We start from the raw sequence: 71,860 nt of genomic DNA on the forward strand, positions 1-71,860 counted from the left end.
CAAGGGAGAACGACTTGCTCAAGATCACACAGAAATGATGGCTAAACCATACAGAACCAAGGGCTTCTGACCACTAGTCCAAAGCCTATTCTGCTTGGCACAGAGACCAAGAACATTCACCTTGGGAACTGATACAATCTGAGCATCCTCAAACTCTACTCACCCACAGGAAGACATGAACACTCTATAATTCCAAATATTCTCCAATAGACACCTTTCCTTTTTACCCAAATTGCAAGCACTTCAAAAGAAAGGATTGTGGCTTGACTACTTTGGACTTTTCATTGTATGCCACACATTGTCCTTCAAGTTCTTAAGGGCAGAAATTATTGCCTATAACACCTTGGATTAATAAGGGTAGGGGTGCCGGGTGGCTCAGGTCATGATCTCATGGTTCGTGAGTTTGAGCCCCATGTGGGGCTCTGTGGTGACAGCTCAGAGCCTGGAGCCTTCTTCGGATTCTGTGTCTTCCTCTCTCTTTTACCCTCTCACTCGTGCTCTCTCTCTCTCTCTCTCTCTCTCTCTCTGTCTCTCTCAAAAAATGAGTAAACATAAAAAAAGGGGGGGGGCAGATGCTCTGATACTATAAACGTGAACAACTCCACCAAAAAAAAAAAAAAAAAAAAACCCTGCTAGAACTGATAAACAAATTCAGTAAAGTCTCAGGATACAAAATCATTGTACAGAAATCTGTTGAATTTTTACACACCAATATTGACGTCGCAGAGAGAAAAATTAAGGAATCAAATCCATTTACAATTGCATCCAAAATAGTAAGATACTTAGGAATAAACCTAACCAAAGAGGCGAAAGGCCTGTACTTTGTTTCAACGTTTATTTATTTTTGGGACAGAGAGAGACAGAGCATGAACGGGGGAGGGGCAGAGAGAGAGGGAGACACAGAATCGGAAACAGGCTCCAGGCTCCGAGCCATCATCAGCCCAGAGCCCGACGCAGGGCTCGAACTCCCGGACCACGAGATCGTGACCTGGCTGAAGTCGGACGCTTAACCGACTGCGCCACCCAGGCGCCCCGAAAGGCCTGTACTTTGAAAACTATAAGACACGGATGAAAGAAATTGAAGATGACACAAAGAAATGGAAAGACATTCCATGCTCATGGATCAGAAGAACAAATATTGTTAAAATGTCTATGTTACCCAAAGCAATCTACACATTTAATGCAATCCTTGTCAAAATACTAACAGCATTTTTTACAGAGCTAGAACAAACAGTCCTAAAATGTACATGGAACCACAAAAGACCCCGAGTAGCAAAAGCAACCTTGAAAAAGAAAACCAAAGCTGGAGGCATCACAGTTCTAGACTTCAAGTTATATTACAAAGCTGTAGTAATCAAAACAGTATGGTACTGACACAAAAACAGACACATAGGTCAATGGAACAGAATGAAAAACCCAGAAATGAACCCACAACTGTGTAGTCAATTAATCTGCAACAAAGCAGTATAGAATATCCAATGGAAAAAAGAATTTCTCCTCCACAAATGGCATTGGAAAAACTGGACAGCAACATGCAAACGAATGAAACTGGACCACTTTCTTACACCATACACAAAAATAAACTCAAAATGGATTAAAGACCTAAATGTGAGACCTGAAACTATAAAAATCCTCAAAGAGAACGCAGGCAGTAACTTTCTTTTTTTTTAAAGTAGACTCTATGCCCAATGTGAGGCTTAAACTCATGGCTCCAAGAACAAGAGTCACATGCTCTACCGACTGAGCCAGTCAGGTGCTCCAGGCAGTGATACTCGCCATAGCAGCTTCTTTCTAGGTACGTCTCCTGAGGCAAGGGAAACAAAAGCAAAAATAAACTATTGGGAAAAATAAACTACATCAAAATCAAAAGCTTCTGGGGTGCCTGGCTGGCTCAGTGTTGGGAGTTTGAGCCCCACCATTGGGTGTAGAGATCATTTAAATAAATAAAACTAAATAAAATAAAACAAAAAACTTCTGCACAGTGAAGGAAATAATCAACAAAACTAAAAGGCAACCTATAGAATAAGAGAAGATATTTGCAAATGACATATGCGGTAAAGGCTTAGTATCCAAAATATATAAGGAACTTATAAAACTCAACACCCCGGGGCGCCTGGGTGGCGCAGTCGGTTAAGCGTCCGACTTCAGCTCAGGTCACGATCTTGCGGTCTGTGAGTTCGAGCCCCGCGTCAGGCTCTGGGCTGATGGCTCAGAGCCTGGAGCCTGCTTCCGATTCTGTGTCTCCTTCTCTCTCTGCCCCTCCCCCGTTCATGCTCTGTCTCTGTCTCAAAAATAAATAAAAACGTTAAAAAAAATTAAAAAAAAAAACTCAACACCCCAAAAATGAATAATCAAATTTAAAAATGGGCAAAAGACATGAATAGACATTTTTCCAAAGAAGATATACAGATGGCTGACACATGAAAAGATGTTCAACATCACTCATCATCAGGGAAATGCAAATCAAAACTACAATGAGCTGTCACCTCACACCTGTCAGAACGGCTAGAATCAACAACACAAGAAACAAAAGGTATTGGCAAGGATATGGAGGAAGAGGAATCTTCTTGCACTGTTGGGGGGAATGCAAACTGGTGCAGCCACTTTGAAAAAGAGTATGGAGTTTACTCAAAAAGTTACCTTGTATTACTCAAGTGGAACCTAAATGCAATCACAAGTGTCCTTATAGGAGACAAGTGGAGGGAGTAGTGAGACACACCCACAGAGAAGGAGACGGTGATGTGAAGACAGAGGCAGAAATTGGGGTGATATGGTCACAGGCCAAAGAATGCCAGCAACTTTCTCTTCTCCAGGAGAAGATGGAGAGGTAGGGCTCCCCTTGAGCCTCCAGAGGGAATGTGGCCCTGCCAACATCTTGATTTTGGCTCAGTAAAACTGATTTCAGACTTCTGGCCTCCAGAATTGAGAGAGAATCAATTTCTGTTTCTTTAAGTCACCAAGTTTGTGGTAATTTGTTACAGTAGTCACAGGAAACTAATAGAGTGCCCTTGTGCTGTTATCCAAGTCTCAGTTTACTGTTGTCTCCTTTCCCTATCATCTGGCCCTTCCAAGAAGAATTTCCAAAAACATCCTAATTTTTTTTTTTTCTTAGTGTTTCCTCTTCCCGGCACTATGACAAGCACTTTAGCTCACTGAATCCTTATAATCCTGTTGGGGGTGGAGGTACTAATATTATTCCTATTTTACAGATGAGTAAAATGAGGCTCAAAAGACAAAATGATGGGACCACCACTCCTAATAGGTGATGGAGCTAGTAGTAACTCCAAGTCAGGTTTGTTCAATCTAAAGCCCACAGTTTAAACCTCTATACTGTACTACCTCAAGCTGTCTCTGTTAAGTCAGAGTTTTAATTTTATTTTTTTAAATGTTTATTTATCTTTGAAAGAGAAACAGAGCACGAGTGGGGAGGAGCAGAGAGAGAGGGAGACATAGAATCTGAAGCAGGGTCCAGGCTCTGAGCTGTCAGCATAGAGCCTGGTGTGTGGCTCGAGCTCACAAACCACGAGATCGTGACCTAAGCTGAAGTTGGACCCTTACGTTACTGAGCCACCCAGGTGCCCCCAGAGTTTTACTTTTCATATCGACTGATGGCATTTGGGGACATCTATCTGAGGGATATTTTTAAGGATGATGGACCAAAGGAGAACAAACTCACCTTCATTCCAACTCAAAGGAACTTAGCTGCCACTTCTATTTGGCTTTTCAGCAAACAGCATGGCCATCCTAGCATTACAGACAGCTCAAGTTAAAATGATCTCATATATCCATTTGCCCAAACTCCTCATTTTTTAGATGAGAAAGCTGGGTCCAGATAAGGGGACAAGCTTGCCCGGGATTACATAGAGGCTGTAAGTGGTAAAGTTGAAATTGAAGTCCAGATCTCACTTCAAATCCAGGACTGATTCTACTGCACATCACACTGCCCAAACTCATGGGTGTTGCTATAAACTAACCATAGTCTGGGAACTGACCAAAATCTGGGATATTGCCAAAAGGCAAATGGAAAAATTGGTCTCAAACCTCTCAAAGCTATAGCGCCCCAGGGTCTTCATTCTCATCTGGGATGCTCTAAATGCCTGCTACCACTGAGATGATCCAGGGGTTTGGGAGAGGGAAGCTTCTGAGTTGGGATGGAGACTGAAGAGACCATACTTATGTGACCTCATCCGAAATGGGAGGAAAGAAATGACAAGAATTCGTCAATTCGTAGAACTTAAAGGGATTTCTGGAAATATTGAGTAGCAGCTTTGGACAAATAAATGGAAGTAAGTTGTACCTCACACAATCATCAGGGAACTGCCTTGGGAAACTCAATATGCCTAAAAATGGTAATGTCTGAACATTATTCATCCATTCTTTATGTACGTCCACTCAACATTGAGTCCCTGTTGTCCTGTCTTTATGTCTATAAGGAGGTTGAAAAAAAAAATAATGTATTTAAAGTATTCAATACAGTCTTAGTACACAATAAGCGCTTAACAAATGCTGTTACTAAAACATTAATTAATCATAGTATCTGTAGTAGCCACTGTTTTTCAGCCACGTTGATTTCCACTTCAGAGACTGTCCCAAGATACTCTTTGCCGACGTTCCGCCTCCCATTGTATTCTGGGACTTGTAGTCCGGAAGTGGGTGACTTTGTTTTTTTTTTTTCTTTTCCCGGCGCGCAGGCGCAGTGGCGCGGATTCCCGGAACAACCCGCAGAGGCTCGCAGGATGAGCGGGTGGCGGTGGCTGCTAGCGCGGCGGCGGCGCTGACAGGACACGGGCTCTATGCCTTTCCGGCTGCTTGTCCCGCTCGGCCTCCTGTGCGCGCTGCTGCCCCTGCACCATGGTGCGCCAGGTCCCGGTGGCTCCGCGCCCGACCCCGCCCACTACAGGTGAAAGGGGTCAGGCTCCTATCCCTTCCAGAGTTGGGGAAGGGGAAGCGCAGACCCGGTCCCTTTCCTTTCCCAACGTTCTAGGACTCCCCCCGCCCCTCCCCTCCGACACCCCGACCTGCTCAGACCCCGCCACTGGGCTCAGGTGGTGATTCCCATTTTCCGCCCTATTCTTGTCCTTTCCCCTGCCTCATTTTTCATACCCCGCACCAGGGAGCGAGTCAAGGCCATGTTCTACCACGCCTACGACAGCTACCTCGAGAATGCCTTTCCCTACGACGAGCTGCGACCTCTCACCTGTGACGGGCACGACACCTGGGGCAGGTAGTGCGAGTGGAGGAGCAAGGGGGCGGCTGGGGTCTGGCAGTACGGTTCCTAGGCGGGCGGGTCACCTGGGGCCGGTGGCTTCACGGTCTCCTCGCCAATTCCAGAAAAGCTAGCGAGGGTGAGGCTACGTTCCCTCCAATCCACCAGGATCCACCCAGCCTCCTGGAAAGTTGGATCCCACTGTGGAAAAAGCCTGGGTTAGCCTGGTGGACGGGACCTTTGAGCTCCAACCATGACAGTACCAGGCACCAGCCTGGGGACTTGGACAAACCTCTGGAGTCCTAGGCTGTCGAGGAAGGTTTCCAAGAAATCAGAAGACCCAACCCCTTCATTTTGTAATTGGTTAAACTGGCCCAGGAGGGGATGTAACTCTTCAGAGCATTTGTTAGTGTAACTGAAACACACTTCCCCCATTACCCTCACATTACTGACTGCTTCTTGAGATTTCTCAAAATGTCACCTAAGTATTAGCTCCCTTAACTACCCACCCCCTACAGGTCACTCTCACAAATCACCCCTTTTATTTTATTTTATTTTTTTATTTATTAGCACTTCTCACTCTCTGATGCTATCATTTTCACTTGCTACTAGTTTGTTTTTCTTACTTCCACTAGAATAAAAACTTACGAGGTGGAATTCTCTGTCTTGTTCCTTGCTGAGTGAAAGATCATTGCGTTTAGCTGAGGCTGACATTGATTAAACACTGTGCTAAGCATTTTACTTGTGTCTTATTTAATTCTCTCAACACCCCTAGGAGTTAAGTGTAGTTTTGTCCATTTTACAAATGAGTATGCTAAGGATTGGAGAAGTTAAGTAATCAACAAAGTGTGTGCTGGTTTTCTTTGCTTTTTCTTTTTTTTTCTTTTTAGTTGGAAAATATATATAAGCAAAAGGCAAATTCAAACAGTAAACAATCATATACAGTAAAGTAAGTCTCTTACATACCCTAGAATTCCAACCACTATTAACTTTCTTGTGTATCCTCCCCAAAATATTTTTGGTTTCTACCATCATATGTGTATGTGTATCTTTTTAAATTAACTCTTTAAAGTCGTAACTTACATGTAATAAAATGTGCCCATTTGAAGCATCTGGTAACCACTATCACAGTCAAGATAGAGAACATTTCTTTCATCCTAAAAAGTTCTCTGTGCTGCTTTATAGTTCATTCCTCCACCACCACTGGCCCAAACAACTGCTAATCTGCTTTTTGTCTATATATTTCTTTTTGAAAATGCAGATAGAAACATACCTCACTGCCTATTCTATCCTTCGTCTTTTTTCATTTAACAATATAATTTGAATATTGTAATATTAGCCCATAGAACAATAGATAACAATTTTTTGTTACAACTTCATAGTTTTGCTCTGTTTAAATGTACTACAATTTAAGCACTCTTCAACTGGTATATGTTTGTGTTATTTCTAGCTTTTTGCTTTTCTAAACAGTACAGCCATGAGCATTCTCAAGCATACAGATCTGTGCACATTGAGATAAATTCCTAGATGTGGAAAAGCCTGTGCTCTTAGCCCCAATCTTATACTGCCTCCCCATGGCAGAGAAGAACGCCAGTGAATATAGGTGATATGTTTAACCACAGTTGAGCTACATCAGCCCATCCTCCCTAGTGCATTAAATGGGTCAGAGCTTCTTGGTAATTTTCACTAGGGTTTCTCTGTTGTGACTGGAAACTGGGACGGGAAGAGTCATCACTGTGCCTCACTTACTAGTTTTGGGGGTATCTGATCTGGGGCAACCTTCATAGCTTGTGTTTGATTTTCTTACTAAGCAGCTGGAATTTCTGTCCTTTTACAGTTTTTCTCTGACGCTAATTGATGCCCTGGACACCTTGCTGGTAAGTGTCTTGATTGTTCCTTTACCTCACCGTGGTTGTGCAACCAATGTCCTTCCTCTTTTGGCAGCTTGACTGTGGGCGAAAAACAAGTTCTTCACTTGGGCCTTTTATTTTCATCTCTGTATTCCGAAGCTTCAGATTCTGGTCGCCCAGCTAGATAGAGGGAAACGATGAATTCCAAATGTATTCAGGGTCATTTATTTAGCAGATGTTTACAGAACACCTGTCATGAACACAGAACCGTGATAGGCCTGTATAACTCTCTGGGGGATACAGAGACTTTGAGACCCTCCTTGTTTTCAGAGGCTTACATTCTAAACATAAATGTGGTGGGTTTTGTTTTTTTTTTAATTTTTTTTTTCAACGTTTATTTATTTTTGGGACAGAGGGAGACAGAGCATGAACAGGGGAGGGGCAGAGAGAGAGGGAGACACAGAATCAGAAACAGGCTCCAGGCTCTGAGCCATCAGCCCAGAGCCTGACGCGGGGCTCGAACTCACGGACCGCGAGATCGTGACCTGGCTGAAGTCGGATGCTTAACCGACTGCGCCACCCAGGCGCCCCCTTTTTTTTTTTTTTTTTTAAGTTTATTTATTTTAGAGAGAGTGAGTGAGTGTGTGCATGCATGCTCAGGGGAGGGGCTGAGGGAGAGAGAGAATCCTAAGCAGGCACCACACTGTCAGCGCGGAGCCCACTGCAGGGCTTGATCTCACGAACTCTGAGATCATGACCTGAGCTGAGATCAAGACCCAGGTGCTTAACTGACTGAGCCACCCAGGTGCCCCTTCAGAGGCTTACATTCTAATTGGACATGTTCAGTGATAAAAATAGCAGTGACTAGTTAGTGTGTTATGTGTAGGGCTTGTGCTAAGCACTTTGTGTGTATTATCTTGTTTAACCCTTCTAACAACCCCATAAGGTACATCCTTTACTCCTTCTTCAAGTCAGGAAAGCTATTATTTAGAAAGGTAAAATGGCAGGGGCGCCTGGGTAGCTTTGTCGGTTAAGAGTCTGACTCTTGGTTTCGGCTCAGGTCACGATCTCGGTTTCGTGGGTTTGAGCCCCACATTGGACTCAGCACTGACGTTGCAGAGCCTGCTTGCGATTCTCTGTCTTCCTCTTTCTCTGCTCTTTCCCCACGCATGCTGTTTCTGCCTCTCTCAAAATAAATTTTGAGAAGAGGTAAAATGGCTTGGCCAGGGTCCACAGCTATGAAGTGGCAGAGCTAGGACTTGAGTTTAATTCTGTAGGACTCCAAGTCTTAATCATCCTCCTTAAAAAGGCCACAAGAGAGGATTTAACAACTTTATCCATATTTCACTATTTCTGGTCTGTCACCCCTTCTCATTTTTATATAAATTAATAGTATTTACATGGTTATGATCACCTTGAAGATATAATTTTTCTTTTTTTATTTTTTCTTAATTTATTTTGAGAGAGAGAGAGAAAGGGAGAGTAGGGGAGGGGCAGAGAGAGAAGAAGGGAGAGAGAATGACACTTAAGTTGGGATCTGAAAGAGAAGCAAGTGTCAACTAGGGAAGTGAGGGAGGACAGAGTGTTCCAGGCAGAGGGAACAGCCTGTACAGCCTGTACAAGGGCCTTATGGCAGGAGAGAGTGTGGCAAAGGCAGTGAATTGAAGCAGGGCCATTATGTCTGGGAGGTGGAGAAGGAAATTCAGGAAGAAAAGTGGAGCCGGGGGTCTGGTTGGGGACCAGATGATGGAAGCCCTTGTTCACTGTGTTAAGGATTTTGATTTCTAACTTAACGGCAATGGAAAGCCACTGAAATATTTGAAGTAGAGGGCAGGAAATGCTCAGATTTCTGTTTTGAGAAGATTACTAACTGCAGTGTGGAAAAAGATTCATGTAATCATTCAGTAAACATTGAGTAATTGCTTCATGGGCTGCGCTTGGCACCCTGGGGGAATGCAGGAAAGAATGAGGCTCCTTCCCAGGCAAGATTCTCTTCATGTGGAAAGAAATAGGTGCCCTAAGAGTTGTGTGGATAAAGTTACTGGAGTCTTTTAACAGGCGAAGAGGGTTCCTTTTAGCTGGAGGGATCAAAGGCTTCCTAGAGACATGACATTTAGACAGTCAAAGATAGATTGGATTTGGAAATGGGCAGACATAGGATGGAGGGATTTCTGGTAAAGGAAAGAGCATGTCTGAAGGCAAGAAGTGGAAAATAGTGGTTATAGTTTTCCTGAAGTAGATGAAGATAGGTTAGATGAAGATGAACAGCGAGAGACATGGTCAGAAAGGTAGTTTGAGTCCAAACATCGAGGGCCTTGAATGCTGAGACAGGATTGTTTTGGTTTCTTGTTCAAACCAATATAGACAAAGAAGGGAATTTACTGAGTCAGATAACTAAAAAGTCCAGGTAAAGGCTGGCCTCAGAATCAGTTGGATCCAGGCATATGAACAAGTCTTCATGAATCTTTCCATCTCCTATCTCTGCCTTCTTTGTTAGCTGTGTTCTCAGGTGCTCCTTATGCTGGCAGAGTAGCCATCAGTAGTTCCAAACTTACTTCCCACTCAGTCAGGAACCTGTGTGTGGGGGAGGAATCAGCCCTTTTGAATTAATTCCCGAAGTTGAGTCTCATTGATCTGGCTTGGGTCACACACTCATTCCTGAACCAGTCACTGGCCAAGGGATACAGTCCAGTGGTCCAGATTCAAGTACCCATTCTTGCTACTGAAGGACTGGGGTCAGCCTCTCCCAAACTGCAAGAGTGACTGTGGAAAAAGAGTGATATCTCAAATTGAGGCACTACTATCAGAATAAAAGATATCAGAATTGCATTTGGCTGATGGTTTAAATGAAAAGGGTTTAATTTTCTCGAGTGAAAGAAAGTCTGGAGGTAATTTCTAGCATTGGGTTGGCTGTTCAGTGATGCCGTCAGAGACCCAAGCTCTTTGTATCTTTCCATTCTACTATCATTAGGGTATTGGCTTTCATTCTGATGCTTAGTACCTCATGGTCTAAAATGGCTGCCACAGCTCTAGAAGTAAAGTCTGCTTTCAAGGCAGAAAGAAGAAGAGTAAACACCATGCCAGCGGTATCTGTCCCTTTTTATTAGGAAAACAGAATCTTTCCCCAGAAGTGCCCCCAGTAGACTTCTCAAGGCTTAGCATTGGCTGGGTAACACATTCACCTCTAGCAGCAAAGGAGGCTGAGAAAGCAAGTATCTGGATTTTCAGCCACCACATTGGGAACCTACCAGGGTAAAGGAGATTGGGAATCTGTGTTGGGCCAACCAACCTGCAGTGTTTTCCACAAGGATGAATGTGACCAGAGAAGTTTAAAAACAACAGATATCTGCTGCAAATATCAAAACTATGCAGTCTACAGTCTCTATTGTTTCCACTAAATGGGTACATAAGGACTCTTGAATTGGTAACTAAGAATTGACTTAACCAGTCTCTTGGTATTGGGTCTCCGTGGTTTCTAGATCTCACTGTTTCCTTCTCCTGTCACCAGTACTAGAACCGAAACTATAGATCTTAGTTGAATAAGTGATGGCCACACCAGCATAGGATCCCAGACTCTCGATCTTCAGTGCCTTCAAGCCTCAGAGAGCCTCACTATCAAGACCTTCTTCTCTTCCAGATTTTGGGGAATGTCTCAGAATTCCAAAGAGTGGTTGAAGTGCTCCAGGACAACGTAGACTTTGATATTGATGTGAATGCCTCCGTGTTTGAAACCAACATCCGAGGTGAGGGCTGCCTGCTGGGGTTTTGGAAGAAAAGAGTGTGGAGTTTTTGCCTCTGTGTAAACCAAGAGGTGGTAAATAGAATCTTAAGGGTCAACCCTGCCAGGGCACTTGGCCAAAACCAGTGACTGAAGAGAGATCTTTTTTCCTCCTAGAGGGTGGGGTGTGGCGGTCTCAGGATCCCCCATCAGCTTCAGACATGAGCAGGGGGCAGAGAAGAGACTAGAAAGAGATGTGCCAGAATTACTCACATATTTAACATGTATTTGGTGCTAGGCATACAGCCATGAACAAGAAAGATGTAATCCTCGCCTTCTTGGAACTTATTGCCTAAGAAGCGCTACCCAATAGAACTTTCTGTGATGACGGAAATATTTTATGTCTGTGTTGTCCAGTGTTGTAGCCAGTAGCTGCACCTGGCTAGTGAACATTTGAAATGTGTCTACTGCAACTGAGGAACTGAATATTTAATTTCATTTAATTTTAACAAATTTAAATTTAAATGGTGATGGGGCGCCTGGGTGGCGCAGTCGGTTAAGCGTCCGGCTTCAGCCAGGTCACGATCTCGCGGTCCGTGAGTTCGAGCCCCGCATCAGGCTCTGGGCTGATGGCTCAGAGCCTGGAGCCTGTTTCTGATTCTGTGTCTCCCTCTCTCTCTGCCCCTCCCCCGTTCATGCTCTGTCTCTCTCTGTCCCAAAAATAAATAAACGTTGAAAAAAAAAATTTTTAAAAAAAATAAATAAATTTAAATAGTGACGTGGTTCACGGTTCATGATTATATTATGTAGTGCAAGTCTAGGGCATTAGTTTCCAAAACTTGCTGCCCATCAGAACTATTTGGGACCTTTTAAAAAGTTGAATTGTGGGGCACCTGGGTGGCTCAGTTGGTTGAGCATCTGACTTTGGCTTAGGTCATGATCTCACAGCTTGTGAGTTCGAGCCCCACGTCGGGCTCTGTGCTGACAGCTCAGAGTCTGGAGCCTGCTTCTGCTTCTGTGTCTCCCTCTCTCTCTGCCCTTAACCCACTTGCATTCTATCTCTGTCTCTCTCAAAAATAAATAAAATTTAAAATAAATAAATAAATAAATAAATAAATAAATAAATAAATAAAAGTTGAATTGTCTAGGTTTCAGTCTAAACCTAATGAATTTGGATTTCTGGGTTGGGTCCTAGAATCAATATTTTTAGCAGGTTTCCAGTGATTCTCATAAAGCTACTACAACCCTTATTTGTAGTGAACTCCTAGACCACCAGTGGCTTAACAAACTGTCACTTCTGGAGGCTGTTATTTTTTGCTCCCTCATTTTGCTCATCTTTATTTTGTACGTATTTTGCAATGAAACTTGTATTACAGACATGTGATAAGTTTTTTAAAAAATTAAAGAACAAAGACAGCATGATATAAAATCCTGGTTTAGGGATCAGATGGGAGTTTGAAGCCATGCTCACTGCTGGCCTCAAATTTTCTTCAGAGCCCAATTTATCTTCTGTAAGCTAAGATTGCCTTATACCTTTGTTATACCTTATACCTTTGTTGCTGATATGAATATTTCTTTATTGCTGATATGAATATACCAGCATATGTACATGTATACATATATGCTGGTATATTCATATCATATGTATATAATTATATATATTTATATAATTATACCAGCTTTCTTTTGGTTGGCATTTGACTGGTATCTTTTTCTACTCTTTCACTTTCAATCTTTCTGTATTTTTATGATCAGATATATCTTTTATAAATTATATATTATATTTTGTTTACCCATTCTGACGATCTTTTAACTCAAGCATTTAATCCATTTACATTTACTATAATAACTTAGGTATTTGCATTCATTTCTGTGGTTTTATTTTGTGCTATTTGTCCCATCTTCTCTGTGTTCTTTTCATCCTCTTTTGTGTGTGTGTGTGCGCGCGCGCCTTCTTTAGGTTGACTTTTCTCCCCCTTATCCATTTTCCTCTTATTAATGACTATGCTCAGTATCTGACTTTTTAAATAGTTTCCTGGAAAATTTAACAAACATTACAAATTTAACAAACATTACGGAATTAATGAAAATCTTTATTTTCCTGAATAGTACAAAACCTGGCTCTGAGAATATCCTGACCCACATGCTATAGATTATGTATTTTAGTTTTTTGTCTTAAGCCCTCCATACATTATTGCTGTTCTATACATTTGACGTTTTAGATTTACTTCTATATTTACTTGTATATTTCTATATTTATTTCTTTGGCCATCTTTCCTACCTGTGTCTCAGACTTTACATCTGTGATCCCTTTCCTTCTATCTGAAGTACTTCCTTTAGAATGTCCTCTAGTGCACATGTGTTCTTGGAAGATTTTCTCAGCTTTTGTTTGTATAAAATGTCTTTTTTTTTTTTTTAAGCTTATTTACTTATTTTGAGAGGGGGCCGTGGGGGAGAGAGGTACAGAGAGGGAGGGAGAGAGAATCTCAAGCAGGCTCTGAGCTGATGTGGGGTTCCATCTCACAAACCATGAGATCATGACCTGAGCCTACATCAAGAATTGGACACTTAACTGACTGAGCCACCCAGGAGCCCCTATATAAAATGTCTTTATCTCACTGCCTTTGTTTGGTCTTTGAGGGATAACGTTGCAGGACATATGGTTCTAACTTGATAGTATTTTCTCTTAGCACACTGAAGAAATCTTTCCATTGTCTTCTCATTTCATTGTCATTATTAAGAAGTAATTTGTCAATCTAATTGTTACTTTGCAGATGATTGGTTTTATTTATGCTGGCTGTTTCTTCATTTTAAAAACTTTTATTATGGAAGTTTTAAAAAATATATAAAAGTAGAGAAAATATATATAATAAACTGGGTTACCCACCACTTAGCCTTAACAATCATTATTACACAGACTCTGCTTTTGAAATCTTTTTTTTCTTTGGTGTTCTGCAGTTTTACTGTGATGTGCATAAATGTGGATTTCTTTTTATTATCTTGCTTGGGATTCCTGCATCTAAGAATTTGTGTCATTCGTTAGTTTTCAAAAGTTCGTAACTATTTTCTCTTCAGGTATTGCCTCTCCCCATTTCCTCCCTCTTCTCTTCTTAGAACTCCAGCCAGATATTTGTTATACCTTCTTACTATATCCTCCAAATCTCTTTGGTGTGTTTTAAAAATAAATTTGTTTCTCTGTGTTGCATTCTGGGTAATTTTTTGAAATCTGTTTTCAAGTCCACTAATTCTCTCTTCAGATATATTTTATTTGCTAATAAACCTATCTATGTAGAAATGCCCTGCTGGCTCAGAAGAGTGTGTGACTCTTGATCTCGGGGTCATGAGTTTGAGCTCCATGTTGGGTGTAGACATTACTTAAAAAAAAAAAGTGAACTTGGGGTGCCTGAGTGGCTTAGTCAGTTAAATGTTCAACTTCGGCTCAGGTCATGGTCTTACTGTCTGTGAGTTTGAGCCCTGCATCGGGCTTTGTGCTGACAGCTCAGAGCCTGGAGCCTGCTTCGGATTCTGTGTCTCCCTCTATCTCTGCCCCTCCTGCTCACACTCTGTCTCTCTCTCTCAAAAATAAAAAAAAATTTAAAAATTTTTTTAAAAAATGAGTAGACTTAAAAAGAAAAACATGCCTATGTAATTAAAAACAATTTTTTTTAACATTTATTCATTTTTTGAGAGAGTGAGACACAGAGTATGACCTGAGCCAAAGTCAGACGCTTAACTGACTGAGCCACCCAGGCAGCCCTAGGCTTGGTCATTTGTATAATTTCTTGCTACTTACTCATCTATTCCAAGCCTTTCTTTTATTTCTTTAAACATTTCTACATAATTATTTTGTATTCTGTGTCTGATAGTTCCAGTATTTGATGTGTTGGTAAGTCTTGTTCTACTGTCATTTTTGCTGGCTCGTACTCCTAATGCTTTGTTTCTTCGTATGTCCTGTGATTTATTTAGATTTTAATGTGTACTCATTCCCTAGACTTTATCCCTGGGCTTCTTTGAGGCCTAGATTGAAGGTGAATTCTTTCAGCTAGAGTTTTTTGTTTACTTCTTCCATGTGGCTGGAGGCATTGTCTACCAAAAACTGACTTATGCTAAAGGTTTGAGTTTTCCTGGACTACTTAGTTGGTATGAATTCAGGTTGTAAACCTTAGTACCGTCCTGTAGTTACTAATTCTTAGTGGAGATTTGTTTGTTTGCTTGTTTGTTCGTTTTTCTTCCCTTTATTTGGCATCAAGATTTGAGGCCTGCAGTTTTCCTTAACTGTATGCTAGGGGAGGTGGGTAGGGTTTATTCTGATCCATCCTTACACAGAGTATATAATTCTTTCAGATCCCAACTTTACGGAGGTTATCTTTTATCAGACTCTCCGCTTTGGTAGGTCCTGCCTTTGTCTCTTGTTCCCCCTCTGCCAAGAGGAGGGGAAAGCTGAAGCTCAAGGTCACAAGTTTTTTTTTGCAATGAGAGGGCCATTCAGGATATCTATTTAGCCATATTTCCAGATACAGAACATTTATGGCTTTTTACAAGTCCTAAGTATTGTGTAATAAATTCAAATAGGTTAATTAATACAATGAAGGTAATAACTACTCTGCCCCTCACCCCAGGTCTTAGGGGGATTGGGAGACAGAGTGACTGAGTGGAATGAGCACAGGCTTTGTAATCAGACAGACCTGGCCCTACCACTTACTAGATGGATGACCCAGGGCAAGTCACTTTACCCCTCTGAACCTCAGTATCTTCATTTGAAGAGACAGTAGTACCTAGTGCTTGGTATACAGTAGGGACTTTAAAAAAAAAGTGATAGCCATTGTTTTTGTGACCCACCAAGAAGAAGAGAATCTGTGAACTTAACACTGCACCAATATGTGGGATTAAGGGATTCTTTCACTAGGTGGCTCTAGCCCCTTCCCAGCAAGCCGCTCAACAGAGTATGTAGGTTTAATTGACACAAGAGAAAAAACTGGTCCTTGGGACTCTGACACTTGTGTTTTGTGCCATCTGTAGTGGTAGGAGGGCTTCTGTCTGCTCACCTGCTATCAAAGAAGGCTGGAGTGGAAGTAGAGGCCGGATGGCCCTGCTCTGGACCTCTCCTGAGGATGGCTGAGGAGGCAGCCCGAAAACTCCTCCCAGGTAAGACCCACACTGACATGCAGGAGAAATGCAGTCCACGGGATCCTGCTTCTCTTGCTGGAGACAAGAGTGGCAATGCCGAGCTATTTTCTTCTGTTCCTCATCCAAACAGTTAGTATTTCTACCTCTGGCCACCCACCATGGAAGTCAGGAGAGTCCTGGGCATTTTGAGGGCTTGTCAGACCATGGCCCAGGATGGATGAGCTGACCTCATTACTGTTTGCAGGAGAGAGCTGAAGGCCAGCCTGGTGGGTGGAAGATTCTTGTTCCTATTTGAGTGAGCCCTTTTGCCCCCTCTCAGGCCCACACACTGCTGGAATAAAAGGGTTCCAGAGAAAAGCCTTGAGCTGCACATTAGGAGCCCCCAGTTCTGAACTAGCCAATGTCTTGACCAAGCCATTCTTCTCTCCTTGGCTCAGTTTTCCCATCTCTGAAAAGGGATTCATAATTCCTGCTTGCATGCCACATTGGCTTTTTGGGAGGCAGAAAATGAGGTCAGAAAGGAGAAAGTGCCTGGAGAACCTCAAACGCCACTGAAATGGGAGGGACACGTTTTGGAGCTAAGCTGTGTCCAGGGCAGCAGGTCAAGCCTCAGTGTGTTTGTCTGGTGGGGCAGCAGCTGGGCTCGATAGCATCAGCTGGACACTGTGTTCTCTTCAGGGCGTGGTGGAGACTCTGGGGCTGTTCACACCCAAACACATCACTCTGTGCTTTCACCAGCCTCTGGGCCATCACTGTTCTCCCTTTCTGGAGATGAGTGGAGGACAGTGAGTGAGCTGGGTTCAGATCCACTCACGGCTCACGGCTCATGGCCTGAGTGTCTCCTCTCAAACATCATATCCTGTGTGAGTCATCCATAGAGCACACTGCTTAGTTGCCCCTTTTTTTTTTTTTTTTTTGAATCATTAAAAAACATTTTGTATTGAGAAATGTACATACTGGAAAGTACATATTGGAGCAAGCCCCAGGGTATCTGCCATTCAGGTAAAGAAATAGGATTTTGTCACTCCCCCTCCTTTTTTTTTTAACTTTTTTTTTTTTCGTGTTTATTTATTTTTGAGAGAGACAGAGACAGAGCATGCGTGGGGGAGGGGCAGAGAGAGAGGGAGACACAGAATCTGAAGCAGGCTCCAGGCTCTGAGCTGTCAGCACAGAGCCTGATGTGGGGCTCAAACCCACAAACCGTGAGATTATGACCTGAGCTGAAGTCGGATGTTTAACTGACTGGGCCACCCAGGTGCCCCTGTCACTCCCCCTCTTTTAACACTGCCTGACTTTTCTGAAATATTCTTTGAGCCCTTCTTGGTTGTGACTTGCATTCTCCTTCCTTACCATTGGTGCCTGCCACTCAGCAAATTTATCACTTACAAGAGTAGCCAGACCTTACAGTTCTTGGAAGTTTTGATAACTTTGTTCACAGTTTGGTGACGCACAGGCTGCTCTGGGGTTATTTGACCTTTTGGCCTAGAGAGGAAATCTCTGCCTTTGGCTGTTTGTCCAGTTCCTTGCCTTGAATCAGAAGGCACCAGGGTGGGATGGGCAGAGCATAAAGGAGTGGGCGCATGGCAGGCATTCCCATTCCAGCTCTGTTTGACTCTTTCTGTATGACCTTTGAGTCACTTCTTACAGGCATGACTTTTCCTACCTGTAAACTGAGGATTGGACCACATCAGTAGTTTAGTGATTTATATTCTTAAAAAAAAAAATAATAGTTTACCCCCTAAACTATTTGTTTGTTTATTTTTTAATGTTTATTTTGAGAGAGAGAGACAGCATGAGCAGGGGTGGGGCAGAGAGAGAGGGAGACACAGAATCAGAAGCAGGCTCCAGGCTCCGAGCTGTCAGCATAGAGCCTGATGCAGGGCTCGAACACACGAACCATGAGATCATGACCTGAGCTGATGTCAGACGCTCAATCAACTGAGCCACCCAGGTGCCCCTCCTCCTAAACTATTTAGAGCAGGGACCCCAAACTGGCTCTTCTGGGGCTGTTTAGGGTCTGCAGATAGGTTTCATTTGGTTATAATTGCACTTGGAAAAGTATATGAGGGGAAATTGGATGAAAGTGGTCAAAAGATACACTTCCAGTAATAAGTAAGTACCGGGGCTGTAACATGCAACATGATGACTATAGCTAACACTGCCATGTGATATATTTGAAAGTTGCGAGGAGAGTAAATCCTAAAAGTTCTCATTGCAAGGAAAAAACCGAAGTTTTTCTTTTTGTATCTATACGAGGTAATGGATATTAACTCACTATGTTCATCATCTCGCAATATAGGGTAAGTCAGGTCTTTATGCCATACCCCTTAAACTCACACTGTGCTATATGACAATTATATCTCAATAAAACTCAAAAAAAAAAAAAACCAAAACAGAAAAGTGTACGAATGGATTCTAATGGAACATGCTCTTCAGTGTGCCACAGCCCCGTCACTTCCTGTGGCTTCAACCCTACCTGCTTCACACTGAGTTACCTGGCTGGCCTCTGAGAGCATGGTGTGAATTAAATAAAAGTAGAGCTACTCTAGCTAAAGTGAGCGTTCGTGGGTGTGGCAGCCGAGAGCATAGCCCACTGCTTTTCTCCTCATCATAGGCAAGAGGGTCACGTCGAGCAGTGCTTGATAACACCTGGGTTAGGTAGCCACTAAGGACCCTCCAGTCATGACCTGTATCCTTCTCTGGCTCAGTCTCTAGCAGATCATCCAGGAGATAAAGAGGAAGTGCTGGCTCAGGCCTCAGGCTTGGGTCTGTGTTGAACCATCCCTGTGTCCCTGCTCCTGTCTGGGATCATAATTTTGTGATTGTTCAGCATTTCAGACCCCCACTGGCATGCCGTATGGAACGGTGAACCTGCTTCATGGCGTGAACCCGGGAGAAACCCCTGTCACCTGTACAGCAGGGATCGGGACCTTCATTGTAGAATTTGCCACCCTGAGCAGCCTCACTGGTGACCCCGTGTTCGAAGATGTGGCCAGAGTGGCCCTCATGCGCCTCTGGGAGAGCCGGTCAGATATTGGGCTGGTAGGTCGGCTGCCACCCTTTCCATCTGAGTCAAGTCGGCCACCTGAGCCCCTGCTTGTAAGATTTGGGGCCCTGAGCAACAAGTTGCAGCCCAGCCAAGAGACACTTAGAGTGACCTCAGCAGTGGTCTAGGACTTAGCATCAGGACACTGAAAGTTAACCAAGCCTCTAATTCAAGTTTCGGACAGGGGAAGAGAGCATGAGAGAGAGCACATCCTCTGGCAGGGAAAGGGAGCTGTGTTGTAGAGGTTAGGTTCCATGAACTTCTCTGACTTCTAGGAAGCAGGTTGTAGGCTTCATGCCCCTGACTCACATGGCAACCTTAGATCGCCAGCCCATCTGACCCTCATTTTCATGGTCTATTTGTGTTTGTTAAACTGTGTTTCTTAGAACACCAGTGCTGAGACATGTTGAATGGTGGGCCATTGTATGAAAAGGTAATTCCTGGTCAGTTAAGTCTGAGGAATACTAAATATACAGTTGACCCTTGAGAAACACGTTTGTGAACTGCATGGGCCCACTCACACACAGATTTTTTACAGTACAGTTCTATAAACATATTCTCTCTTCTATATGATTTTTTCAAAACATTTTCTTTTTTCTAGCTTACTTTATTGTAAGAATACGGTATGTAATATACATAACATACAAAATATGTGTTAGTTGACTTTTATATTATCAGTAAAGTTTCCACTCGAGCAGGCTATTAGTAGTTAAATTTTTAGACTGTCCGAAGTTATACGCAGATTTTCAACTGTGTGGGGCTCAGCACTCCCGACACTTGCATTGTTAAAGGGTCAACTGTTGCATCCTTTTTTTGGAGAATCATAACGAACACAAAAAGGTGAAAGGTTATTGTGAAATCCTACAGTAAGTAAAATCTATTTAACTTTGCTTAACTCAACGTTTTCTAAGCTTATTTGAACCCAGAGCTTCCCTTTCTTCTCTAATACCTATTAACCCATGGAAATTGAACATGCTTTGGGCCAGATGATCTCTAAAGTTGGTTTCAGCTCTTAAATCAGATAATCCAGTGAAACTAACAGTAATTGAGCCAAAGCTGTCCAGGAAATAGCACTAGATTTAGTCAGAATTGGTTTTGACCCCAGGCCTTGCTACATCGAAACTATGTGACCCTGGACAAGTCACTCAACCTTTCTGATCGTCAGTTTATTTTAGCAGTAATGTTGATGTATTAAGACTTCCTCCGGTGAGTCATTATGACTTGCAAAGACTGAGTTGTCTGAAAGTATTCAGGTAGAGACATGGTTTGTGCAAGTCTGGTTCTAAGCTTGAAAGTGAAACTTATATGGGGAATTCTTGAAAATCCCTTAAGAAGATGCCACTCTGGAGACCTATGGTAACTCCTTTAGTAAGTCCAACACAAGCAGGTTTTTCTTCAGCACTGGAACCATAGTGGACCCCATATCCTCTCAACCCCTACCATTTCTCTGTGCACACTAGCCTGTCTTCTGACAGTGTCTCTTTCCCTATGGGCCTTCTCTGGCCTAGAGCCTGCTCTGCATGCCTTTAGCTGGAAGTTCCAAGATGTAATGCTACCTGGAGCAGTTCTCAATCAGTGACTGATACTGATAAGAGTTTGTGGTCTTCCAACCCCACACCCCAATAGCTTGCATGTCTCCTGAGAGCACTGGGGTGCCTGCTTTGCATCTGACTGGCCAGTCAGGGGTATGGAGAGATCCTTGTTTGGTCTTGAGCCCTCTTTTGGGACTAAGTTTCTCTCTCTGTCTCTCTCTCTCTCTGTCTCTCTCTCTCTCTCTCTCTCAGGTTGGCAACCATATTGATGTGCTCACTGGAAAGTGGGTGGCCCAGGACTCGGGCATTGGGGCTGGCGTGGATTCCTACTTTGAGTACCTGGTGAAAGGAGCCATCCTACTTCAGGATAAGAAGCTCATGGCCATGTTCCTAGGTAAAAAGGGCGGGGTAAGGAGGCCTTTGCCATGATTTTTCCCATTGTCATGTGTATAAACTTTCAGTTGCTCCCAAGTGCCTACAGAACCAGTTCTGAGTATATGAGTCTGCGTTCAGAGCCACCATGGACTTCTTTTTTTTTTTTTTTTTTTTTAATTTTTTTTAATGTTTATTCATTTTTTGAGAGACAGAGACAGATCGTGAGGCAGGGAGGGGTGGAGAGAGAGGGAGACACAGAATCCGAAGCAGGCTCCAGGCTCCAAACCAACAGCACAGAGCCCGACGCGGGGCTTGAACCCACAAACTGTGAGATCATGACCTGAGCCGAAGTCGGACGCTTAACCGACTGAGCCACCCGGGCGCCCCTACCACCATGGACTCGTACTGCCTACTTGAGGCCCACTATACCTCTTCAGGCCTTCCTGCAAGAGCCAAGTGAACTATGCTGCATTCTCCATGTGTGACCCTGGATTTCTTATTTCCAGGCCATTGCACATGTGTTTCCTTTGTCAAGAATACCTTTTTCCTGTCTTGATGTGTCCAAATGTTATTCACCCTTCAAGGCCCAGCTGAAATGTCACCTTGCCCACAAAGTAGCTTGATCCTCCTTCAGAATGTAGGACCTTCAGCACCTTTTGCGCAGTCAGCTGTCATCCACAGTTATAGCTCTTCCTACCGAGCACAGTGTCTATGCCTTATTCATCTTTCTGCTTCCCACAGTGCTTTGGACGAGGTAGGTAGTTGATTCATGCCCATCAAATAAAAGCATTTTACCCTCTAGGCCGTTGGACACTAATAATAATGATATTGAGGAATTGTTGGGCACCTACCTAATAATAATTATTACAGCAACCACTCATTTATTCAGCAGATATTTATTGAATACCATTATGTGAAGTGCTGTGCCAAGCACCAAACATGGACTTTTTAATTTAATTCTTACAACACTATTTGAGATTGTCTCATTTATTTGCATCTGTATTTGGTACTTTGTTAAGATAATAATTTATTGTGCATATTTATTATGCAGTATCCTAGTGCTGGGGATTCTACAATAAACAAAACGAAGTCCTGGCCTTCATGGATTTACATTCTAAGGGAAGGTAAAAGTTCAAGTTCCCACTAGAATGTAAATGCTCTGAGGGCTGGATTTTGTCTTGTTTGCCACCCGTAGGTGCCTGTACCTAGTAGATGTGCAGTGAGTATTGTTGAGTGAATGGGATTGAGCAATCCTGTGAGGTGTGTATCATTACTCTCCCCACCTTAGAGATAATGAGACTGAAACTTTAGAAGGAAGACTTTGCCCAAGGTCACAGCTAGCAAGTGGTACAGCTGGAGCTGGAATTTGAGTCTGGACGTTTGGCTCCAGAACCCATGCTCCTTCCTCTGTGCCTTCTTGCATCCTAGGGTGCTTTGAAGCTACACCAAAATATGGTCTTGCAAAAAGCGTAAGGCCGTGCTTCTGTTGTCAAGACCTGCCTTTCATCTCCCTCATCACCGACGTGTCTTCTTGCATCTCCTTTGCAGAATACAACAAAGCCATTCGGAATTACACCCGCTTCGATGACTGGTACCTGTGGGTGCAGATGTACAAGGGGACTGTGTCCATGCCGGTCTTCCAGTCCCTAGAGGCCTACTGGCCTGGTCTTCAGGTAGGAATGATCAGAGAGGTGGCCATTTTTCTCTGGAACTGGCAAAGCAAGCTCATTCTGAGGTATAAGTCAAATAAGGTACTTCAGTTGCTGGAGTATTTGTTTTCTAAGGGTGGGGTGGAGAGACAAGAGAGACTTAGAGTGAATGAGACAAACTTCAGATTCTGCCAAGCTGAATTTTCCAAGGGGAGTGTTAAGGTATCGGGTACTGAGCTTCCAATTTGCTGTGAAATGTTTTACTACTTAAAGTGGAGAGTGTCTTTCCAGGCTGTGTGGTAATAGCCATTGGCAACAACTGTTTCTCCACTGGACATTTCTGTCACATCTCCTCATTCTTGACAGCAGGCCTGAGAAAGGGTGTGAAAGCAGCTGGGGCTGCTGTGCATGCCATCGTTATTGTTTTCCATTACATGATCTGATGGAGTTGCAGTGGGAAAGGCGGGATCTTGGAGTCCATTTAACCAGCATAACATATGCATGTTTACATCCACCTTTTTTCTTTACACAGATAGAAATATGCCATGTACCTTTTCACTGAATATGCCTTAGAGATCATTCCTTGTTGATACATCTAGATTACTTTTACTTTTTTAACAAATGCATATATTGTATTAAATTGATACAATTCATTTAACTAGTGCAATTCATTTAACTAGTCCCCCATTATGCACTTTTAGCCAACCTTCTTATTTTACAGGTTTACTTTTATTTTTTTAATGTTTATTTTTTTTTGAGAGAGAGAGAGAGAGAGAGAGTGTGTGAATGGGGTAGGGGCAGAGAGAGAGAGAGGGAGACACAGAATCTGAAGTAGGCTCCAGGCTCTGAGCTGATAGCATAGAGGGGGATGCGGACCTCAAACTCACAAACCGTGGGATCATGACCAGAGCCAAAGTTGGATGCTTAACCAACTGAGCCACCCAGGTGCCCCTAATCTTACGAGTTTGAATAGTCACATACCATTCCTTTTTCTCTTTGAACTCCTATTTTCATTCTTCTCCCACAACAGAATTTTATCCTAGTTGTTACATTTTTATGCTGGATAAATTTTATTTATACCCTATTATATGTCTCTGTAATAAAATTTCTGTATACATAGAGATTTAAAAGACTTTTAAATTTCCTGTGTGACCATAGGCTCTGAGTATTAAATTTGTTTTCTTCTTGACTTAGTTATCATTAGTACATAAATGATTAAAGCCACATTAAGAGCTTATAGTTTTTGATAAATAATTATAAAACATAAAGACAATTTAATCAGAAATACATTTCTTAATGAGAGTTTGGGCCTTTTTATTTTTTATTTTTATTATTTAAAAAATTTTTATTTTAGAAAGACAGCATGAGTGAGGGAGAGGAGAAGAGTCAGAGAGAGAGAGAGAGAGAGAGAGAGAGAGAGAATCTTAAGCAGGTTTCATGCTCAGCGTGGAGCCCAACATGGGGCTCCATCCCTTGACCCTGGGATGATGACCTGAGTCAGTCACCCAACTGACTGAGCCACCCAGGCGCCCCATGGGGGCTTTTTTATTTTAAGTAGTTTGTGTATTTGTGTGTGAATAATACATATTGCTGAAGTGGGACATGGTTGTGTATCAAAAGTTTCATTCATTCCTATTTTCATTTTTGTAGATGTAAGTGCTGAGGAGCCTATACACATAAATAATTAGATGGAAATGGAAGGAGTTTGATTACTGCATTATCATTCAGTTCTTTGTAGTCATTGAGTAAATAGATTGAACCATATAAAACTACCAGTATTCAACCCTTCAAAACTGGCAATATTATGTGGTTCTTTCTTTATATGATAAAAATAATCATCTAATCTGTCATCAAAAATAATTTTTAATGATCTCTCTGCTGACAATTTGACCAGTTCCTCTTTCAGTTTTTTGCAGGCAGAGAATTGGAAACCCTCTGATATGCAAAAGACTGTTACACAGTGTTCAGAGGCCTTCCTTTTTTTCAACACCTACACCGATCTTTTATTTTATTTATTTTTTAATATAATTTATTGTCAAATTGGCTTACCATACAACACCCAGTGCCCATCCCAACAAGTGCCCTCCTCAGTGCCCATCACCCATTTTCCCCTCTCCCCCAGACCCCCACCCACCCTCAGTTTGTTCTCTGTATTTAAAGAGTCTCTTGTGGTTTGCCTCCCTCCCTCTCTGAAACTATTTTTTTCTCCTTCCCCTCCCCCATGGTCTTCTGTTAAGTTTCCCAAGGTCCACATATGAGTGAAAACATGATATCTGTCCTTCTCTGACTGACTTATTTCATTCAGCATACCTTCCAGCTCCATCCACATTGCTGCAAATGGCATGATTTCATTCTTTCTCATTGCCAAGTAGTATTCCATTGTATATGTAAACCATATCTTCTTTGTCCATTCATCAGTTGATGAACATTTAGGCTCTTTCCGTAATTTGGCTATGGTTGAAAGCGCTGCTATAAACATTGGGACGCATGTGCCCCTATTCATTAGCACTCCTATATCCCTTGGGTAAATTCCTAGCAGTGCTATTGCTGTGTCATAGAGTAGTTCTATTTTTAATTTTTTGAGGAACCTTCACACTGTTTTCCAGTGCAGCTACACCAGTTTGCATTCCCACCAACAGTGCAAGAGGGTTCCTGTTTCTCCACATCCTTTCCAGCATCTGTTGTTTCCTGAGTTGTTAATTTTAGCCCCTCTGACTGGTGTGAGGTGGTATCTCAGTGTGGCTTTGATTTGTATTTCCCTGATAAGGAGTGATGTTGAGCATTGTTTCATGTGTCTGTTGGCCATCTGGATGTCTTCTTTGGAAAAGTGTCTATTCATGTCTTCTGCCCATTTCTTCACTGGATTATTTGGGTTTTTTGGGTGTGGAGTTTGGTGAATTCTTTATAGATTTTGGATACTAGCCCTTTATCCGATATGTCGTGTGCAAATATCTTTTCCCATTCCGTCGGTTGCCTTTTAGTATTGTCGGTTTTTTGCTTTGCAGTGCAGAAGCTTTTTATCTTGATGAGGTCCCAATAGTTCATCTTTGCTTTTAATTCCCTTGCCTTTGGAGATATGTTGAGTAAGAAATTGCTGCGGCTAAGGTAAAGAGGTTGTTGCCTGCTTTCTCCTCTAGGGTTTTGATGGTTTCCTGTCTCACATTTAGGTCTTTCATCCATTTTGAGTTTATTTCTGTGTATGGTATGAGAAAGTGTCCTAGTTTTATTCTGCTGCATGTTGCTGTCCACTTCTCCCAGCACCATTTGCTAAAGAGACTGTCTTTTTTCCATTGGATACTCTTTCCTGCTTTGTCAAAGATTAGTTGGCCATACATTTGTGGGTCCAATTCTGGGGTCTCTATTTTATTCCATTCGTCTGTGTCTGTTTTTGTGCCAATACCATACTATCTTGATGATTACAGCTTTGTAGTAGAGGCTAAAGTCTGGGATTGTGATGCCTCCCACTTTGGTTTTCTTCTTCAATATTACTTTGGCTATTCGGGGTCTTTTGTGGTTCCATACACATTTTAGGATTGTTTATGCTAGCTTTGAGAAGAATGCCATACACCGATATTTTAAATTTAACCTAGTTTGGTGCTCAGGAAATCTTTATTCCCCAGGACAGTGTGCAACAGGAAGGTTAGAGGTTGCTGGTAGGTCCATCTTGGCTTTTGTCAAATGGCAGAAGGATAACTGCGAAGGAAACAGTGATAATAGATAGCCTGCCTTTGTGTTAGAAGTATCTTTTCAGGCAGATCCATTTTAGGAAAGCAGAGGATCTGGAAATCTATTGCCTTAAAACTATTTGTGACTACATTCCTCTTGGGAATCCTTCTTGTGCAACCCAGGCATATCACAGATCACACCCTTTGACTTCCACTTCTGTGGATGTTTCCAAGAAAACAATTCAAAAGGGAAAAGATGCATACAGATATTCCTAACAGCAAAGTTTATGACAAATAAAACTTAGAAATGATCCAGTACCCTATAATGGAGGAACAAATAAATGATTGTATCTTAATGGAATGGGTCATTATACAACTTTAATTTAAAAATGTATATATAAATTCCTATGTTACGTGAAGAGGTAGTGAACAAGAATTAAGAAAACACGAAGGAATGAAATGTACTGTTAGGCTATAGTGAGAAATTAGGAGTGATAATTAAATTTTTTAAAAATTTGATTCTTTAGATTTAACAATAACAAAAAAAGTACACAAGAAGGCATTATATTAAGTATACTCTGATTACAACTCTATAGAATTCTGTTTTTGTGTGTTAAGAAAGAGAAGACAAAGATGCAAACGGCAGGTACTGTAAGATTAAGAGGATAATTATCTTTTTATTCCTCTCTGTTTTGTTTTTTTTTTTTTAAATATTTATATAACTCTGAATAGAATACATTATTGGAGGGGCACCTGGGTGGCTCAATCAGTTAAGTGTCCAACTCTTGATTTCTGCTCAGGTCATGATCTCACATGATCGAGCCCTGTGTCATCTGTGCTCTCAGCACAGAGCCTACTTGGGATTCTCTCTCGCCTTCTCTCTGTGCCTTTCCCCTGCTCACACATGCTCTCTTGCTCAAAATAAATAAACTTTAAAAAAATGAATACAAAATGGAAAGGTAGATATCAAAACTATTCTATCTGTGTGGTGAGGTTAAAGGTGATCTCTTTATACCTTTCTTTTTCTTTTTCTTTTATTTTGAGAGAGAGGGGGCAAGTGAGTAAGGGACAGAGAGAGGGAGGGAGAGAGAGAGAGAATCCCATGAGGGGCAGGGAGGGCGAGAGAGAAGTGGGGCTCATCCAAAGTGGGGCTTGGGCTTACCCAATGTGGGGCTTGAGCTTACCCAATGCGGGACTCGGACTCATGAACCACAAGATCATGACCTGAACCAAAGTCTGATGCTTAACTGACTGAGCCACCCAGGCACCCCAATATACCTTTATTTTTCAAATTTCCTAAGATAAAAATTAATAAAAGAGAGGGTTTGATAAGGAAAGAGTTTCATGTCTGTTTGTATGGTGGTTTTCCTGGCCTGAGCAGGGATCATGGGTTCTTTCTCTGTGAGATTATAATCACACTAATAACCAACATTTACTGAACATCTAATCAGTGCCTGGTAATCTGTCTGACACATGAGGGTGATAAATTATATATTTACGAGAGAACGATTTATGTGCCAGGCATTTTACCAGGATTATAACCCACTGAGGCAAATGTTTCTTTATAGATGAAGAAAGGAGGCTTAGATATGTTCAATTTGTTAATTCATTTATTCACCAGTATTTGAATGCTTGCTGTGTTCCAGGCCCTGTCCTCATGTAGTTTGTAGAGGATAAGACACAACAGAAAAAAATAAAACAGACAAACACATAAGTTACAATGAAGGAAACAGATGAGCGGCTGAGAGAGAATGTTGGATGGGGACCTCACTTGAGAGAAGAAGGCCTCTCAAAGGGGTGATACTAGAGCTGATACTTCAAGAATCAGATGTGGGCGACGATGTTCTAGACAGAGGAAATATCATGTGTGAAGGTCCCAAGACAGGAAGGAGTAGGGTGTTTATCAGAAACAAAGAAAAGCGGTATGGCTACAGTCCGGGGGGGTGGGGGGGGGGGGGGGGGGTGGGGGGGCGGGGCAGAGATCAATCAATGGAGGTCAGCACTACCGAGATCATGTAAGCCTTTCAGAGCTACAAGGAGGTGTCTTGACTTTATGCCGAGCCCATGGGAAGCCCTGAGGTCTGGTATATGCAGTAAGGCAGTTACTTTGGCTGCATGGGGAGAGTGGCGTGAGGGCAAGTGGTTGGAGCAGTGAGAAGACTGTGAAAGTCATCCCAGTATAAGATGCTGGTGACCAGACCAAGTGGTGTCACTAGAGATAAAGCGAGATAAATCTTGGTGTTTTGGAAAATGAAACTGACAGGAGTTGCTGACAGAATGGATGTGGGGGTAGGGGGAGGGAAAGGGAGGAGTCAAGGATGACTGCCATTTGCTAAGTGCCATGTACTAAGAAGGGAGAGATGATGGTAGGGAGGCAACTTTGTGGGAAAGTGAGGGAACCAAGAATCTTGTTGGGGAAATGTTAAATTTGTTCTATCTGTGAGGCATCCTTAGGATATGTCAAAAAGGCCAGCTGTTTCCCTGCAAGCTTGTGTTAATAGCTACTTCGCAACAGCTAGTAAAATTACAAATGCATGTATTTTTGGAACCAGCAATCCTAATTCTGGACATTTGTCTTACAGGTGACAGGTAAACTTTGCAGGTTTGAGGTGACATATGTACAATGCTGTTTACTACACTATTACTTGTTACAGCAAATAACAAAACATTGGAACCAATCCAACCAGCTGTTAATAGGGAACTAGTTAACTTATGGTCCAAGCAGTGGAATACTATGCAACTATGTAATAGGAGGAAGGAGCTTTTTATGTGCTTACGTGGAAAAATCAAGATCTATTGTTAAATGAATGAAAGTGCAGAACAGTATATTTAATAAGCTATTTTTTACGTGGGAAAAATAATATATACTCACACATATTTATGTTTATAAACTAATACAAATTGATTTGGGGTATAGGGTAAGAGTGAGACTTAGTAAAATCAATTTCCTATTCTTAAAATTCTGAACCAGATGGCTGTTTAAAAACCATAGTGGCCAGCATTGACTGAGCAGGGACTTGGAATACAACCTCCCTCCCTCCCAATAATTTAACAAGAAAGACACTTTGTATTTTGCATCAGATGGATGCTGCTCAGAGAAGGTAAGTGTCTGGCCCAAGGCCACACAATGAATAAATGGCCAACTCAGGTTTGATTGCAGGCTTTTTTGGCTCCAGAGCTTTTGCTCTCTCTTCCCTGAGGTTGTATGTGAGGTTTGGTAAGTGGAGTTTCTTTTGTATGTGGGTTTTTATGCCTGGTGGCTATCTGCCTGACAACTACTTGTCTCCTGTAGAGCCTCATTGGGGACATTGACAATGCCATGAGGACCTTCCTCAACTATTACACTGTATGGAAGCAGTTTGGGGGGCTCCCGGAATTCTACAACATTCCTCAGGGATACACAGTGGAGAAGCGAGAGGGCTACCCTCTTCGGCCAGGTAAGCAGTATCTCTGACCTATCACGACCTGCAGGCTCTTGTTCTCTGAACCACAAACCCTCATTTGTATGAGCCTCCATGCCTCACAAGTGCTCACAAGTTCGTTTTTCCTCTTATGCTTCCAGTGGCTCTCCTAGGTGGTTTTCCTAGTAGGAATTATTTACCCACATATTTATCCCCAGATAAGGAAACTGAAACCTAGTGGGCTGAACTGACTTGCCCAGGGCTAAGCGTAGGAGATAGGACTGGAACGCAGGCCTCTTAACTAAATCTTAGGCTCCTTCAAACTTGGGCAAGTGAGTGCAAAAGGGAGAGCCAATTTGACTCCCTTTGAGTTCCTGCCATCAGGATTTCAGAAGTGTAGACAAACTTCCTAAGTCACCGGGTCAGGTGAATTGTGCTTTTATGGTATGGAGTATTGGAACTCTGGAATGGACCTTAGGAATGAATCATCTGATCTCGTCCACCACCTCATCTGCCGCTCAGAAATCAAGGTGCAGAGAAGGAAGGTATTACACACTAGATAACTGTCTTAAAGTTCCTTTCCAGCCCTGATCCTCTGATTCACTAGAGGAAAGTTAAACACTGTGAGGAGGAGAAGGGAAAGGGGGCCAGAGGAAGGAAGTTTAGTCAGCACACACAGTCATCCCCCACCCCAAAGTGGGTTACATTTCCATTGTTAGACTCTTCCCATCTTCCCACCTGAATGCCTTTGAGCTGTGGGAGGCCTTCTGGTGGCTACTGCCCATTCTGCCCACCACCCCCCCAACCCCATTTCCTTCCTTCTCTAGCTCAAGAGATTGTTGTGGGAGTTGAGGAAGGGGGAACAGAAGAAGATGTAAAACAGTGACTGAAAAGAATAAATTAGTCACTTCGATTCCTAGAGGCTGCTGTTATTGGTATTTCTCATGTGTTTACTATCCTAGCTTTTTTGTTTTTGTTTTTTTAATTTTTTAATGTTTATTTTTGAGAGAGAGACAGAGACAGAGCATGGAGAGAACAGAGGAGGGGGGAGGAGCAGAGAGAGAGGGAGACACAGAATCCGAAAAAGGCTCCAGGCTCTGAGCTGTCAGCACAGAGCCTGACCATAGGGCCCAAACTCAAGAACAGCGAGATCATGACCTGAGCTGAAATAGGCTGCCCAACCCACTGAGCCACCCAGGTGCCCCTGTTTTTGTTTTGTTCTATTTTGTTTTGTTTTGTTTTTAAGAGAAAACTCTCAGAAGGTATTATACCCAGTGTTACCAACAGATAAAATGAAGACAGTTTGGGACTAAATGTAGGACGTAGGCTTGTGCATTCTCAGAGTTACAAGGAAACTGAGAGGACTTCTAACTGGGATCGCCCTGTCATTGCCCTGGCAAGTGGTTTTCTAGTCTTTGTTGAGTTAGCACCATGACAGGGAGCTCACTACTTACAGAGGCACCCTGTTCCATTTGCAGGATAGGGTGGCAGGAAGGCATCAATGGAAAGTAAGGCACCACAGCCAGGAATCCAATAATGCCTTAGTCCAGTCACCCTTCCTACCTAAAACAATAGCGAATGGGAGATAAGGTGCTTCTCTTTCATTAGATTGGCCAGTGTATTACGCTCTGGTACATGTATCTGATCAGCAGTAATGAAGCACAGAACCTAGTCTAAAGGTCTCAGAGGGCTTTTACCTCCCCCTAAATCCAAATCTAAGCCTGAGTTGTCACCTTGTTCTAGAGAGTTGGCCAATATACAAGAAATTAAAGCAGTGATAGCATACATAGGCCTATGTGTGAGGAAGAGAAAACAAGATGGCTGGCTCTGGGTGTGCTGAACCAGCCAGCTGCGAACAACAGAAGAGGCTTCCGGGAGCACTGTCTTCTCTTTCTTTGAATTTAATTTTTTTTTTTAAGGGTTATTTCTTTTTGAGAGAGAGAGAGACAGACAGACAGAGCGTGAGCAGGGGAGGGGCAAAGGGAGAGGGAGACAGAGAATCTGAAGCAGGCTTCAGGTTCTGAGCTATGAGCACAGAGCCCGACACAGGGCTTGAACTCCCAGACCACGAGATCATGACCTGAGCTGAAGTCAGATGCTTAAATGACTGAGCCACCCAGGCGCCCCTCTTTTCTTTCTTTGAACACACACAGTGTGTTCACTTACAAGTAAGTGTACCCCAATCTGTGTCTTAGAATATGAGCAGTTAGATCAGTAATTGTCTATAGACCTGTGGGGTAAAGGGAAGGAGAGGTGGGAGAGAACTGGGAGACAGGCAGAGATCTATTTTCCTAAAGGAAGAAATAGAACTTGCAATAATAAATCAAAAGGGAGACAAGTGCTGGTCAAGGCCCAGGAGGAAACAGGGAAGGAGATTGGGAGGAGAGATTGGTCTATGGAGGGGAGAGTTCTCTCCTCTCTGAGAAAAGACAGGTGAAAAAATAGAAACGTCTGTTGAGCTGTAGCTTCCACCCACTGGGACCACCCTAGAAGTCGAATCTTTCTTTTCCATACTAGCTCTTCAGATATTTGAAAGCAGTAAACATAGGTTCCTGGGTTTTCTTTTCTCCAGAATAAACTTTCTCTTCAGGACAAACTCCTTTTGGCTAATATTCATCTGAAAATGGGGCCTATGCCTGTCAAATTCCAGTTGTGGTTATAGAATAGGGTAAGACTATTGCCTTGTTCTGGGCCCAGTGAACTGGTAGCTGTTCCTTTGTTAGATTGAAGATTGGCTCTTGAATATCTTAACCTTCATCTTTTTGTCCATCCCATCTCAGAAAGGGCCTCATAATGATAGGCTTATACTCTTAAACTTTAGGATTAAGTGAGGCTGTTAGTGACAGAAGATGAGTAGTGCTTAATTAAGATAGACGTTTCGGAGTGCCTGGGTGGCTCAGTCAGTTAAGTGTCCGGCATCCGCTCAGGTCATGATCTCATGGTCCGTGGGTTTGAGCCCTGCGTCAGGCTCTGTGCTGACAGCTCAGAGCCTGGAGCCTGCTTCAGATTCTGCCTCCCTCTCTCTCTGACCCTCCCCCGTTCATGCTCTGTCTCTCTCTGTCTCAAGAATAAATAAACGTTAAAAGAACATTTTTTTTGAATAAATAAATAAAATAAGATAGACATTTCTTTCTCACTTTTGGCCTCATATGGCTCTCTGTGTTGTCAGGGACCTTAATCCCACACCTGGCTGCTGGGAATAATTGTCAGTCTAAGCAGTTGCGTGCTTGGCTGTAGTTAAGGATTCTGTTACTAAGGAAGAAGGAAGGGACAAATATGGGGAGACATGGAGCAGCCTCTGCCACCTCTCCATCCCAGAGCCTAGCTGGCTGTCTTTCCCTTGGGGTGGGAGTCCATGGTCAGTTTTAATGCTGATCTCCACTAAGCTTCAGGCTTTGGGTATGTTGGCTCTGAAAACTCAGCATTGAGTTGTCCTGTGTTCTTCCTGGTTGGGGCCCTGTGGACAAGGTAGGGAAGGAAGGAGTCTCACCCCCTGAGGTGGGCCCCGAGCCTTCTCTGCTCAGCCCCTGGATGAGAACGGTCTGCCTTGGACTTTACAGAACTCATTGAGAGCGCAATGTACCTCTACCGTGCCACGGGGGATCCCACCCTCTTAGAACTTGGAAGAGATGCCGTGGAATCCATCGAAAAAATCAGCAAGGTGGAGTGTGGATTTGCAACAGTAAGTGTTTCCATTGGCCCAAGAGTTGAGAAATGTCTCCCCCTGCTGATAAAGAGACTCTGGAATATTAACATTGAAGGTACCTTAGAAATGTACATATGCCTTTATTTTATAGATGGCATGACTGAAGAACAGAGAAGCCAAGAGTCTTGCTAAAGGTCACAAAGCTAGTAGAGGTAGAACTAAGGGTTCATTCTCAGGGATTTGACACTATGTTCTTGTCATTGTCTCTGCATCAGGGGTCCTCAAACTGTCTCATAAGCTACTGTACAAGGGTGAATTTTGTGAGAAGTTTTGTGGAAAGTCTTGTTAGGTGGATTTTAGAAGGGAGATATAAAGTCGCATGGCCTTATATTCACACCACAGAGTCCTTAATGAAACTGTCCTAGTAGTTTCACAGATGTTTATTGAATGTCTTTTATGCATCAGGCACCATGCTAGGCTAATGGTTCTAGCAATGAAGAAAGACCAAGCCCCTGAGCTGGCATTTTAGTAAGAAAAACAACGAACGTGTATCTAGGAGACAGAAAGAAGACCAGTATGGCTGGAGTAACATGAACACGGAGGAAAGGGGAAGAGATAATGTCCCAGAAGGAGGCTGAGGTTATATCATGTAGAGCTTTGTATAAGCTGTGGGAAAGAATTTGCATTTTGTTCTACTTAGAACGAGAAGCCTTGGTAGGATTGACAGCAGAGCAGTGACCTGATCTGATCTGTATTTTAGAAAGATCACTCTGGCTGCTCTGTGGAAAGGGGATTGAAAGGGTCAAGGGGAAGAGCCATGTCACATCCTTAGAGGACCCAAGCAGGCAAGATGTAAATAAATGATCATTACAGATACGTAAAAAACAGATGTGTAAGAAAATTTTCTGGAAGAAAATTCACCAAAAAGTCTACAGAGGAGTTTTAGGGTACGGGATTAAAAACAGAACAAAAAAAAAATCCCTCTCTTTAAAAATTTTGTGTTGTGGTTATATTCTGTAAGGAGAATATATATACATCTATTTAAAGAAAAGACCTATATATGTAGAGGGAAAATAAAGCAGTGATCTGTTTTAGTTTCTAAATATGTTGTATTTTGTGAAAAGCCAAAGTGGTTAAGTCCATTGAGGCTTTCTTATGAACATTTGACTGATTTCCATGAAAATGAAAGCCTTCTGGAGGTCTTCCAAGGCAAATGATGGGAATAGGCGTCAGACTCCTCGGCCTTTGACAAAGAAGGCAAGAAAGTAATAATTCTTGGCACATCAAGTCCATATTTTAGTCATTTTTTTGTGTGAAAAATAGATGCCACTGAGAATTAGTTTTAAGAAAATATATCTCAAATTCTGAGAGGATAAAATAAATGTAGGAAGTAAACTTACTCATCCATGACTGTAACTTAGTATGAATTTTTCTTCATAAAGACTTCTAATTAGTTATTATAGTAGCAAAAACTTGGATTAGCTAAGTAAATGATGCTACATTTTTACAATGTCATTAAAGGGGATGATTAGATGTGTATGTGTATGGTCACAATAAAGGCAGGTTAATGGAGATAGGAATTGTCTTGTCCCTAGGGAGGTTAGGGAAGACCCTGTGATCAGGCAGTATTTGAGCAGAGACCCGAAGGCAGTGAGGGAGCAAGCGGTAGGAAGGGTGAGTGATCCAGGTAGAAGCAATGCAGAACCAGTGGAGTGCAATGCAGAAAGAACAAGCATTGCAGAGAACCAGTGGCATGCACACATTTGCTCACAGAAGAGGAAGGCCATTCGCCGGACCCACGAGAACAAGGGAGAGCATGTAAGAGAGGTCAGGGAGAGAGCAGGGGCCAGGCTGTGAGGACCTGTTAAGCCATGATAAGGACTTTGGTTTTTAGTCTGCCATGAAGCGGGATGTCAACAGAGGGTTTTCAGTGGAGGAGTGACAGCTAAGACTTACCCTATAAATAAGCTTTAGGGTTAAGGATGGAAGCGGGAAGCCCTGTTGGAAGTTGTGCCAATCCGGTGAGAGTCAGTGGTCCAGGCTTGGGAAAAGGTGAAACTCTGAAACGTAAAGTGATTTTCCCAAAGGCCCTTAGCTGCTCGGTGGCAGGGCAGGAATTCCTAACGTGGTCCCCTGGCCCTCTCTGCTGCCCTGTGATACCACTTCTGACTTGCTGCCTTCTTCCTCGTGGCAGATCAAAGATCTGCGAGACCACAAGCTTGACAACCGTATGGAGTCTTTCTTTCTGGCCGAGACTGTGAAATACCTCTACCTTCTGTTTGACCCAACCAACTTCATTCACAACAATGGCTCCACCTTTGACGCAGTGATAACCCCTTATGGGGAGTGCATCCTGGGGGCTGGGGGTTACATCTTCAACACAGAAGCGCACCCCATCGACCCCGCTGCCCTGCACTGTTGCCAGAGGCTGAAGGAAGAGCAGTGGGAAGTGGAAGACTTGATGAGGGAATTCTACTCTCTCAAACGGAACAGGTCAAGATTTCAGAAAAAAACGATGAGCTCGGGGCCATGGCAACCTCCAGCAGGGCCGGGAACAACGTCCTCTGAAAACCAAGACGAGACAAGGGAAAAGAGGCCTACCAAGCAGAAAATCCCACTCCTCAGCTGCCCAAGCCAGCCCTTTACCTCCAAGCTGGCATTACTGGGACAGGTTTTCCTGGACTCCTCGTAACCACTGGATGACTTTTTTGTTTTGTGTTTGATATAAAATATGACAGTAACTCTGCTTTTGACTGTCATGGTTTTCTATTTTACATATTGGGTTGTCTCAGGAGATTTCATTCAAAGAAAGTATTCATGGCTTAAAAAAAAAATGTGAGTCTAATTTATTTTTCTCATACAGTTGAAGGAACAGCCAGCTCCATAGACCCCAGGGGTTGATGGTTGAGTCTTCCTTCCTTTGAAGGCTCCCTTCTTCCAGTATCTCCAGGGAGAGTGTCGTTAGGAATGTGTTCATCACGTCTTGCCCCTGCCTGTGCTTCTGCCCTTGAAGGTACCCACCTGTCTGTCCACGCAACACAGACTGATGAAGCACCTTTGTGTGCCAGCCTCAGCCTTAGTGTTCAGCGTGGACAAGACAGTTTTTATTCTCGGGAAAACAAAATTCTAGCGGAGAGAAATAAACTACTAGATACATAAGATAGCATTGTGAGAAGTGCCATAAAGATAATGGGATGTATGCTAGAAAATAAAGGGGACAAGAAATCTACCTTAGGGTGGTCAGGAAAGGCCTATAGGGAAGTGAGTTTTTAAACATTTAATTATGGAAAATTGACAATAAACAGAAGTGAGGAGAACAGGATAATAATCCCCCTATGTGCTCATCACCCAACTCTAGCAAACCCAGCTTCAAAGATGGTCATCTCATAGTCCTCTTTATTTCATTTATATCCGCACTAGATCATTTAGAATGACGTGGTCATTCTAAATCCCAAATATCATTTCATAAGTGTTTCAGAATATACCTCCAAACACACCTATGAAAATCAATAATTCTTCCTTGGAGATTATAATCTCCAAGTCTTTAATTATGTTCAACATTTTTATTGCTTTATAAATATAGTTTGTGTGAATCAGGATCCAAATAGGGTACATGTGTTTGCAATTAGTTGATCTGTCTCTGAAGTCTTCTAGTCTATAGATGTTCTCTCTCTATCTTTTTAATTTTCTAAAATTTATTTATTTTGAGAGACAGAGCATATGCTCGTGTGAGTAGGGGAGGGGCAGAGAGGGAGAGGGAGAGAGAGAGAGAGAGAGAGAGAATCCTGAGCAGATTCCAGACACTGTCAGCACCGAACCTGATGTGGGGCTCGAACCTACCACCAAACCATCAGATCGTGACCTGAGCCAAAACCAAGAGTTGGACATTTAACCAACTGAGCCACCCAGGCTCTTTATTTTTTTTTTTAATCAATTTTGTTGAGATATGACTTACATACAATAAACTGTACCCACTTCATACATTTTCATAAGTTTTGGCAAACTTAGTCACCTGTGTAACCACCACAATCAAGATACAGAACAGTGCTCTCCGATAGAACTTTCTGGGATGATGGAATGTTCTAATAGAACTATTTAAATGATTGCAGTGTCCCACTGAGTAGCAACTACATGTGGCTGCTGTTAACCCCCCGAAACATGGCTCTGTGACTAAGGAACTGAATTTATTAATTTTTAGTAGACTTTATATTTTAGAAGAGATTTAGGTTCGCACCAGTCTTGAGCAGAATGTACAGAGATTTCCCATATACCCCCTGCTCCCACACCCCTATAGCCTTCCCCCATTACCAACACCCCCTACCAAAGTGGAACATTGTTACAATTGAGATACTACATTGACACATTGTTATCATCGAGTCCACAGTTTACATTGTGGTTCACTCTTGGTGGTGTACATTCTCTGGGTTTTGACAAATGTGTAATGACATGTATTAACCATTATAGTTTCATACAGAGTAGTTTCCCTGCCCTAAATTCCTTTGTGTTCTCCTTTTCATCCCTTTCTCCCCACAACTCTGGCAACCAGAGATTTTTTACTGTTTCCATAGTTTTGCCTTTTCCAGAATATTGTATCCAGATTAGCTTCTTTCACTTAGTAATATGCATTTAGGTTTCCTCCATGTCTTTTCATTGTTGACAGCTCTTTTCTTTTTAGTAGATTCTCTGGATGTACCAGTTTATTGAACCATTCACCTACTGAAGCATCTTGGTTATTTCTTTTTTTTTTTTAATTTTTTAAAATCTTTATTTATTTGAGAGCGGGGGAGGGGGTGGAGAAAGAGAGGCAGAGTGCGAGCGGGGGAGGAACAGAGACAGAGGGAGACACAGAATCCAAAGCAGGCTCCGAGCTGTGAGCACAGAACCCGACACAGGACTCAAACTCACGAACTGTGAGTTCATGGCCTGGGCCGAAGTTGGACGCTTAACCGACTGAGCCACCCTGGTGCCCCTTGGTTATTTCTAAGTTTGGTGAATTATGAATAAACCTGCCATAAACATCTGTGTGTGAGTATTTGTGTGGATATAAGTTTTCAACTCCTGTGGGTGGTTATCAAGGAGCATAATTGCTGCATCATATGGTAAGAGTATGTTTAGTTTTTTTTTTTTTATTAACTTGTTTTATTTTTTATATTTTTAAATTTACATCCGAATTAGTTAGCATATAGTGCAACAATGATTTCAGGAGTAGATTCCTTAGTGCTCCTTACCCATTTAGCTCATCCCCCCTCCCACAATCCCTCCCGTAACCCTCAGTTTGTTCTCCATATTTATGAGTCTCTACTGTTTTGTCCCCCTCCCTGTGTTTATATTATTTTTGTTTCTCTTCCCTTATGTTCATCTGTTTTGTCTCTTAAAGTCCTCATATGAGTGAAGTCACATGATTTTTGTCTTTCTCTGACTAATTTCACTTAGCATAATACCCTCCACTTCCATCCATGTAGTTGCAAATGGCAAGATTTCATTCTTTTTGATTGCTGAGTAATACTCCATTGTATAGATATACCACGTCTTCTTTATCCATTCATCCATCGATGGACATTTGGGCTCTTTCCATACTTTGGCTATTGTTAATAGTGCTGCTATAAACATGGGGGTGCCTGTGTCCCTTTGAAACAGCACACTGTATCCCGTGGATAAATGCCTAGTAGTGCAATCGCTTGGTCGTTGGGTAATTCTATTTTTAGTTTTTTTGAGGAACCTCCATACTGTTTTCCAGAGTGGCTGCACCAGCTTGCATTCCCAAGAGTATGTTTAGTTTTGTAAGAAACCCCCAGACTGTCTTCCAAAGGGGCTGTGCCATTTTTCATTCCCACTGATAATGTATGACAGCATTCCTGTTGCTCCATATTCTCACCAGCATTTGTTATTGTTAGTGTTTTAAATTTTGGCCATTCTGATAGGTATGTGGTGGTATTTCATTATTATTTTAGTTTACATTTCCCTGATGACATATTATGTGGAGCGTCTTTTGATATGCTTTTTGCCATCTGTGCATCTTCTTTGGTGAGGTGTCTGTTAAGGTCTTTGACATTTTACAATCAAGTTTTGCTGTTGTTGTTCAGCTTTATGTGTTCTTTATATATTCTGGATAAAAGTTCTTTATCACATATGTCTTGCATATATTTTCTCCCAGTCTGTGGCTTGTCTTTTCATTCTCTTGAACTCTTACTTTCATTGAAATTTGTTTGTTGAAGAAACTACATTGTTAGTCTTACAGAATTTCTGATATAATGAGTTTTGCTAATTTCACCCCTGTGGTATTATTTAATATATATCTGCTTTTTTCTTTTTGTAAATTGATACTAAGATTTAGAGGCTTCATCAGATTCAGATTTTTTAATTTTGTTTTTCTTTTCCAAGAATGGTTCGTAAGTGGTGGTGTGTACTTCAGTCAGAAGACATGTGTGTTTAGTTGTCTTTATAACAGCCACTAGTTTTTTGTTTTTGTTTTACTTTTTTTATTCAAGCATAATTACCATACAGTGTTACATTAGTTTCAGGTGTACAATATAATGATTCAACAATTCTGTACATTTCTCAGTGTTCAAGATAAGTGTACTCATATTTTTTTATTAATTTTATATCTTAATTAAAGTATGATTAGCATACATGTTATATTAGTTTTGGGTGCACAATATAGCAATTCAACCATTCTATACATTACTCAGTGCTCATCACGATAAGTGTACTACTCTTTAATCCCCATCATCTATTTTATCCATCCCCTACCCACCTCCCCTCTGATAATCGTCAGTTTTCTTTTTTTGTTTTAATTTTTTTAAATGTTTATTTATTTTTGAGAGAGAGACAGAATGTGAGTGGGTTAGAGGCAGAGAGAGAGAGGGAGACACAGAATCCAAAGCAGGCTCCAGGTTCTGAGCTGTCAGCACAGAGTCTGACAGGGGACTCGAACTCACGAGTTGTGAGATCATGACCTGAGCCGAAGTCGGACACTCAACTGACTGAGCCACCTAGGCGCCCTTGTCTTCTTCTTCTTTTTTTTTTTTTTTTTTTTAATGTTTGTTTATTTATTTTTGAGAAAGAGAGACAGAGACAGAGCACAAGCAGGGAAGGGGTAGAGAGGGAGACACAGAATCTGAAGCAGGCTCCAGGCTGTGAGGCTGTCAGCACACAGGGCTCAAACTTACGAACTGCAAGATCATGACCTGAGCTGAAGTTGGACGCTTAACTGACTGAGCCACACAGGCACCCCACCATCAGTTTGTTTTCTATAGTTAAGAGTATGGGGGCACCTGGGTGGCTTATTCGGTTGAGTGTCCAACTCTTAGTTTCTGCTCGGGTCATGATCTCACTGTTCATGAGTTCGAGCCCCACATCAGGTTCTGTGCTGACAGCATGGAGCCTGCTTAAAATTCTCCCTCTCTCTCTCTCTCTGTCTCTCTCTCAATAAATAAATAAATAAATAAATAAATAAATAAATAAATAAATAAATAATTTAAGAGTCTATCTCCTGGTTTGTCTTTGTGTGTGTGTGTCTTTTTTGTTCATTTGTTTTTAAATTTCACTTATGTGTGAAATCATATGGTATTTGTCTTTCTCTGCCTTACTTCACTTGGCATTACACTCTCTAATTCTGTCCATCTCATTACACGTGGCAAGATCTAACTTTTTTGTAGCCAAATAATATTCTGTTGTGTATACATACCACACCTTCCTTATACATTCATCTATCAGTGGAAACTTGGACTGCTTCCATAATTTGGCTGTGGTAAATAATGGTGCAATAAACATTGGGAGGAATTAGTATTTTTGTATTTTGGGGGTAAATACCCAGTAGTGCAATTATTGGATTGCAGGGTAGTTTTGTTTTTAAGTTTCTGAGGCTCCATGCAATTTTCTATAGCGGCTGCACCAGTTTGCGTTTCCACCAACAGAGCCTGAGGGTTCCTTTTTCTCCACCTCTTTGCCAACATTTGTTGTTTCTTGTACTTTTGATTTTAGCCATTCTGACAGGTGTGAGGTGATATCTCACTGTGGTTTTGATTTGCACTTTCCTGATGACAAATCAGGATCAAATGATGTTGAGCATCTTTTCATGTGTCTGTTGGTCATCTGTGTATTTTCTTTGGAGAGATGTCTGTTCATGTCTTTTGCCATTTTTTAATTGGATTATTTGGGCGGTTTTGGCATTGAGTTGTATAAGTTCTTTATGTATTTTGGATATTAACCCTTTATCAGATATGTCATTTGCAAATACTCTCTCCCATTCAGTATGTTGTCTTTAAGTTTTGTTGATTGTTTCCTTTGCTGTGCAGAAGCTTTTTATTTTGATGTAGTCCTAAAAATTTATTTTTGCCCCGTTTCCCTGCCTCTGTAGACATATCTAGAAAGATGTTGCTATGGTTGATGCCAGAGAAATTACTGACTGTACTCTCTTCTAGGATTTTTATGGTTTCATGTCACAGATTTAGGTCCTTAATCCATTTTGAGTCCATTTTTGTGGATGGTATAAGAAATCAATCCAGTTTCTTTTGCATGTAGCTGTCTAGTTTCCCCAACATCATTTGTTGAAGACACTGTCTTTTTCCCATTGCATATTATTTCTTCCTTTGTTGCAGATTAATTAACCATATAATCGTGGGTTTGTTTCTTGGTTTTCTATTCTGTTCCATTGACCTTTGTGTCTGTTTTTGTGCCAGTGCCATACTGTTTTGATTACTACAGCTTTGTAATAAAAGTCAGGAATTGTGATGCCTCCAGTCTTATTTTTCTCTTTTTCAAGATTGCCTTAGCTATTTGGAGTCTTTTGTGGTTCCATACACATTTTAGGATTATTGTTCTATGCCCATGAAAAATGATCTTGGTGTTTTGATAGGGATTGCATTAACTGTGTAGATTGCTTTGTGTAGTATAGACATTTTAACAATATTAACAGTCCATGAATATGTGATGTCTTTCCATATCTTTGTGTCATCTTCAATTTCTTTCATCAGTGTTTTATAGTTTTCAGAGTAGAGCTCTTTCATCTCCTTGGTTAAGTTTATTCCTAGGTATTTTATTCTTTTTGATGCAGTTGCAAATAGGGATTGCTTTCTTAATTTCTTTCTCCCCACTTTATTGTTTTTTCTTCTCTTTTTTTCTCTATCCCAGTATCTACCAACATCTGGAATTATGATAGATATTTTATAGTTTTCACAATATAGGCATTTCACTTCTTAAGTTTATTCCTAGGTATTTTATTATTTTTGATGCAGTTGTAAATGGGATTGTTTTCTTAATTTCTCTTCCTGCTGTTTCATTATTAGTGTACAGAAACACAACAGATTTCTGTACATTGATTTTGTATCCTATGACTTTACTGAATTTATTATCAGTTCTAGTAGTTTTTTGGTGGAGTCTATGGTTTTCTATATATAGTATCATGTCATCTGCAAATAGTGAAAGTTCTACTTCTGTCTTACCAATTTGAATGTCTTTTATTTCTCTGTGTCACCTAATTGCTGTGGCTAGGACTTCCAGTACTATATTGAATAAAAGCGTTGGGAGTGAACATCCTTGTCTTGTTCCTGACCTAAGGGGAAAATCTCTCAGTTTTTCACCATTGAGTATGATGTTAGCTGGATTTTTCATATAAGGTCTTTATTATGTTGTGTGTTCCCTTAAACTTACTTTGTTGAGAGTTTTTATCATGAACTGATGTTGTACTTTGTCAAATGCCTTTTCTGCATCTATTGAAATGATCATAAGGTTTTCATCCTTTCTTTTATTGATGTGATGTATCATGTTGGTTGATACACAAATTTGAAGCACTCTTGCATCCTAAGAACAAATCCTACTTGATCATGGTAAATGATTTTTTTTTTTTTTATGTATCATTGGATTTGGTTTGCTAGTATTTTGTTGACGATTTTTGCATTTATGTTCGTCAGAGACATTGGCCTGTAGTTCTTTCTTTTTGTGGTGTCTATCTGGTTTTGGTACCAGAGTAATTCTGGCCTCATAGAATGAATTTGGAGGTTTTCCTTCATTTTCTATTTTTTGGAATAGTTCGAGAAGAATGGGTTATTTTTTTTAAAGATTTTATTTTTAAGTAATCTCTACATCCAACATGGGACTTGAACTCACAATCCCAAGATCAAGATTCTTATGCTCTACCAACTGTGGCAACCAGGAGCGCAAGAAGAATAGGTATGAACTCTTCTTTATATGTTTGGTAGAATTTGCTTGTGAAGCTCTCTGGTCCTGGACTTTTGTTTGTTGAGAGTTTTTTGATTACTGAATAAATTTCATTGCTGGTAATTGGTATGTTCAAATTTCTATTTCTTTCTGCTTTAGTTTTAGTAGGTTGTATGTTTCTAGGAGTTAATCAATTTCTTCTGTTGTCTAATTTTTTGACAATATAGGTTTTCATAATATGCTGTTACAATTGTTTGCATTTCTGTGGTATTGGTTGTTTCCTCTCCATTTATGATCTTGTTTATTTGGGTTTCTCTTTCTCTCTCTACCTTCCTCCCTTCCTCCCTCCCCCCATCCCTCCCTTCTTCCCTCTTTTGATGAGTATTTTCTTTTCTTCTTTTGATGAGTCTTGCCAGAGGTTTATCAATTTTGTTAATCTTTTCAAAGAACTAGCTCCTGTTTTCATAGATCTGTTCTATTGTTTTTTAGTTTCTATATTATTTATTTTTGCTCTAATATTTATTATTTCTTTCCTTTTGCTGGGTTTGTGTTTTATTCTTCTTTTTCTAGCTCCTTTAGATGTAAGGTTAGGTCATTTATTTGAAATTTTTCTTGCATCTTGAAGCAGGCCTGTATTGTTATAAACTTTCCTCTTAGAACCACTTTGGCCACATCCCCAAAATTTTGGACCACTGTATTTTAATTTTTATTTGTTTCCAGGTACTTTTTGGTTTTTTCTTTGATTTCTTGGTTGACCCATTGATTGTTATTTAACCTCCTTGTGTTCGTGCTTTTTCCAGATTTTTTCGTATGGTTGATTTCTAGTTTCATAGCATTGTGGTCAGAAAAGATGCATGGTATGACTTTGATGTTTTTACATTTGTTGAGACTTGTATTGTGGCCTAATATGTGATCTATTCTGGAGAATGTCCCATGTGCACTTGAAAAGAATGTGTATTCTGCTGTTTTAGGATGAAATGTTCTGAATATATCTGTTAAATATATCTGGTCCAGTGTGTCATTCGAAGCCAGCTTCCTTGCTGATTTTCTGTTTGAATGATCTGTCCATTGATGCAAGTGAGTATTGAAGTCCCCTACTATTATTGTATTACTATTGATTATTTCCTTTATGTTTGTTATTAACTGCTTTATGTATTTGGGTGCTTTCACATTGGGTGCATAAATATTTACAATTGTTATATATTCTTGTTGGATTATCCCTTTTACTGTAATACAGTGTCCCTCTTTGTCACTTGTTACAGTCTTTGTTTTAAAGCCTATTTTTTCTAATATAAATATTGCTACCCTGGCTTTCTTTGGCATCCATTTGCATAATAAATATTTCTCCATCCCCTCATTTTCAATGTTTGTTTATTTTCGAGAGAGAGATAGGGTGCAAGCAGGGGAGGGGCAGAGAGAGGGAAACACAGAATCTGAAACAGACTCCATGCTCTGTCTGAGCTGTCAGCACAGAGCCCAAGGAGGGGCTCAAACTCATGAACTGTGAGATCATGACCTGAGCCAAAGTCAGATACTTAACCGACTGAGCCACCCAAGCACCCCTCCATCCCCTCATTTTCAATCTGCCAGTGTCTTTTGGTCTGATTTGAGTCTCAAATCAGTATATAGATGGGTTTTGGTTTTTTATTCATTCTGTCACCCTATGATTTTTTTTATTGGAGTGTTTAGTCCATTTACATTCAAAGTAATTATTGATAGATATGTACTTATTGCCATTTTCTTACTTATTTTCTGGTTATTCCTATAGATTTTCTCTGATCCTTTCTTCTCTTGCTCTCTTTCATGGTTTGTTGGCTTTCTTTAGTGGAATACTGGGATTCCTTTCTTTTATTCTGTGCATATGTTTTTGATTTGTGGTTACCATTAGGTTTGTATATGACATCTTCTGCATTAGCAGTCTATATTAAGTTGATGGTTTGCTTAAGTTTAAGCCCATTCTTACTCCTCTCCCTGCCACGGGTTAGGTATACAGTGTCATATCCCTTTTATTTTATGATTCCTTTGACTGATTTTTACAGAAATATTTATTTTTACTGCTTTTGTATTTTTTACTTTTCATATTCTCACTTATTATGGTCTTCCCTTTCCACTCAAAGGGTCCCCTTTAATATTTTTTTTGTAGGGCTGTTTTAGTGGTCATAAACTCCTTTAGTTTTCGTTTGTATTGTTTATCTCTTCTTCTATTCTGAATGGTAGTCTTCCTGGATAGAGTATTCTTGGCTGCAGGTTTTTTCCCTTTCAACACTTTGATTATATCATGCCACTTCCTTTGACTTGCAAAGTTTCTGCTGAAAAATCCACTGATAGCTTTATGAGGTTTCCTTTGTATGTAACTGTCTTCTTTTCTCTTGCTGCCTAAAAAATTTTTTTCAAGGTGCCTGGGTGGCTCAGTCGGTTAAGCATCCGACTTCAGCTCAGGTCATAATCTCATGGTTCATGGGTTCGAGCCCTGCATCAGGCTCTGTGCTCAGAGCCTGCAGCCTGCTTTGGATTCTGTGTCTCCCTCTCTCTCTGCCCCTTCCCTGCTCATTCTCTCTCTCTCCCTCTCTCTCTCTCTCTCTCTCTCAAAAATAAACATTAAAAAACTTTTTTTTAAATAATTTTTTTTTCTTCATCACTACTTTTTGCCATTTTAATTACTATGTCTTGGTGTAGACTTCCTTGGGTTGAATTTTTAGGGGGTTCTCTATGCCTTCTGGATCTGGATACCTATGTCCTTCCCCAGATGAGGGAAATTTTCAGCTATTAATTCTTCAAATAAATTTTCTGTCCCCTTTTCTCTCTCTTCTGAGATCCCTATAATGTGAATGTTATGCTTGATGGAGTCACTGAGTTCCTTAAGAACAATTATCAATTTGCATAATTTTCTTTCCTCTCCTTTGCTCAGCTTGGATAATTTCCATTACTGTCTTCCGGGTTGTTAATTTTTTTTCTCTGCTTCCTCTAGTCTGCTATTATTCCATCAAGTGTATAATAAATTTCATTTATTGTGTTCTTCATCTCTAATCGGTTCCTTTTTATCTCTGTGTTAAAGGTCTCACTGATGTCTGCCACTCTTTTCTCAAGTCCAGTGAGTATCATTATGATCATTAAATTCTCTATGGGGCGCCTGGGTGGCTCAGTCGGTTAAGCGGCCGACTTCGGCTCAGATCATGATCTCGCAGTCCGTGAGTTCGAGCCCCGCATCGGGCTCTGTGCTGACAGCTCAGAGCCTGGAGCCTGTTTCGGATTCTGTGTCTCCCTCTCTCTGACCCTCCCCCGTTCGTGCTCTGTCTCTCTCTCTCTCAAAAAAAATAACGTTAAAAAAAAATTTTATAAAAAAAAAATAAAAAAATAAATTCTCTATCAGGCATATTACTTATATTTGTTTTGCTTTGATCTCTTGCTGTGTTATGATGCTATTCTTTCATTTGGGAGATATTTCTTTGTCTCCTCATTTTGTCTTTCTGTGTCTGTTTCTCTATGTTAAAAAAGTTAGCTATTTATCTTGGTCTTAACAATAATAGCCTTATGAAGAACAGTACAGTTTCCCCTGTTTCCCAGGGCCTGGCACTTCAGGGAGTGTCTCCTATGTATGTTGCATGTGCTTAGCTATTGAGCCTTGGCTTCTTTTTCCTTCAGTCCAGTTGTCTGCAGAGGTTCTTTTTACCTATTGTGGGCAGCGTTTGGTCCCCAGCATAAGCGAGGCATATTTTTTTAAGTAGACTCCATGCCTAGTGCAGAGCCCAAGACGGGGCTGAACTCATGTCCCTGAGATCAAGACTTGAACTGAGATCAAGAGTCAGATGCTTAACCTGCTGAGCCACCCAGGCACTCAGGAGCATGTTTTAACAAGTTGTGTGGTGGTCAGCTTGAGAAATGAGACCTTCCCTGACTGCTGCAGGAACTGTGATCCCACAAAATGTGCATGTTGGGAGATGTGGTGTTGGTAGAGTTTGCCCTGGTCTTCTGGGTGAGGGGCTCACAGTGTGAGACTAAGGCAAGTGTGACTGGGAAGGACAGATCCACTATAGTGTGGGTAGGTGGGGCTTGGTGTAAGCAAGTTAGGTAGCCAGTGCCTGTGTTGGCCTGGTTCCCGCAGGTGGCTATTGTTTGTGCTGGGGGGCAGGGAGGGGAAATGGTGCCTGCCAGGTCCCTTGTTCATGGACAGGTCTTCTCGTGACCCCTGTCTCTCTGGGGCACGTTCTGAGATGAACAAATCACTCTCCCTGCCATCTGATCCTAGCATTTTTCAAACTGCTGGTTCTGCACTGTGTCTGCATGGGTTGTTTGTCCTACTATCTCTTTAAGAGCAAAGACTCTGTTTCCTAAGGCCTCCTGACTCTCCCAGAGCCATGGGTAGATTTTTAAGATTCCAGGCTTTCAGTCCAAAGGTTGTAGGAACTCAAGCTTTCAAAGGCAAATGTTATGGGGATTTGTCCTCCCTGTTTTCCACCCTTCTTCATGCCGCTGTGGATGGCCCCAGTCCATTTTGCTCCCAGACTGCATCTCTGCCCTTCCCACCTTCTTCACTGTGGCCTCCTCTTTATCATTTAGTTGTGGGTTTCATTCTGCCAGTCATCAGGTCACTTTCTGGGTTACTTATGCTGATGTGAGTGTTATCTAGTTGTATCCCTGGGATAAGGAGAGCTTAGGGACCTCCTACTCCACCATCTTCTCAGCTGACCCTTATTATTATTTTTTTCAAGAACGAAATTTTGACTTGGTTATTGCTGTCAGTTATATGTTTTTTTTTTTTCTATTGTCCTACATTGGGCTTTTATTTTATTATTTCCTCCCTTCTACTTTCTTAGAGTGATTCTGATGAAGTTGCTATTACTCTGGCATAACCTAATGTGTAGGATATCTTCCATTTGCCCCTCTAGATGTACTGTCCACCCTCTTCACCCCAAGAGGGTGAATTGTTCTCTATTCCTGCAGTCCTGTATGAATTACATCAATGGGCTCACTTGCTCTCTGGCTTCCAACCATTTTCAGCCAGTGGGGTGTCCAGACAGGAGATTGGAGGGAGAGAGTAGAGTGTGGTCAAGACATTTATTCCCCTGGCTCCTTTCTGGCAGGGTTACTTCAGACTGGCTAGTTTCTCAGTTGAAGATCTTTTCTCTCAACTCTTTCTTTTCTTGTAATGATCACCTTTCTAATTCCTTTGTTCCCTCAGTTTAGGGATGGTAATGGCCGTGCTATTTATTACTAGCCCCAGATTACTGAGTTATCCCTTGTGGTTCTCCTACACTCTGCCCATACCTTTGTATATAGTCTTTTTTATTAAACCCTCCTCTAAACTTCCTAATTTGAACGAGCTCTCTGTTTTCTCTCGGGTGCTTGACTGATACACCTGGAGACCATTATAACTAGTGTATGTTATTAATTTAAAGTCTAAAGTTAATCATTAATTTCACATTCTCCTAAATGAGAGAAAACATTAGATCAGCAAGGTTTCAGGATACACAAGATCAGTACACAAAAATCAGTTTATTTCTGTACAATTGCAATTAACAATCCAGAAATGAAATCAAGAAAACTGTTCCATTTACAATAGCATAAAAAAGAGTAAATTACTTGGGGATAAATTTAACAAAAGAAGTATGAGAAAATTTATACATAGAATACTATGAAGAATTGTTAAAAGAACATTTTAAAAACCTAAATAAATGGAAAAATATTTCTATGTCCATGGATTAGAAGACACAGTATTGTTTTGTTTTTAATGTTTATTTATTCTGAGAGAAATAAAGCTCCATCACTCCAGTTAGTGGTTTGCATCTCTTCCTGGGAGCTCTAAAAGGCCCTGCTGATCCATGAAGGCTCCCACCTGGTCAGACTGGAGGAACTGGCTCAGCAAGCGATAGATGCACGAATTCAAGCTCTTCAAGCTCGGTTCAGAGCTCTAATCAGAACTGAGGAAGATGGATACAATATTGCCTCAGTCCATTCGGGCTGCTATAATAAACTACCACCAACTAATAGCTTACAAACAACAGAAAGGTACTTCTCACAGTTCTGACGGCTCTGCCTATCAGGTCATTTTACTGCCAACAGACCCTCCTCTAGAGAGTTATTTAGCATCTGTTTGTATTTCAAGCCATCAAGCACTCACACTGGCTGAGAGTCAGGCCTTCTCATTTTTCTACGGCTCCAGTTGTTCCAACTGTCCTTAAGTTGAAGCAAAACCTGTGTGTCTGTTAGTTTAGTGCCAGTACTGCTTTTTTGGAACGACAAAAATAAGTATATTTTTTTCTTCTATGGGACTGTCCTTCAAAAATGCATAGCTCCATTTATTCTTTTCCAGTATAAACTCCCTAACTCCACCTATTTTCTTGAACCATTGAACCAAGGAAAATTTACATTTCTCCTGTGTTGGATAACTTGGTATTTAGATCCAAAGGCAGTTTTTAGTGGAGGTTTAAGTTTTTTTTTTAAGTAAAATCATGCATTTTTGAGACTAAATATAGTACCTTTGTACTGACATGTAGAAAAAAAAATGTGTCTTTTAGATAAATTTATACTGTAAAATAAAGGTATACAAGGGCCTTCTTTGATTATCTAATATCTAGATTATTATTTTCTAGAATTTCTGAACTCTCCATTATTTCTAAATTATTAGGTAACTCCTACCTAAAATTTCTGCTTTGCGTTGTTAAATGTTTTACAAGGGCATTTCATTTTCTCTTCTGGTTTTATTTTGCTGAATTAAAGCTGTTAGAAAGGGGAAAGAAAAATAAATAAATAAGAATGTTAAAATAATAAAGAAAACAAAAGACATTATCAATAATGTGAAAAAGATAACCTATAGAGTGGGAGAAAATATTTGCAAATAAAAATATCTGATGAGGGTCTAGTATCCAGAATATGTAAAGAGCTCTTACAAATTACAATAAAAAGACAACCCAATCAAAAAATAAGCAAAGGTGATAGACGGTTCTCCAAAGAAGTATGCAGACAGCCCAAAAGCACATGAAAAGATGCTCAACATAACTAGTCATTAGAGAAATGCAAATCAAGACCAAATGAGGTACCACTTCATAACTACTAGGATGGCACCTTATTCTGCTTGGGCTGCTATAACAAAATAGCATAAACAGAATGGCTTATAAACAACAGAAATTTATTTCTCACAGTTCTGGAGGCTGGAAAGTCCAAGATCAAAGTGTTGACAGATTTCATGTCTGGGAAGAGCCTGCGGCCTAGATGGCCATCTTTTCACTGCAACCTCACATGTCAGAAGCGGTGAGAGATGTCTCTGGCACCTCTTTTATTAGGGCATTTATCCCATTGATGAGGTCTTTGCCCTCATGACCTAGTCATCTCCCAGAGGGTCTGCCTCTTAATACCATCACCTTGGGGGTTAAGATTTCAACATTCAAATTTTGGGAGGACATAAACAATCAGTCCACTACAGATGGCTATAATAAACAATATGGACAAACAAATGTTATCAAGGGTGAAGAATTTGGAACCTTCATGCATTGGTGGGAATGTAAAATGGGGCAGCTGGTTTGGAAAACAGTTTGGCAGGTCCTCAAAAAGTTAAACCCATAGCTTAACCATATGACCCACCAATTTCACTCTTGAGATATTATGCCCAAGAGAAATAAAAACATATGTCCACATGAAAGCTTGTACACCAGGGCGCCTGGGTGGCTAGTTGGTTAATCATCACACTTGGGTCATGACCTCACGGTTCATGAGTTTAAGCCCCCTATCAGGCTCTGTGCTGACAGTGCAGAGCCTGCTTGGGATTTTCCCTCTCTCTCTCTCTCTCTCTCTCTCTCTCTCTCTCTCTTTCTCTCCCTCCCTCCCTCCCTCCCTCTTTCTCTCTCTCTCTGCTCCCCCAAGCTGCACACACATGTGCTGTCTCTCTTTCTCTTTCTCTCTCTCAAAATAAATGAACTTTAAAAAAATTAAAAAAAAAAAAAAAAGAAAACTTGTACACCAAAGGTGAAAAAAACCCTAATGGCCATCAACTGACCCATGAGGAAACAAAATGTGGTATGTCCATATAATGAAATATTATTCAGCTGCAAAAAGCAAATGAAGTGCTGATAAATATGGCAACATAGATAAACCTTGAAAATATATGTTAAGTGGAAGAAGCCAGACACAAAAGGCCACATATTGTATTATTCCTCTTATATGAAGCCTCCAGCAAAGACCAATCCATAGAAATGGAAAGTAAATTGGTAGTTGCCAGGGACCAGGGGGAGGGGAATGAGGATTTACTCCTAGTGGGATAGGTGGGAGTTTTTTGGTGGGAAATAAAAAGGTAATAGAATTAGATAGTGATGATTGTTACAGAGCTTTGTGAATATACTAAAAAACACTGAATTGTACACTTTACTATATTTGATCTTAGCCAAAAGGCCAAGAAGCGATTGAATTGTACACTTTAATGGGGGAGTTTTATGCAATGAATATCTTAATTTTTAAAAAGACAAAAAAGAGGAAAAAATAAAGAACATATACACTTCCCCTTACAAAGCGGCAGCAGTTTGCAAACACAATGTGGTCTAAATACATACTTGGAAAAAAAATGTTTTTAAAAAACACCAAAAAACCATTCTGCATGCAGAAAGGCAAGCCATTGTTTATATATATTTAAAACAAATTTTCTTGCTACATTAACAGGCTAGAGCCTTAGAGCAGTGTTTTTGAGACTTGGCTTATGACCCTTTAGTAGGTCAAGAAATAAATGTTAATGTGTCAACTAACTTTTAAAATAATGAAATTGTGGCGCCTGGGTGGCTCAGTTGGTTAAGCGTCTGACTTCAACTCAGGTCATGATCTCATGGTTCATGGGTTCGAGCCCTGCATCGGGCTCTGTGCTGACAGCTCAGAGCCTGGAGCCTGCTTGAGATTCTGTCTCCCTCTCTGCCCCTCCCCAGCTCCCACTCTGTCTTTCTTTGTCTTTCTCTCAAAAATAAATAAACATTAAAATTTTTTTTTCAATAATGAAATAGGAAGCATTGGAAAGTATTAGAGTACATCACATTGATCCTTGACAAGAACCAAGGGCATTGGCACAATACTAAGGCTAATTGCTTCATGTTGTGAGAGAGAGACAGAGAGGAGATGTGAAACATATACACACTGGCTCAAAGCAGATTGTTTTATTCAACACACTGGCATCTAATTTGATTTTCTGGTATATGATTGTCAATATGACCATCACCCAATAATGGGAGAATTAAGCCTTCTTAAATTTTACATCATAATTTGAAAATTAGTTGTGAACTGAAGTGTGGGAGAATTTTATTCATTTTTGGCAACATTGTCGTGACTTTCAACTGATTCTGGTTAGGAATTTACAGTGTGGTTCTTCAGAAAGTGCATAATCTGGAAAATGTTGAATGTGTCACAAATGCAGCATTTTAATTGAATTAGTCCAAATTGCCCTTTAATGGATTGTTTTAATGCTGCAAAAAACGAGAATGAGAAGGTGAAAAATATGGGATGAGTGAATAAGGATATTAGGGAAAGTATTGATGTTAATCAGCAGCATTTGTGCATCACTTAAAAAGAGTCAATGTGGGGCGCCTGGGTGGTGCAGTCAGTTAAGCCTCCGACTTCAGCCAGGTCACGAACTCATGGTTCGTGAGTTCGAGCCCCGCGTCATGCTCTGGGCTGATGGCTCGGAGCCTGGAGCCTGTTTCCGATTCTGTGTCTCCCTCTCTCTCTGCCCCTCCCCCGTTCATGCTCTGTCTCTCCCTGTCCCAAAAATAAATAAAAACGTTGAAAAAAAAATTTTAAAAAAAGTCAATGTAAGACCACTTTTAAAAAATAGTTTTGTCAAGTGTGCAGATCAACAAAATGACATATACGAATGTATTATTTGTAATCATATTCTTTTTTTTTAAGATTTTTTTATTTTTGTTCAGTTTTATTGATATGTAATTGACTTATAACGTTGTATAAGTTTAAGGCTTACAATTAATGATTTGATATATGTATATATTGTGCAATTATTACCATAATAAGTTTAGTTAATGTTCATCACCTCCTATAGTTCCAAATATTTTTTCCTTGTAATGGGAACACTTAATATCTACTATTTTAGCAACTTTATTTATTTTATTTTATTTTTTTTATTTTTAAAAATTTACATCTAAATTAGCATATAATGCAACAATGATTTCAGGAGTAGATTCTTTAGTGCCCCTTACCCATTTAGCCCATCCCCCCCTCCCACAATCTCTCCAGTAACCCTCAGTTTGTTCTCCATATTTATGAGTCTCTTTTGTCTTGGCCCCTCCCTGTTTTTATATTATTTTTGTTTCCCTTCCCTTATGTTCATCTGTTGTCTCTTAAAGTCCTCATATGAGTGAAGTCACATGATTTTTGTCTTTCTCTGACTGACTAATTTCACTTAGCATAATACCCTCCACTTCCATCCATGTAATTACAAATGGCAAGATTTCATTCTGTTTGATTGCTGAGTAATACTCCATTGTATATATATACCACGTCTTCTTTATCCATTCATCCATCGATGGACATTTGGGCTCTTTCCATACTTTGGCTATTGACAATAGTGCTGCTATAAACATGGGGGTGCCTGTGTCCCTTTGAAACAGCACACTGTATCCTGTGGATAAATGCCTAGTAGTGCAATTGCTGGGTTGTAGGGTAGTTCTATTTTTAGTTTTTTGAGGAACCTCCATACTGTTTTCCAGAGTGGCTGCACCAGCTTGCATTCCCATAATGATTTTTAATGTTTATTTATTTTTGTGGAAGAGAGAGACAGAGCCTGAGCAGGGGAAGGTCAGAGAGAGAGGGGGAAACACAGAATCCGAAGCAGGCTCCAGGCTCTGAGCTGTCAGCACAGAGCCCAACAGGGGGCTCGAACCCTCAAACCGGGAGATCATGACCTGAGCCAAAGTTGGATGCTCAACCAACTGAGCCACCCAAGTGCCCCTTGTAATAATATTCTTGAAAATGAAAGCTTAATGCCATCAAAATCAAAAAAGATACTTGGGTGGGGAGAGGGTTGGTGGTGCCTAGGGGGCTCAGTTAGTCTTGATCTCAAGGTCATGAGTTTAATCCCCTTGATGGGCTCCACACTGGGTGTGAAGCCTACTTAAAAAAAGAAAAAAAAAAAAAGGACTCACTTGGGTACTTCAGATTCTGGGTCTCCCTCTCTCTCTGTTCCTCCCCCTCTCCCACTCTTGCTCTATCTCTCTCTCAAAAAATAAACATTAAAAATATTTTTTAAGAAAAGATACTGGGAAACATGACATACTGAATCAGTGCCTTCAATATCTTCAAAAAAAGAAAAAATACATACAATGTGATGGGCACATTTTCTGAGCCATGATGTAACTGTCAATGAGAAAGCCTCATTATCACTGTATTGGGTTATGTAATTCATGCCAAAGGAGAAAATTGCTCAAAGGGCTCCTGAAAAAAAAAAAATTATCCTTCTGGCAGGCATTTTGGTGTGTACAGTTTTTATGGTAAATCAATCGATAAAAATATGTCTTAGAAATAATCTCTCCTTGAATCTGTGCTGTTGCAGAATTTTAGAAATAATGCTTATTATGTTGTTATGATGTGGTATGGATTTTGTGAGCCAAAAAAACTTGAGAAAGACAAGTTGAAACTTGCACAACACTTAGTTGTGCCTGAGATGACTTTGGGTAAGGCTATGTTAAGGAGGGTCTTGTTATGTTTAGTTAACTTCCTCACACAAACTGGATGAAAAATATTTGCAAAATTGAAAAGTGAAGTTTTGGTCACTATAAATCAACTTGCAAAAATGAAACTGTAACGAAATTATTAAAAAATTGTTTACAAGTTGAGGCGCCTGGGCGGCTCAGTCTGTTAAACTTCAGACTTTGGCTCAGGTCTTGATCTCATGGGTGGTGGGTTCAAGCCCGGCTTGCGGCTCTGTGCTGACAGCTCAGAGCCTGGTGCCTGCTTTGGATTCTGTGTCTCCCTCTCTCTCTCTGCCCCTTCCCCACTCATGCTCTGTCTGTCTCTCTCTCAAAAATAAATAAACATTAAAAATAAATAAATAAATAAATAAATTAATTAATTAATTAAATATTGTTTAGAAGCATCTAAAATCAGTGTTACTTGGCACACTCTAATATGTTGTAAATCTTTGGACAACAAAGAGATTCTGCTGAAATTCATGTACATATTAAAAAAAAACAGTGGAGGTTGTTAATTTTACTAAAAGAAGCTGAAAAAAAATAGACAATTCCTTGAAAAACAAAAACAACTTGTTCAAGAGTTAGAGCTGACCACACCATTAAGTTTATCATGTAAAAGTTAGTTAGTTGGTTGTCTTAAAGGAAAGTCGAAAGCACGTTAAAAGAATACAATAATGAAATCCCTATTTTTCTAGCTGAAAAGTGATTTCATTTGGAAAATCTTTCCAAAGTTGTTTTTTGAGTAACAATGTGGGCCTATTTAACTGAGTTTTTTAAAACGTTTTTAGAAAATTCAGTAGAGTGCTCGTGGGAAAGTTGTTCCAGTATTTGAAGGCTTTCCAAGCTTTCCAAATGACATTACTACTGTGGCGAGCAAGGTTTCAATACATATGCCACTGGCCCCATGGTTCTCAAATGTGGTCCCTGGAGCAGAAGCAGCTGCACCATTTGCCAGAGAACTTTCTACAAATGCAAACTCTTGGGCCCCGCCCCAGACCTTCTGAATCAGAAACTCTGGGGGTGGGAGGCATAATATGTGTTTTTAAAAGACTTCCAGGTCAAAAAAAAAAAAAAAAAAAAAAGAGCCTTCTAGGTAACTCAGATATAAACTCAAATATAGGAATTAGGGTACTAGATGTTCCCAACATCATGGCAACAAATTGATGAGACTTTATTAATGAAAGCAGTTTGAATTAAATGAAATAAAATTAGAGATTTTTGTTGCATCTCACCTCCTGTGTCAATATTTGTGTGCTGTTTGTCTCTCAATGTCAGTAGGAGAATGTTACCTCTTTTTCCAGTCTTTGGAAGAAATTGTGTATTGTTGGTATCATGTCTTCCTTAAAAATTTGGTAGATTTGGGGGCACCTGAGTGGCTCAGTCCGTTAAGTGTCTGACTCTTGATTTTGGCTCAGATCATGATCTCATGATTCATGGGATCGAGCACCGCATTGGGCCTGCACTGATGGCATGGACCCTGCTTGAGATTCTCTCTCTCCCTTTCTCTCTGCCATTCCCCCACTGGTGTGTGTGTGTGGGTGCACTCTCTCTCTCTCTCAAAATAAATAAGTAGTGAAAACATTTTGAAAATTAAAAAAAAAGAAATCTTTAAATTTTTTAAAAAAGTTTGGTAGATTTCACAGCCATTTGCAACTGGAATTTTCTTTTGTGAGATGGTTTCAACATTATAGATTCAATTTCTTTAATAGTTATATACGATTGTTCCAATTTTCGATTATTTCTTTAGGTGTGTCTTTTTCTTCTAGAAATTTATCAATTCCATCTAAATTTTCAAATGTATAGACATAAAATTATTTATATCCTCTTCTGCACCTTCTTAATGGTAAAGAATCTGAAATGATGTTCCCTTTTACTACTTTTGATGTTAATTCCTGGTTGGAATCTATTCTTTTTTTTATTTTAAGTTTTGTGGGTTTTTTTGATATTTATTTATTTTTGACAGAGAGAGAGACAGAGTGCGAGCAGGGGAGGGGCAGAGAGAGAGGGAGACACAGCATCTGAAGCAGGCTCCAGGCTCTGAGCTGTCAGCACAAAGCCCAACGCAAGGCCTGAACCCACGAACTGTGAGATCATGACCTGAGCTGAAGTCCGACTGAGCCACCCAGGTGCCCCTGGAATCTATTCTTTTTTTTTTTCTTTTTTTTTTTTTTCTTCATAAGGTCTGTTCTAATTGGATTGATTGCTTTCTAGGACTGTGGCGCAACAGTCAATCTGAAATTTCTTTTCATGTACTGCAACTTAAAGAACAAAACAAAAACGATGGTTATATAAGATGTTAATATTAGGGGAAGCCAGGTGAAGTGTGTAAGAGAACTGTCTGTACTCTCTTTGCAACTCTTCTTTAAACCTAAAAGTATTCCAAATAAAAAGCTAAAAAAAAACCCAGAAAACAGTATTAATCATCCACATATTCATCAAGCTCCACTCAGAAGGATTTTGGGTTGTTTATAAGGCTCAAATCCACCCAAAAGTTAGAATTTGTCACCTGTGAGGAGGTTCTGAAGAACTGTTGTAAAGGCTGAGACAGTAGATTTTACTTAGGTGTTTCTTTCTTTCTTTTTTAATATGTACATCATTTTTAAATGTTTATTTATTTAAATGTTTATTCATTTTTTGAGAGAAAGAGAAAGAGACAGCACGTGAGCAGGGGAGGGGCAGAGAGAGAGGGAGACGGAATCCAAAGCAGGGTCCAGACTCTGAGCTGTCAGCACAGAGCCCGATGTAGGGCTCGAACTCACAAACCATGAAATCATGACCTGAGCTGAAGTTGGAGGCCTAGCTGACAGAGCCACTCAGGCGCCCTAGTGTTTCTCTCTTTTGGAAGGACATTCTTTTGGGCTATTTTCCAAAGAAATATTTCAAAAAGGGATCGAGTCTTTGCAACTTTATTGGAATAATTGTACAATTCAAGGAAACTAGGCTTTGAATGTGTTTTGAATGATATTTATGTTGGGGAGGGGGTGGTAACCTGATTGCTTTATCCTTCCATCAGATGCAATCTACCTAGGAAGGAAAGAAACAGCCAGGACTAATAACAGAACAATACTACAAAGGTTCATGAGCAAGGGTTAAGCTGTGAGAGTCTGACAAGAAATGCTTCCAGAGTTCTGAAAAGGGCAGGAACTTAGTCTTAAAGAAAATGTGGGATTTGCAGAATCCTATCTTTAGCATGACAGGGGGCCTCTGAGGATCCCAGTCTGCCTGGAACATGGAGGGCTTGTGGAGGAGCTGTGAGGGATTAGGGTTGAATATTTAGGAGGAGAGCTGGATTGGGTAGAGCCAGTTCAGAGCTGTTTAAATTTACATATTCTTCGACAGAAAACTTATGTGATAAAAATAATGTAATAATAATAATTTTTAGTGCTTATTTTGTGCCAGGCCCTGTGTTAAGTGCTTTATATTTCTTTTTTTTTTCTTTTTTTAAAAATTTATTTATTTTTGAGAGAGAGTCCACAAGCAGGGAAGGGCAGAGAGAGAGGGGGACAGAGAATCTGAAGCGGGCTCTGTGCTGACAGCAGTGAGCAGGATGGGGGGCTCACACTCACAAACCGTGAGATCATGACCTGAGCTGAAGTCAGGTGCTTAACCAACTGAGCCACCTAAGTGCCAAGTGCTTTATATTCTTATCTCATACACAACTTAGAACAACCCATTGAGGTCTTTTCTCCATTTGCACACAAGCAAATTGAAGCTACAGAAAGTTAAGTATGGTAGTTCCTTTTATCCTGGTTTCACTCTTCACTGGTTCAGTTATTGGTGGTCAACTGTGATCATGAAGTAGATGATCAATCTCCTGAGTGTCATCGAAAGGTTGATAGTGGCCTGATGCTATGTGACTGTGCTTCATTTCATCTCATCACATAGGCATTTTATCATCTCACATTCTCACAGGAAGGGTGAGTATAGCATAATACAATATTTTTTATTACAGTATGTTGTTGCAATTGTTCTATTTTATTACTACTTGTTGTTGATCTCTTACCGTGCCTAATTTATAAACTAAACTTTATCATAGGTGTGTATGTATAGGAAAAACAACATAATATGTATAGGTATCTATCCTGGCTTTAGGCATCCACTGGGGGGTCTTGGAAAATATCCCCCATAGCTAAGGTGTCCTACTGTAATTTGTTCAAGGTTATGATGCTTGTGTGAATTGGAGCCAGGATTGTAGTTGCTTATTTATCTGTTTTTCTCCATGAAACTCTGGGCCCTACAAGGTACAAATCATGTTTATCTTATTTACAGATGGATCCCTAGTTCCTAGGACAGTGCCTGCATGTAGTAAGTTTGCAATAAAGATTTGGTAAATAAATAACATTTAGTAACCACATGTATTTATTTATAATTGCATATATTTCATTTGCTATGAAAATTTGTTCATTTATGAATCCCGTATTTTATGCCTTTTTTGTTGACAAACTTTTGACACAGTATCTGGAGCACACATACTAGGTCTTTCTTAATGTTATTTTTCTTTCTTCCCTTTGCATTTCTAGCATAATTTCTGATCCATAGTAAGTGTTCAGTAAACAGACTTGAGATAGCTAGTTTGAAGGCCAATTCAAGAATCCTGTGACAAAATGTGTGTGTGTGTGTGTGTGTGTGTGTGTGGGTTGGTGTGTGTGGGTTGGTGTGTGTGGGTGTGGTACATATATACATCTTTTGGGGAGAAAGGGTTCAAGCTTCTACCATGGAAAGGTCCTAAGCCCCCAAGAGGCTAGAGCCACTGTTGCAGTTTAAGGAGTGACTGGCTATGGAAATGAGGGAAAAATCTATACCTGTGGGGATTGAAAGAGAAGTCTAGAGTGACTGTATTTAATGAGCTCAGATCAGATTACATAGCTGGACAAGTTCAAGTCTCACAGGGACTATTTAAAATTAGGATGGTCCCAGAAGATATCAAAAGGACACAGGAAGTGGCTTGAAAGGACTACCATTGGGCAAATTTTGAGACAAGGTGAACATTAAAAAGAATAATGAAAGAGAAATGAAAACATATATCCCCAGAACTTGTATAAGAATGTTCAAGCTTGTATAAACCCGTATAAGATTAGCTTTATTTATAATAGCTCCAAACTAGAAATAACCCAAACATCTATCAACAGGAGAATGGATAAACAAATTGTGTGTATTCATACAATGGAATATTTGCAGCAGTAAAAAGGATTGGGCCACTGATGCATAGAACAATATGTATGAATCTCAAAAATATTATGCTGAGTAAAAGAAGCTAAACACAAAGACTACATACTGTATGTTTCTATGGGCATAAAGTTCTAGAACAGCCACAACTAACCTATGATGATAAAAATCAGAACAGTGGTTGCCTGGAGGGCAGGAGTTGGCCAATAAGGAGCATGAGGAAACTTAATGGAGTGATAGAAATGTTCTATATCCATTGGGGCATTGGGGCATATGTTTTACATAAAATAAAAAACACATTACATAAAAAAAGAATCTGTGAGTCCTTAGTGATAACCCAGATAAAAAATGGAAGAGCTCCTTTTTTCAGAATACACTCTAATAAAAAGGGAAGAAATGATAAAATTAGAAAATCACTATTTTGCAACCACCAGCATTGTAATCCATGCAAGGATTACCAAAGGATGCTAAAAACTGAGTGAAAGGTAGTTGGGGAACAACGTATTCTCAGTCTTGAAGGCCACAGATTACTTATTAAGTACAAAGGGGAAAATGTACCTTTCCAATAAGACATCTATCTGGTAGACACCACATTAGCCAAGAGATTAAACTTGGCATCATTGATAATGGGATAAATTTATGCTATTTTCTCCTGAGGTGAAGAAATAGGAAAGACCTGTCATCATCTATGAAGTATTCTTGCTAAAAAGTTGAGCCCTAATCCATTCATAAGAAAATAGTCAAGAAGATCCAGGTGATAGAACATTGAGCAAAGTTGGACTCCTAAAAATTGTCAGTGCCAGAATGGGAAAAGATATTTGCAAATGACATATAGGATAAAGGGCTAGTATCCAAAATCTATAAAGAACTCACCAAACTCTATACCCAAAAAACAAATAATCCAGTGAAGAAATGGGCAGAAGACATGAATAGACACTTTTCCAAAGAAGACATCCAGATGGCCAACACACACATGAAACAATGCTCAATGTCATCATCAGGGAAATACAAATCAAAGCCACACTGAGATACCACCTCACACTGGTCAGGGTGGCTAAAATGAACAAATCAGGAAACTATAGATTCTGGCAAGGATGTGGAGAAACAGGAACCCTCTTGCGCTGTTGGTGGGAATGCAAACTGGTATACCTGCTCTGGAAAACAGTGCGGAGGTTCCTCAAAAAATTAAAAATAGATCTACCATATGACCCAAGGGATATACACTGTTAGGAATTTACCCAAGGGATACAGGAGTGCTGATGCATAGGGGCACATGGACCTCAGTGTTTATAGCATCACTTTCAACAACAGCCAAATTATGGAAAGAGCCTAAATGTCCATCAACTGATGAATCGGTAAAGAAGATGTGGTTTATATACACAATGGAATACTACTTGGCAATGAGAAGGAATGAAATCCTGCCATTTGCAGCAACATGGAGGGAACTGGAGGGTATTATGCTAAGTGAAATAAGTCAGTCAGAGAAAGACAGATACCAAATGTTTTCACTCATATGTGGATCTTGAGAAACTTGACAGAAGACCATGGGGGAAGGGAAGGGGGGAAAAGTTACAAACAGAGAAGGAGGGAGGCAAACCATAAGAGACTCTTAAATACAGAGAACAAATTGAGGGTTGATGGGGGGTGGGGGAGATGGGTGATGGACATTGAGGAGGGCACTTGTTGGGATGAGCACTGGGTGTTGTATAGAAACCAATTTGACAATAAATTATATTAAAAATAATAAAATTGTCAATGCCATGAAAGACAGAAAAGATGAGGGACTTTTCTAGATTAAAAGACACTAAAGAGTCATGACATTCAAAACGCATGATCCTTGGTGCACCTGGCTGGTTCAGTTGGTTGAACATGCAACTCTTGATCTCAGGGTTGTGGGTTTGAGCCCCACAGTGGGTGTAGAGATTACTTAAAAATAAACTCTTAAAATTAAAAAAAGCAAAAATGAAAACAAAATGCATGATCCTTGATTGAATCCTGGATGGCGGGGGGAAAACTATAAGGGACATTCTGGGGGCAATATGGAATATAGGGTTTGAATATGGAATATAGGGTATGGAATATAGGGTAACATTATATCAACATTAAATTTCTTGGGTGTGATGGTACCATAGTTATTAGGAGCATGTCCTTGTTCTTGGGAGATGTATGCTAATATATATATATATGTATATTATTATATATTATATATTATATTGTATATTATTATATATGATATATATATTATTAGCATATATATACACATATATATGTGCAGATCAGTAGGGAGGAAAAGAGAGAAAGAATAGATACAATAAAACAGAGTCTAAGCAAAGGGTATGTGAATGTTCATAGTATTACTCTTTTAATTTTCTGTAGATTTGAGAGCTTTCCCCTAAAAAGCTGCAGAAAAATAAGGCAGTGCAAATAAAATACTTGGCCAATGTTAAGTGTTCAAAAAAAGGGTGGGTCTTACACAGTAGTATAAGCTCCATGAGAGTAGAGAGACTTTTGTTTCTTTTATTTAGCACTATATCCCTAGTACCTACAGCAGTGCCTGGCACTTAAGATGGTACTCAACAAACATAAAAACAATTTTTTTAATGTTTATTTTTGAGAGAGAGAGAGAGGGAGACACAGAATCTGAAGCAGGCTCTAGGCTGAGCTGTCACCACAAAGCCCAATGCAGGGCTCAAACTCACGGACCACGAAATCATAATCTGAGCTGAAGTCAGACGCTTAACTAACCAAGCCACCCAGGTGCCCCTTTATGAACATTTTTGAAACAAATCACTGAGAGATGGAACTTTAGAAATGTAATAGGGAAAAAAAAAGAAATGGAATACGAAAAAACATATATTTGAAATACCACCACGGGACAGTGCATGACTACACGGGACAGCTGTTTCTATGGTCTGACTCTAGCTGTGCCAGTTGCTTTGATTAAAATTACTTCTCTATGATTAAAAATATGATTTTAAAAAGTTTCCCCAGAAAATCTATCTGGCCAACTGAGATAAGTTTGGTAACTCACTTACAAGAAGTAATATTCTCTGAGTAACATCAGCATGTTTGGTTAAACCATTTGGGATTATTGTGTGGGGGGGGGGGAAATTAGTCAGTTTAGGAGCTTCATTTTTTCTAACGCTAACCCCAATTGACATCAGCTGGCTTCTTAGGAAAGGGGTACTACGCTCTCTGGTGGTGAGAGACACACATCTGGTTTCAATGGAAAAGGCCTGCAGAGCAGAGATGAAGTAGAAAGAATGCCTTTACCCAGAGATTTCTGAAAACATATCTCCTTATTTCCTAGACACATGGTGACCTTAAAGGCTGAATTTGATGTGATCATCTTGGACTCCATGAATAGCCAGCTTTGGGGAGTGTCTGAGCGAGGCTGGGCTTAGCAAGGTACAAATTTAGGAATGGAAAATGACTTTTGAATCAAAGCTTACATGGAAAGACTTGTCCCCAGCATGATGAGTGCCAAGGGAAACCTGAAGGGTCATTTGAACTGTGAAATTTGTCAGGATCATGTATCCTCGCTCATCCTGACAGGATGAGAATATATTCCACCATTTACCTCAGGAAGAACACTGGGTGGAATCCTGGGGCTGTGATTGCTCAAGGAAGACTGGCTGCTGCCTGGGGAGCTCATCAATGCCAGCTTGTATCCCTGGAAACGCCTTTTCTTTTCTTTTTAAAAAAATTTCTAACATTAAAATATCTTTTGTTTTTCCTGAGTGTAAAAATCATACATGGCTGGTAAAGAAGATGTGGTATCTACACACAGTGGAATATTACTCAGCCATCAAAAGGAACAGAATCTTGCCATTTGCAATGACGTGGATGGAGCTAGAGAGTATCACGTGAAGTGAAATTAGAGTAAGACAAAGACAAATACCGTATGATTTTACTCATATGTGGAATTTAAGAAACAAAACAAACAAAGGGAAGAAGTAAGAGACATTTTTCAAGTTTTCTTTATTTATTTTGAAAGAGAGAGAGAGAAAAAATGAGCAGGGAGGGGCAGAGAGAGACCCTCTCTCTGGTTTGGATCGAAAGCGGGCTCCTTGCTGACAGCAGAAAGCTCGATGTGGGTGGGGCTCAAACTCACAAACTGTGAGATCATGACCTGAGCCGAAATCAAGAGTTGGATACTTAACTGACTGAGCCACCCAGGCGCCCCAAAAAACAAACTCTTAGTTATATTAAATTGTTGGTTACCAAAGGGGAGGAGTGGGGGATGGGTGAAACAAGTGATGGGGATTGAGGAGTGCACTTGTTGTGATGAGCACAGGGTGATGTGTGGAACTGTTGATTCACTGAATTGTACACCTAAAACTAGTATTACACTGAATATTAACCAGCTGGAATTTCCAAAACTTTAAAAAATGATATATGGCTTACATAAAAAATTATGAAAAATATTAATGAAGTAAAAATCACCTGAAATCTGTCTACATTGTGATAACCACCACTGGCATTTTTGATGATGTTTCTTTTGGGTAATTCTGTGCATACAACCACATAGAATAGGAATGTCTAATTATATGTTAATGGGCTTATGATATGCCTATTCCTATATACCTTGCTTTATTTTTCTTTCAACAATGTGTGGTGAGCATTTTCCTATCCAGTTATAGATACATAATTTTACAAGTTTTTAATGTTAAAATTTTAAAGTTATATATGCCCATAATAAAATGCAAGTAACAGCGTAAAAGTTAGGAAAATGAACATTCTTTCCCCACCTCCTCATTCCATTCTGTAGTGGTGGCTGCTTTTAACCATTTTATGCATAATCTTCCGGATTTTGTAATATATTCATAAAATATGTAAATAGATAATTTTTGATACAAATGGGATCACATGATACATATTGGTCTTCCATGAGCTTTTTTTCTTTTTCTTTTCCCATGAGCTTTTTTCACTTAAAACTGTGTCTTGAACATCTTTGCATGTCAGTGTGTGTGTGTGTGTGTGTGTGTGTGTAGTCCATTCCTTTTAATGACTGCGGAGTATTCTACTGTATAGATGAAGCACAGTTTATCTAGTCCCCTATTAAGGGATATTTAGATTGTTTCCAATGTTTTGACATATATCTGCCGCAGTAAATATTATAACGATGCATCTTTGTACACTTGTTTAGTTGTTATTAAAACATAAATTCCTAGAAACAGATCAAAAGATAAACATGGTTAACTTTATTTGAAATCTTAGTATTTTATTTTTATTTTGTAAACAATGGTATCCAATGACTCGAATATTCCATTATATTGAAATACTAGAATCTATTTAAACATGCTTCTAGGGGCGCCTGGGTGGCGCAGTCGGTTGGGCGTCCGACTTCAGCCGGGTCACGATCTCGCGGTCCGTGAGTTCGAGCCCCACATCAGGCTCTGGGCTGATGGCTCGGAGCCTGGAGCCTGTTTCCGATTCTGTGTCTCGCTCTCTCTCTCTGCCCCTCCCCTGTTCATGCTCTGTCTCTCTCTGTCCCAAAAATAAATAAACGTTGAAAAAAAAAATTAAAAAAAAAAAACAAAAAAAAAACATGCTTCTATTTTATGGTGACATTGTTTTTGTTTTTGCAATCACAAATAATACAATAATAAACATTTTTGTATGTAAATCAACATCATAGCAACTAAAATCATTAGGAGAGATTCCCAAGGAAGTAATTATTGAGCCAAAAAGTTTGGATTTCTTATGACTTAATTCATATTGCTAAAAATTGCTTTCCAGAAAGGTATATCAATTTATGTACTCACTATCAGCATCCTACTACTAGTGAAATTGAGGTTGGGCATCTTTTTACACATTTACTGGCCATTGATTTTTCTTCTGTGAATTGCCTGTTCATTTCTCTTTTTTTAATGTTTATTTATTTTTGAGAGAGAGAGAGAGAGAATAAGAGAACACATCCACGCGAGGGAGGAGCAGTGAGAGGGACACAGAAAATCCAAGCAGGCTCTGCACTGTCAGGGCAGAGCCTGATGTGGGAGGTCGAACTCGCAAACCATGAGATCATGAGCTGAGGTGAAATCAAGAATTGGAGGCTTAACCAACTGAGCCACCCAGGTGCCCCACCCTGTTCATTTCTATTTTTCTATTGGGTTGTTTGGCTTTTCCTTATATTTTTGTAGGAGTTCATGCATCTACTGGATAATTCATTGATCCGATAAACAAATATTTGATCACCTGCTATGTGCTAAGTACTATTCTAGGTGCTAGAGATGAATATAACAATGAGCAAAATAGACCAAAAGTATATTCTAGGAGGGGTGCGGAAAGTAAACAATTACATGTCAGGTGGAGGTAGTGCTATAAAAGCAAGCAAACAAACAAAGCAGGTAATAAGATGGAGAGTGTAAGAAATGCTATTTTATATGGATGGTCAGGGAAGGTCTCCTCTTTTTTTAAAAAAAAAATTTTTTTTTTCAACGTTGATTTATTTTTGGGACAGAGAGAGACAGAGCATGAACGGGGGAGGGGCAGAGAGAGAGGGAGACACAGAATCGGAAACAGGCTCCAGGCTCTGAGCCATCAGCCCAGAGCCCGACGCGGGGCTCGAACTCACGGACCGTGAGATCGTGACCTGGCTGAAGTCGGACGCCTAACCGACTGCACCACCCAGGCGCCCCAGGGAAGGTCTCCTCTTGAACAGAAACCTGGAGAACATGAGGAAGCAAGCCATTCAGAGAGCTTCCAGGGAATGAGAACTTAAGGCAGAGGGCACAGTATGTTCATAAATTCTGGATATTGACTCCTTCCCAGAATATGTCTTGCCTTTTATGGTTGTTTGTAGTGTCTTGTGCAGAAGTTTTTATATTGTTGAGGTCAAACTTGTCCATCTTTTCCTATTTATGACTTCTGGGTTTTATGATTAAGAAGAGCTTTTCTACCCCCAAATCATAAAAGTATTTTCATATATTCACTTCTATTATTCAATGATTTTTAGTAAACTTAGAGTTGAATAATCATCATCATTATCCAGTTTTAGAAGTATACTTTGATTTTGTTACATATAGCTTTTAATAGGTCTGAGATGCATTTTAGCTTTTGGTGTGAAGTTAAAGACCTAAACTTTTTTTTTCTTTCCCCAGTGATTTGAAATACCTCCCTCACCACATGCTCAACTTCCATGTACCTATGGCCTGTTCCTGGTCTCCCTGTTCCAGTGTTCAGAAAGGGACAGGATTTTATTTGGTCCATGGAGTTTTCAAAGTTTGGAAACTTCACATAAAACCCCAGATTTTTGGCTTTTCTGGAAAAACTAGAAGATCCAGCAACAATCTGCTGGAAGCCAGTAGAAACTACTCATTTTAAAATGGACATCATCGCCTCTCCTTTTTCTTTCCTGGGAGGAGTCTTGTAACAGGTGTCTATGGGGACTATCCCAAGCAAACTGGGATATTGGTCACCATGCCTGCTGTCCCAGCCTAATTATTAATAGCGGTTTTTTTTATTCTTAAAAGTGTTCTGGTTTGGGTGATGAATTATGAGTCACAATCTCCACCATTCCTTATTGCATCACACCCAGGACCCCTATTTCATTTATGCTACAAGACCCCTTCCAGGAAAGGAAAAGGGGAGGCGACCATGCAATCCCGACACAGAAGCTTCCCGAAAGAATGATTAACATGGGCTCAGAGCAGAGAGAAAATACTATCTGGTGGGGAGAAATTAGGACAAGGTTCCTCTGACAAAGGATATAATGTCATAATTTACTCATTCCTTTCCCTTCCATTATTTCATTTAACTTCACAACAACCTAACCACTTACACAGCTGATTGTTGTGCATTTATTTGTGTACGGATTTGCTCTCTTCTGTAACCTGCATTCCAAAACAGGATCCTAGTAGGTCTGTTCTGCTCACCACAGTATTCCCAGTGACCAGTTCGGAACGGGCACAGACCAGGCCCCTAGGAACTATTTACTGGCTGAACAGACTCCCAGGAACCAGTGACTGAAAGAACTAACAAGGAAATTAAGGGGCAGAGAGCCGAGGTCCGTCCGCACCGAGTCAGGAGTAGAGAGAAGGAATTCAGACAGGAATCAGTCTGGGCTGTTTGATTTCTGGACTGGAACCCAGGATTTTTCCTAGTTAGTTGGCTAGTTAGTAACCTCCCCAAACAGGCAACAAATGGGAAAGTGCTCACGCAGGTACTGCGTCTTCGACCTCAGAGGTCCTCGCCGAAATGCAAGACCGAGGGGCCCCAAAAACAAGTAGCGCAGGAAACGCCAAATCTCTCTTTCGCACCTGCCCCGCCTGAGAGCAAGACTACATTTCCCAGTAGGGACCGCGGCGCGCACGACCGCTGCCACGCGGCTTGCGCCTCCGCCGTCGTCCCGCTGGGGGCGCTGCGACGACCCCTCCGCCGCCCCGTAGAAATCTCCGCGGCCCCGGGGCCGCTTGCTTCCTGTTTGTCGGACGAGGAGACATGGCGGCGGCGCCGGCGGCTGCTGGGTCTGGGGCCGGCCGAGGGCGACGGGCAGCGGCAACGGTGGCGGCTTGGGGCGGATGGGGCGGCCGGCCGCGGCCCGGTAACATTCTGCTGCAGCTGCGGCAGGGCCAGCTGACCGGCCGGGGCCTGGTCCGGGCCGTGCAGGTACGAAGCCGGCCCGGAGGGGCGGGGCGGGGCGGACCGGGCGGGAGCTGGCGGGGGACTGGAGAAGAGGCCTTTCCAGGCCGCCGCAGTACGGGCCCGACCCCTCTTGGCCGGCCGTGGGGCCTCCCTGCAGGGTGTGTGGATGCTGTCAGCCGCCGCGGGGCGGTGGGCAGCAGCGGGCTAGAGGCCCTGGTTAGGGGCCGAGCCGGACTGGGCTTCATCGGGCTTCGGTGGCGTGTACGAGCCCTGGGCCCAGCTCCTGGATCCTCCCAACCCTGCGCCACGTCTACACGTCTGGGGGACCCTGGGCGAGTTTGCTTTAGCTTCTAAGGGCCTCGAGTTTTCCACCGTGAATTGGGCGGAGGGTCATTAATGCAGCCCTCAAACGGTTCCCAAGCCTATCATAAATGTCATTCTCTCAGGCCTTTTCTTGACACTTCCCCCCCCCCCCCCACTTCTAAAGTAGGTCCCCATTGTTATTCAGTCACAGCCCTGAATTCGTTTCGCTCACATTACTTTCTTGGTCTGTAATTACATATTTCTTTATTGTCTGCCCCTTTTCTTGCCTGTATCCAACATTAGGCTGAGCTCCAAAGGGTGCAGGGACTCTGTTTTGCCATTGTGGAGCGTCATGGTTAAGAGCGAGGACTTTGGAGTCAGGCCTGGATTCAAACCTTTGCTTGAGCAAGTTACCTTTCGGTGCCTCAGTTTCCACATATGTAAAATGAAGGTGACGATTCGTAATCTGCTTCTTAAGTTGTCGTGAGGATCAGTGGAGATAATTGTGGAAAGCGTTACGTGCATTTTTGTTGCTTAGTAAAGGTTGAAGGATAATCAGTTAATGCTGTACTTGGTATCTAGCTTATAATTGGCGCCCAATATACGATTCGTATTTTTTGAATGAATGGAGGACACTGCTTTGAGGTGAGGCAGGATGAGAAAAGACCTAGACTCATGGCGCTGACCACCCCACCCCCTCATTCCCAAAACTTAGGTTGCAAAGGCAATTGTAAAACATTACTTAATTTAAAGACAGCTTTTGCATATAGAAACGTTTTGAAGGATACACAAACTAAAAAAGTGGTTGGTGGGATTGGGTGGCAGTTGGGTAGATGGGGGAGAGAAAAGGAGTTAGATTTTCATGGTGTACTGCATATAGTATATTTGAGCCATTTCAGTAATACTCAGATGATTAAAAGGACAGAATAAAGATAAAAAAAAAAAAAAAAACAACCAGGTGGTCTGTTCTAGCAGGTTACAGATGAAGAAACAGTTCTGGGTGAGCAGTATTTTCCTGAACATCAGATAAGCATAGTTGAGCAACTTTTTCCCCTTTGCATTCTTCTTTATCTGCCTTAACATCCTGGAAATACTTGCTCTCTTGTTCTTTAAACCAAAACGCCTCACTTAGCTGGGTTGTGGGGGCAGGCAGAAAAGGAACAACTCACTGAGTGCATACTTTGGAGCAGACATTGAGCAAGGTATGCATACAATGTCTTCATTTGATTTTCAGTCTTTTGGATTAGATGTTGGGACTCCTCTCTTATCACAGATGAGGAAACTTGAGGCTCAGAAAATTTAGGTAATCTCCTAAACACTCATTTGGCTAATCCTTTACATTCTGAGGGCAGTCAGGAGCCACAGAAGTCATTCAGCATAATAAATGAGGCAATTTAGGACACTTAATTTGTTTCCAGTGCTGGAGGACCTGGAATGGGAGGAGATTGGAGAAGCTCACCAGATAGTAGGGTGTTAGAATATTCTTGAGCCTGGTTTAGGCTAGTTATTGTAATGAGTAGTTAGTTGTATGCAGGTGTGGGAGCTATTTCGGGGGTTGAGATGGAGCTACCTTCCTAAAACTATAATGAGGGGAATTTCATCTTTCAAATGTATCCTTTCTTGGTAACTTTCCTTGATCTCTTCCTTGCCCCCACACACCACCTTTCCCCACATTACAGGTAATTATTTCCTCACAGGCATTCCCATAGCACAGTAAGCATGTCCAATGTGGCATGTGGTAAACTGGGAAAAAGACCAGATTTAAAAAAATTTTTTTAGTTGTGGTAAACATAAAGTTTCCCATCTTAACCATTTTTAAGTGTACAGGTAAGTAGTGTTAAATATATTCACATTGTTGTGAATCAGATCAAGAGGATTTTTCCATCTTGCCAGTCTGAAACTCTGTACCTATTAAACAACAACATACCTCCTACTCCCTTGCCCCCAGCCCCTGGAAACCATCATTCTACTTTGTTTCTATGAATTTGACTACCTTTCATACTTCACAGAAGTGGAGTCAAACACTATTTGTCTTTTTGTGACTGGCTTATTCCAGTTAGCTTAATGTCCTCAAATTTCATCCATGTTGCAGCATGTAACAGGATTTCCTTGGAAAAGACCAGATTTTAAAGGAAGGTGGACCTCAATTGACCCATGTTCCATCACTTACTAGCTGAGTGATCCAGGTGACATTACTTAACCTTCCTGAACCTTAGTTTCCTTATTTCTAAAATGTCACTAATATCTGTCTCATAGGACTTTTAGGATTAAGTGAAATAATATGTCTAAAAAGTTTGGCCAGTGTGAGGCAGATAGATGTTCAGTTACTAGTTGCTGTCAGCTTGTAGCTATTAGACTGGGCTTCTCAAGGGAATTTGTCTTATTTTTCTTTGAAACAGAGCCTAAAACAGTGTCAGGCCCTTGAAAATTGTTTGAATTAAAATACTGTTTGGGGATGCCTGGGTGGCTCAGTCGGTTAAGTGTCTGACTTTGGGTTAGTGAGTTGAAGCCCTGCGCCAGGCTCTGTGCTGACAGCTCAGAGCCTGGAGCCAGCTTCAGATTCTGTGTCCCCCTCTCTCTTTGCTCCTCCCCCACTCGTATTCCCTCCCTCCCTCTCTCTCTTTCTCTCTCTCTCTCTCTTTCTCTCTCTCTCTCTCTTTCTCTCTCTCTCTCTCTTTCTCTCTCTCTCTCTCTCAAAAATAAACTTAAAAAAAAAAAAAAGGAAATACTGTTTGTAAGGGCTCAGTCTTCCTCCTCCTG

General features: G+C 40.9%; 2 protein-coding genes across 5 annotated transcripts in view; both read left to right on the forward strand.

Annotated features, from left to right (window-relative positions):
• The first annotated feature begins 4,698 nt into the window (after positions 1-4,698).
• On the forward strand, positions 4,699-35,961 carry EDEM2 (ER degradation enhancing alpha-mannosidase like protein 2). 3 transcript variants are annotated; one of them, XM_043604678.1, is made up of 12 exons: positions 4,706-4,900; positions 5,114-5,224; positions 7,044-7,083; positions 10,694-10,799; positions 15,119-15,163; positions 15,794-15,919; positions 18,732-18,943; positions 20,732-20,873; positions 22,403-22,527; positions 29,461-29,605; positions 33,130-33,251; positions 35,410-35,961. In XM_043604678.1, exons 1-12 carry the CDS (start codon positions 4,794-4,796, stop codon positions 35,905-35,907), a joined length of 1,779 nt encoding a protein of 592 aa, XP_043460613.1. In that variant the 5' UTR covers positions 4,706-4,793; the 3' UTR covers positions 35,908-35,961. The 3 variants fall into 3 exon arrangements, with proteins under 3 accessions (XP_043460614.1, XP_043460613.1, XP_043460615.1); XM_043604679.1 differs by lacking the exon at positions 15,119-15,163 and having other exon boundaries at positions 4,699-4,900; XM_043604680.1 differs by lacking the exons at positions 15,119-15,163; positions 15,794-15,919.
• Positions 35,962-68,550: 32,589 nt separating this feature from the next.
• Positions 68,551-71,860, forward strand: part of LOC122497533 (transient receptor potential cation channel subfamily C member 4 associated protein) — a 71,443-nt gene continuing 68,133 nt past the window's right edge. The window contains exon 1 of one of the 2 annotated variants that reach the window (XM_043604685.1): positions 68,551-68,821. In XM_043604685.1, coding sequence (XP_043460620.1) covers positions 68,654-68,821 — 168 coding nt within the window. In that variant the 5' untranslated portion in view covers positions 68,551-68,653. The remainder of the gene's footprint in view (positions 68,822-71,860) is intronic. The other variant, XM_043604686.1, reaches the window with a different exon arrangement.

This window comes from Prionailurus bengalensis, chromosome A3 (genome assembly GCF_016509475.1).
Source record: "Prionailurus bengalensis isolate Pbe53 chromosome A3, Fcat_Pben_1.1_paternal_pri, whole genome shotgun sequence".
Lineage (NCBI taxonomy): Eukaryota > Metazoa > Chordata > Mammalia > Carnivora > Felidae > Prionailurus > Prionailurus bengalensis.

Excerpts from the sequence above, each read along its gene's own strand:
- EDEM2 (XM_043604678.1), top strand. The coding sequence starts at position 4,794 with ATGCCTTTCCGGCTGCTTGTCCCGCTCGGCCTCCTGTGCGCGCTGCTG. Across the intron at positions 15,920-18,731 it reads AGCCCGAAAACTCCTCCCAG|CATTTCAGACCCCCACTGGC; the intron begins GTAAGACCCACA and ends GTGATTGTTCAG. Across the intron at positions 18,944-20,731 it reads GCCGGTCAGATATTGGGCTG|GTTGGCAACCATATTGATGT; the intron begins GTAGGTCGGCTG and ends TCTCTCTCTCAG.